We start from the raw sequence: 72,089 nt of genomic DNA, 5'->3' as shown, positions 1-72,089 counted from the left end.
ATATTGTAAGTTGTTCAGTTTGCTTAAAAACAAGATGTCTTGCTCTGAAACAGTGTATAAGCTGATTACAATGCATAGAAGCCCTGTTTCTTTCTGGTTAGAGGTGTAGAAACAGAGTTGCAATTACTTTAAATGGTCAAATTACAAACATGATAAAACACCTTGTTTCTCCCCTGTATAAAATCTTTTCACTTGAAATATGTGTTTTCTTAGGATATTGTAAGTTATTCAGTTTGGTTAAAAACAAGATGTCTTGCTCTGAAACAGTGTATAAGCCGATTACAATGCATAGAAGCCCTGTTTCTTTCTGGTTAGAGGTGTAGAAACAGAGTTGCAATTACTTTAAATGGTCAAATTACAAACATGTTAAAACCCCTTGTTTCTCCCCTGGATAAAATCTGTTTATATGTGTTTTCTTAGGATATTGTAAGTTGTTCAGTTTGCTTAGAAACAAGATGTCTTGCTCTGAAACAGTGTATAAGCCGATTACAATGCATAGAAGCCCTGTTTCTTTCTGGTTAGAGGTGTAGAAACAGAGTTGCAATTACTTTAAATGGTCAAATTACAAACATGTTAAAACACCTTGTTTCTCCTCTGTATAAAATCTTTTCACTTGAAATATGTGTTTTCTTAGGATATTGTAAGTTATTCAGTTTGGTTAAAAACAGTATTTCTTGCTCTGAAACCATGTATAAGCCGATTACAATGCATAGAAACCCTGTTTCTTTCTGGTTAGAGGTGTAGAAACAGAGTTGCAATTACTTTAAATGGTCAAATTACAAACATGTTAAAACCCCTTGTTTCTCCCCTGGATAAAATCTGTTTATATGAAATATGTGTTTTCTTAGGATATTGTAAGTTATTCAGTTTGGTTAAAAACAGTATTTCTTGCTCTGAAACCATGTATAAGCCGATTACAATGCATAGAAACCCTGTTTCTTTCTGGTTAGAGGTGTAGAAACAGAGTTGCAATTACTTTAAATGGTCAAATTACAAACATGTTAAAACCCCTTGTTTCTCCCCTGGATAAAATCTGTTTATATGAAATATGTGTTTTCTTAGGATATTGTAAGTTATTCAGTTTGGTTAAAAACAGTATTTCTTGCTCTGAAACCATGTATAAGCCGATTACAATGCATAGAAACCCTGTTTCTTTCTGGTTAGAGGTGTAGAAACAGAGTTGCAATTACTTTAAATGGTCAAATTACAAACATGTTAAAACCCCTTGTTTCTCCCCTGGATAAAATCTGTTTATATGAAATATGTGTTTTCTTAGGATATTGTAAGTTGTTCAGTTTGCTTAAAAACAAGATGTCTTGCTCTGAAACAGTGTATAAGCTGATTACAATGCATAGAAGCCCTGTTTCTTTCTGGTTAGAGGTGTAGAAACAGAGTTGCAATTAATTTAAATGGTCAAATTACAAACATGTTAAAACACCTTGTTTCTCCCCTGTATAAAATCTTTTCACTTGAAATATGTGTTTTCTTAGGATATTGTAAGTTATTCAGTTTGGTTAAAAACAGTATTTCTTGCTCTGAAACCATGTATAAGCCGATTACAATGCATAGAAACCCTGTTTCTTTCTGGTTAGAGGTGTAGAAACAGAGTTGCAATTACTTTAAATGGTCAAATTACAAACATGTTAAAACCCCTTGTTTCTCCCCTGGATAAAATCTGTTTATATGAAATATGTGTTTTCTTAGGATATTGTAAGTTATTCAGTTTGGTTAAAAACAGTATTTCTTGCTCTGAAACCATGTATAAGCCGATTACAATGCATAGAAACCCTGTTTCTTTCTGGTTAGAGGTGTAGAAACAGAGTTGCAATTACTTTAAATGGTCAAATTACAAACATGTTAAAACACCTTGTTTCTCCCCTGTATAAAATATTTTCACTTGAAATATGTGTTTTCTTAGGATATTGTAAGTTGTTCAGTTTGCTTAAAAACAAGATGTCTTGCTCTGAAACAGTGTATAAGCCGATTACAATGCATAGAAGCCCTGTTTCTTTCTGGTTAGAGGTGTAGAAACAGAGTTGCAATTACTTTAAATGGTCAAATTACAAACATGTTAAAACCCCTTGTTTCTCCCCTGGATAAAATCTGTTTATATGAAATATGTGTTTTCTTAGGATATTGTAAGTTGTTCAGTTTGCTTAAAAACAAGATGTCTTGCTCTGAAACAGTGTATAAGCTGATTACAATGCATAGAAGCCCTGTTTCTTTCTGGTTAGAGGTGTAGAAACAGAGTTGCAATTACTTTAAATGGTCAAATTACAAACATGATAAAACACCTTGTTTCTCCCCTGTATAAAATCTTTTCACTTGAAATATGTGTTTTCTTAGCATATTGTAAGTTATTCAGTTTGGTTAAAAACAGTATTTCTTGCTCTGAAACCATGTATAAGCCGATTACAATGCATAGAAACCCTGTTTCTTTATGGTTAGAGGTGTAGAAACAGAGTTGCAATTACTTTAAATGGTCAAATTACAAACATGTTAAATCCCCTTGTTTCTCCCCTGTATAAAATCTTTTTACTTGAAATATGTGTTTTCTTAGGATATTGTAAGTTATTCAGTTTGCTTAAAAACAAGATGTCTTGCTCTGAAACAGTGTATAAGCCGATTACAATGCATAGAAGCCCTGTTTCTTTCTGGTTAGAGGTGTAGAAACAGAGTTGCAATTACTTTAAATGGTCAAATTACAAACATGTTAAAACCCCTTGTTTCTCCCCTGGATAAAATCTGTTTATATGATATATGTGTTTTCTTAGGATATTGTAAGTTATTCAGTTTGGTTAAAAACAGTATTTCTTGCTCTGAAACCATGTATAAGCCGATTACAATGCATGGAAACGTTGCCTCCTTGTGGTTAGAGGTGTAGAAACAGAGTTGCAATTACTTTAAATGGTCAAATTACAAACATGTTAAAACCCCTTGTTTCTCCCCTGGATAAAATCTGTTTATATGAAATATGTGTTTTCTTAGGATATTGTAAGTTGTTCAGTTTGCTTAAAAACAAGATGTCTTGCTCTGAAACAGTGTATAAGCCGATTACAATGCATAGAAACCCTGTTTCTTTCTGGTTAGAGGTGTAGAAACAGAGTTGCAATTACTTTAAATGGTCAAATTACAAACATGTTAAAACACCTTGTTTCTCCTCTGTATAAAATCTTTTCACTTGAAATATGTGTTTTCTTAGGATATTGTAAGTTATTCAGTTTGGTTAAAAACAGTATTTCTTGCTCTGAAACCATGTATAAGCCGATTACAATGCATAGAAACCCTGTTTCTTTCTGGTTAGAGGTGTAGAAACAGAGTTGCAATTACTTTAAATGGTCAAATTACAAACATGTTAAAACCCCTTGTTTCTCCCCTGGATAAAATCTGTTTATATGAAATATGTGTTTTCTTAGGATATTGTAAGTTATTCAGTTTGGTTAAAAACAGTATTTCTTGCTCTGAAACCATGTATAAGCCGATTACAATGCATAGAAACCCTGTTTCTTTCTGGTTAGAGGTGTAGAAACAGAGTTGCAATTACTTTAAATGGTCAAATTACAAACATGTTAAAACCCCTTGTTTCTCCCCTGGATAAAATCTGTTTATATGAAATATGTGTTTTCTTAGGATATTGTAAGTTATTCAGTTTGGTTAAAAACAGTATTTCTTGCTCTGAAACCATGTATAAGCCGATTACAATGCATAGAAACCCTGTTTCTTTCTGGTTAGAGGTGTAGAAACAGAGTTGCAATTACTTTAAATGGTCAAATTACAAACATGTTAAAACCCCTTGTTTCTCCCCTGGATAAAATCTGTTTATATGAAATATGTGTTTTCTTAGGATATTGTAAGTTGTTCAGTTTGCTTAAAAACAAGATGTCTTGCTCTGAAACAGTGTATAAGCTGATTACAATGCATAGAAGCCCTGTTTCTTTCTGGTTAGAGGTGTAGAAACAGAGTTGCAATTAATTTAAATGGTCAAATTACAAACATGTTAAAACACCTTGTTTCTCCCCTGTATAAAATCTTTTCACTTGAAATATGTGTTTTCTTAGGATATTGTAAGTTATTCAGTTTGGTTAAAAACAGTATTTCTTGCTCTGAAACCATGTATAAGCCGATTACAATGCATAGAAACCCTGTTTCTTTCTGGTTAGAGGTGTAGAAACAGAGTTGCAATTACTTTAAATGGTCAAATTACAAACATGTTAAAACCCCTTGTTTCTCCCCTGGATAAAATCTGTTTATATGAAATATGTGTTTTCTTAGGATATTGTAAGTTATTCAGTTTGGTTAAAAACAGTATTTCTTGCTCTGAAACCATGTATAAGCCGATTACAATGCATAGAAACCCTGTTTCTTTCTGGTTAGAGGTGTAGAAACAGAGTTGCAATTACTTTAAATGGTCAAATTACAAACATGTTAAAACACCTTGTTTCTCCCCTGTATAAAATATTTTCACTTGAAATATGTGTTTTCTTAGGATATTGTAAGTTGTTCAGTTTGCTTAAAAACAAGATGTCTTGCTCTGAAACAGTGTATAAGCCGATTACAATGCATAGAAGCCCTGTTTCTTTCTGGTTAGAGGTGTAGAAACAGAGTTGCAATTACTTTAAATGGTCAAATTACAAACATGTTAAAACCCCTTGTTTCTCCCCTGGATAAAATCTGTTTATATGAAATATGTGTTTTCTTAGGATATTGTAAGTTGTTCAGTTTGCTTAAAAACAAGATGTCTTGCTCTGAAACAGTGTATAAGCTGATTACAATGCATAGAAGCCCTGTTTCTTTCTGGTTAGAGGTGTAGAAACAGAGTTGCAATTACTTTAAATGGTCAAATTACAAACATGATAAAACACCTTGTTTCTCCCCTGTATAAAATCTTTTCACTTGAAATATGTGTTTTCTTAGCATATTTTAAGTTATTCAGTTTGGTTAAAAACAGTATTTCTTGCTCTGAAACCATGTATAAGCCGATTACAATGCATAGAAACCCTGTTTCTTTATGGTTAGAGGTGTAGAAACAGAGTTGCAATTACTTTAAATGGTCAAATTACAAACATGTTAAATCCCCTTGTTTCTCCCCTGTATAAAATCTTTTTACTTGAAATATGTGTTTTCTTAGGATATTGTAAGTTATTCAGTTTGCTTAAAAACAAGATGTCTTGCTCTGAAACAGTGTATAAGCCGATTACAATGCATAGAAGCCCTGTTTCTTTCTGGTTAGAGGTGTAGAAACAGAGTTGCAATTACTTTAAATGGTCAAATTACAAACATGTTAAATCCCCTTGTTTCTCCCCTGTATAAAATCTTTTTACTTGAAATATGTGTTTTCTTAGGATATTGTAAGTTATTCAGTTTGCTTAAAAACAAGATGTCTTGCTCTGAAACAGTGTATAAGCTGATTACAATGCATAGAAGCCCTGTTTCTTTCTGGTTAGAGGTGTAGAAACAGAGTTGCAATTACTTTAAATGGTCAAATTACAAACATGTTAAAACCCCTTGTTTCTCCCCTGGATAAAATCTGTTTATATGAAATATGTGTTTTCTTATGATATTGTAAGTTGTTCAGTTTGCTTAAAAACAAGATGTCTTGCTCTGAAACAGTGTATAAGCTGATTACAATGCATAGAAGCCCTGTTTCTTTATGGTTAGAGGTGTAGAAACAGAGTTGCAATTACTTTAAATGGTCAAATTACAAACATGATAAAACACCTTGTTTCTCCCCTGTATAAAATCTTTTTACTTGAAATATGTGTTTTCTTAGGATATTGTAAGTTATTCAGTTTGCTTAAAAACAAGATGTCTTGCTCTGAAACAGTGTATAAGCCGATTACAATGCATAGAAGCCCTGTTTCTTTCTGGTTAGAGGTGTAGAAACAGAGTTGCAATTACTTTAAATGGTCAAATTACAAACATGTTAAAACCCCTTGTTTCTCCCCTGGATAAAATCTGTTTATATGATATATGTGTTTTCTTAGGATATTGTAAGTTATTCAGTTTGGTTAAAAACAGTATTTCTTGCTCTGAAACCATGTATAAGCCGATTACAATGCATGGAAACGTTGCCTCCTTGTGGTTAGAGGTGTAGAAACAGAGTTGCAATTACTTTAAATGGTCAAATTACAAACATGTTAAAACCCCTTGTTTCTCCCCTGGATAAAATCTGTTTATATGAAATATGTGTTTTCTTAGGATATTGTAAGTTGTTCAGTTTGCTTAAAAACAAGATGTCTTGCTCTGAAACAGTGTATAAGCTGATTACATTGCATAGAAGCCCTGTTTCTTTCTGGTTAGAGGTGTAGAAACAGAGTTGCAATTACTTTAAATGGTCAAATTACAAACATGTTAAAACACCTTGTTTCTCCCCTGTATAAAATCTTTTTACTTGAAATATGTGTTTTCTTAGGATATTGTAAGTTTTTCAGTTTGCTTAAAAACAAGATGTCTTGCTCTGAAACAGTGTATAAGCTGATTACAATGCATAGAAGCCCTGTTTCTTTCTGGTTAGAGGTGTAGAAACAGAGTTGCAATTCCTTTAAATGGTCAAATTACAAACATGATAAAACACCTTGTTTCTCCCCTGGATAAAATCTGTTTATATGAAATATGTGTTTTCTTAGGATATTGTAAGTTATTCAGTTTGGTTAAAAACAGTATTTCTTGCTCTGAAACCATGTATAAGCCGATTACAATGCATAGAAACGCTGTTTCTTTATGGTTAGAGGTGTAGAAACAGAGTTGCAATTACTTTAAATGGTCAAATTACAAACATGTTAAAACACCTTGTTTCTCCCCTGTATAAAATATTTTCACTTGAAATATGTGTTTTCTTAGGATATTGTAAGTTGTTCAGTTTGCTTAAAAACAAGATGTCTTGCTCTGAAACAGTGTATAAGCCGATTACAATGCATAGAAGCCCTGTTTCTTTCTGGTTAGAGGTGTAGAAACAGAGTTGCAATTACTTTAAATGGTCAAATTACAAACATGTTAAAACCCCTTGTTTCTCCCCTGGATAAAATCTGTTTATATGAAATATGTGTTTTCTTAGGATATTGTAAGTTGTTCAGTTTGCTTAAAAACAAGATGTCTTGCTCTGAAACAGTGTATAAGCTGATTACAATGCATAGAAGCCCTGTTTCTTTCTGGTTAGAGGTGTAGAAACAGAGTTGCAATTACTTTAAATGGTCAAATTACAAACATGTTAAAACACCTTGTTTCTCCCCTGTATAAAATATTTTCACTTGAAATATGTGTTTTCTTAGGATATTGTAAGTTGTTCAGTTTGCTTAAAAACAAGATGTCTTGCTCTGAAACAGTGTATAAGCCGATTACAATGCATAGAAGCCCTGTTTCTTTCTGGTTAGAGGTGTAGAAACAGAGTTGCAATTACTTTAAATGGTCAAATTACAAACATGTTAAAACCCCTTGTTTCTCCCCTGGATAAAATCTGTTTATATGAAATATGTGTTTTCTTAGGATATTGTAAGTTGTTCAGTTTGCTTAAAAACAAGATGTCTTGCTCTGAAACAGTGTATAAGCTGATTACAATGCATAGAAGCCCTGTTTCTTTCTGGTTAGAGGTGTAGAAACAGAGTTGCAATTACTTTAAATGGTCAAATTACAAACATGATAAAACACCTTGTTTCTCCCCTGTATAAAATCTTTTCACTTGAAATATGTGTTTTCTTAGCATATTGTAAGTTATTCAGTTTGGTTAAAAACAGTATTTCTTGCTCTGAAACCATGTATAAGCCGATTACAATGCATAGAAACCCTGTTTCTTTATGGTTAGAGGTGTAGAAACAGAGTTGCAATTACTTTAAATGGTCAAATTACAAACATGTTAAATCCCCTTGTTTCTCCCCTGTATAAAATCTTTTTACTTGAAATATGTGTTTTCTTAGGATATTGTAAGTTATTCAGTTTGCTTAAAAACAAGATGTCTTGCTCTGAAACAGTGTATAAGCCGATTACAATGCATAGAAGCCCTGTTTCTTTCTGGTTAGAGGTGTAGAAACAGAGTTGCAATTACTTTAAATGGTCAAATTACAAACATGTTAAAACCCCTTGTTTCTCCCCTGGATAAAATCTGTTTATATGATATATGTGTTTTCTTAGGATATTGTAAGTTATTCAGTTTGGTTAAAAACAGTATTTCTTGCTCTGAAACCATGTATAAGCCGATTACAATGCATGGAAACGTTGCCTCCTTGTGGTTAGAGGTGTAGAAACAGAGTTGCAATTACTTTAAATGGTCAAATTACAAACATGTTAAAACCCCTTGTTTCTCCCCTGGATAAAATCTGTTTATATGAAATATGTGTTTTCTTAGGATATTGTAAGTTATTCAGTTTGGTTAAAAACAGTATTTCTTGCTCTGAAACCATGTATAAGCCGATTACAATGCATAGAAACCCTGTTTCTTTCTGGTTAGAGGTGTAGAAACAGAGTTGCAATTACTTTAAATGGTCAAATTACAAACATGTTAAAACACCTTGTTTCTCCCCTGTATAAAATATTTTCACTTGAAATATGTGTTTTCTTAGGATATTGTAAGTTGTTCAGTTTGCTTAAAAACAAGATGTCTTGCTCTGAAACAGTGTATAAGCCGATTACAATGCATAGAAGCCCTGTTTCTTTCTGGTTAGAGGTGTAGAAACAGAGTTGCAATTACTTTAAATGGTCAAATTACAAACATGTTAAAACCCCTTGTTTCTCCCCTGGATAAAATCTGTTTATATGAAATATGTGTTTTCTTAGGATATTGTAAGTTGTTCAGTTTGCTTAAAAACAAGATGTCTTGCTCTGAAACAGTGTATAAGCTGATTACAATGCATAGAAGCCCTGTTTCTTTCTGGTTAGAGGTGTAGAAACAGAGTTGCAATTACTTTAAATGGTCAAATTACAAACATGATAAAACACCTTGTTTCTCCCCTGTATAAAATCTTTTCACTTGAAATATGTGTTTTCTTAGCATATTTTAAGTTATTCAGTTTGGTTAAAAACAGTATTTCTTGCTCTGAAACCATGTATAAGCCGATTACAATGCATAGAAACCCTGTTTCTTTATGGTTAGAGGTGTAGAAACAGAGTTGCAATTACTTTAAATGGTCAAATTACAAACATGTTAAATCCCCTTGTTTCTCCCCTGTATAAAATCTTTTTACTTGAAATATGTGTTTTCTTAGGATATTGTAAGTTATTCAGTTTGCTTAAAAACAAGATGTCTTGCTCTGAAACAGTGTATAAGCCGATTACAATGCATAGAAGCCCTGTTTCTTTCTGGTTAGAGGTGTAGAAACAGAGTTGCAATTACTTTAAATGGTCAAATTACAAACATGTTAAATCCCCTTGTTTCTCCCCTGTATAAAATCTTTTTACTTGAAATATGTGTTTTCTTAGGATATTGTAAGTTATTCAGTTTGCTTAAAAACAAGATGTCTTGCTCTGAAACAGTGTATAAGCTGATTACAATGCATAGAAGCCCTGTTTCTTTCTGGTTAGAGGTGTAGAAACAGAGTTGCAATTACTTTAAATGGTCAAATTACAAACATGTTAAAACCCCTTGTTTCTCCCCTGGATAAAATCTGTTTATATGAAATATGTGTTTTCTTATGATATTGTAAGTTGTTCAGTTTGCTTAAAAACAAGATGTCTTGCTCTGAAACAGTGTATAAGCTGATTACAATGCATAGAAGCCCTGTTTCTTTCTGGTTAGAGGTGTAGAAACAGAGTTGCAATTACTTTAAATGGTCAAATTACAAACATGATAAAACACCTTGTTTCTCCCCTGTATAAAATCTTTTCACTTGAAATATGTGTTTTCTTAGCATATTGTAAGTTATTCAGTTTGGTTAAAAACAGTATTTCTTGCTCTGAAACCATGTATAAGCCGATTACAATGCATAGAAACCCTGTTTCTTTATGGTTAGAGGTGTAGAAACAGAGTTGCAATTACTTTAAATGGTCAAATTACAAACATGTTAAATCCCCTTGTTTCTCCCCTGTATAAAATCTTTTTACTTGAAATATGTGTTTTCTTAGGATATTGTAAGTTATTCAGTTTGCTTAAAAACAAGATGTCTTGCTCTGAAACAGTGTATAAGCCGATTACAATGCATAGAAGCCCTGTTTCTTTCTGGTTAGAGGTGTAGAAACAGAGTTGCAATTACTTTAAATGGTCAAATTACAAACATGTTAAAACCCCTTGTTTCTCCCCTGGATAAAATCTGTTTATATGATATATGTGTTTTCTTAGGATATTGTAAGTTATTCAGTTTGGTTAAAAACAGTATTTCTTGCTCTGAAACCATGTATAAGCCGATTACAATGCATGGAAACGTTGCCTCCTTGTGGTTAGAGGTGTAGAAACAGAGTTGCAATTACTTTAAATGGTCAAATTACAAACATGTTAAAACCCCTTGTTTCTCCCCTGGATAAAATCTGTTTATATGAAATATGTGTTTTCTTAGGATATTGTAAGTTGTTCAGTTTGCTTAAAAACAAGATGTCTTGCTCTGAAACAGTGTATAAGCTGATTACATTGCATAGAAGCCCTGTTTCTTTCTGGTTAGAGGTGTAGAAACAGAGTTGCAATTACTTTAAATGGTCAAATTACAAACATGTTAAAACACCTTGTTTCTCCCCTGTATAAAATCTTTTTACTTGAAATATGTGTTTTCTTAGGATATTGTAAGTTTTTCAGTTTGCTTAAAAACAAGATGTCTTGCTCTGAAACAGTGTATAAGCTGATTACAATGCATAGAAGCCCTGTTTCTTTCTGGTTAGAGGTGTAGAAACAGAGTTGCAATTCCTTTAAATGGTCAAATTACAAACATGATAAAACACCTTGTTTCTCCCCTGGATAAAATCTGTTTATATGAAATATGTGTTTTCTTAGGATATTGTAAGTTATTCAGTTTGGTTAAAAACAGTATTTCTTGCTCTGAAACCATGTATAAGCCGATTACAATGCATAGAAACGCTGTTTCTTTATGGTTAGAGGTGTAGAAACAGAGTTGCAATTACTTTAAATGGTCAAATTACAAACATGTTAAAACACCTTGTTTCTCCCCTGTATAAAATATTTTCACTTGAAATATGTGTTTTCTTAGGATATTGTAAGTTGTTCAGTTTGCTTAAAAACAAGATGTCTTGCTCTGAAACAGTGTATAAGCCGATTACAATGCATAGAAGCCCTGTTTCTTTCTGGTTAGAGGTGTAGAAACAGAGTTGCAATTACTTTAAATGGTCAAATTACAAACATGTTAAAACCCCTTGTTTCTCCCCTGGATAAAATCTGTTTATATGAAATATGTGTTTTCTTAGGATATTGTAAGTTGTTCAGTTTGCTTAAAAACAAGATGTCTTGCTCTGAAACAGTGTATAAGCTGATTACAATGCATAGAAGCCCTGTTTCTTTCTGGTTAGAGGTGTAGAAACAGAGTTGCAATTACTTTAAATGGTCAAATTACAAACATGTTAAAACACCTTGTTTCTCCCCTGTATAAAATATTTTCACTTGAAATATGTGTTTTCTTAGGATATTGTAAGTTGTTCAGTTTGCTTAAAAACAAGATGTCTTGCTCTGAAACAGTGTATAAGCCGATTACAATGCATAGAAGCCCTGTTTCTTTCTGGTTAGAGGTGTAGAAACAGAGTTGCAATTACTTTAAATGGTCAAATTACAAACATGTTAAAACCCCTTGTTTCTCCCCTGGATAAAATCTGTTTATATGAAATATGTGTTTTCTTAGGATATTGTAAGTTGTTCAGTTTGCTTAAAAACAAGATGTCTTGCTCTGAAACAGTGTATAAGCTGATTACAATGCATAGAAGCCCTGTTTCTTTCTGGTTAGAGGTGTAGAAACAGAGTTGCAATTACTTTAAATGGTCAAATTACAAACATGATAAAACACCTTGTTTCTCCCCTGTATAAAATCTTTTCACTTGAAATATGTGTTTTCTTAGCATATTGTAAGTTATTCAGTTTGGTTAAAAACAGTATTTCTTGCTCTGAAACCATGTATAAGCCGATTACAATGCATAGAAACCCTGTTTCTTTATGGTTAGAGGTGTAGAAACAGAGTTGCAATTACTTTAAATGGTCAAATTACAAACATGTTAAATCCCCTTGTTTCTCCCCTGTATAAAATCTTTTTACTTGAAATATGTGTTTTCTTAGGATATTGTAAGTTATTCAGTTTGCTTAAAAACAAGATGTCTTGCTCTGAAACAGTGTATAAGCCGATTACAATGCATAGAAGCCCTGTTTCTTTCTGGTTAGAGGTGTAGAAACAGAGTTGCAATTACTTTAAATGGTCAAATTACAAACATGTTAAAACCCCTTGTTTCTCCCCTGGATAAAATCTGTTTATATGATATATGTGTTTTCTTAGGATATTGTAAGTTATTCAGTTTGGTTAAAAACAGTATTTCTTGCTCTGAAACCATGTATAAGCCGATTACAATGCATGGAAACGTTGCCTCCTTGTGGTTAGAGGTGTAGAAACAGAGTTGCAATTACTTTAAATGGTCAAATTACAAACATGTTAAAACCCCTTGTTTCTCCCCTGGATAAAATCTGTTTATATGAAATATGTGTTTTCTTAGGATATTGTAAGTTGTTCAGTTTGCTTAAAAACAAGATGTCTTGCTCTGAAACAGTGTATAAGCCGATTACAATGCATAGAAACCCTGTTTCTTTCTGGTTAGAGGTGTAGAAACAGAGTTGCAATTACTTTAAATGGTCAAATTACAAACATGTTAAAACACCTTGTTTCTCCTCTGTATAAAATCTTTTCACTTGAAATATGTGTTTTCTTAGGATATTGTAAGTTATTCAGTTTGGTTAAAAACAGTATTTCTTGCTCTGAAACCATGTATAAGCCGATTACAATGCATAGAAACCCTGTTTCTTTCTGGTTAGAGGTGTAGAAACAGAGTTGCAATTACTTTAAATGGTCAAATTACAAACATGTTAAAACCCCTTGTTTCTCCCCTGGATAAAATCTGTTTATATGAAATATGTGTTTTCTTAGGATATTGTAAGTTATTCAGTTTGGTTAAAAACAGTATTTCTTGCTCTGAAACCATGTATAAGCCGATTACAATGCATAGAAACCCTGTTTCTTTCTGGTTAGAGGTGTAGAAACAGAGTTGCAATTACTTTAAATGGTCAAATTACAAACATGTTAAAACCCCTTGTTTCTCCCCTGGATAAAATCTGTTTATATGAAATATGTGTTTTCTTAGGATATTGTAAGTTATTCAGTTTGGTTAAAAACAGTATTTCTTGCTCTGAAACCATGTATAAGCCGATTACAATGCATAGAAACCCTGTTTCTTTCTGGTTAGAGGTGTAGAAACAGAGTTGCAATTACTTTAAATGGTCAAATTACAAACATGTTAAAACCCCTTGTTTCTCCCCTGGATAAAATCTGTTTATATGAAATATGTGTTTTCTTAGGATATTGTAAGTTGTTCAGTTTGCTTAAAAACAAGATGTCTTGCTCTGAAACAGTGTATAAGCTGATTACAATGCATAGAAGCCCTGTTTCTTTCTGGTTAGAGGTGTAGAAACAGAGTTGCAATTAATTTAAATGGTCAAATTACAAACATGTTAAAACACCTTGTTTCTCCCCTGTATAAAATCTTTTCACTTGAAATATGTGTTTTCTTAGGATATTGTAAGTTATTCAGTTTGGTTAAAAACAGTATTTCTTGCTCTGAAACCATGTATAAGCCGATTACAATGCATAGAAACCCTGTTTCTTTCTGGTTAGAGGTGTAGAAACAGAGTTGCAATTACTTTAAATGGTCAAATTACAAACATGTTAAAACCCCTTGTTTCTCCCCTGGATAAAATCTGTTTATATGAAATATGTGTTTTCTTAGGATATTGTAAGTTATTCAGTTTGGTTAAAAACAGTATTTCTTGCTCTGAAACCATGTATAAGCCGATTACAATGCATAGAAACCCTGTTTCTTTCTGGTTAGAGGTGTAGAAACAGAGTTGCAATTACTTTAAATGGTCAAATTACAAACATGTTAAAACACCTTGTTTCTCCCCTGTATAAAATATTTTCACTTGAAATATGTGTTTTCTTAGGATATTGTAAGTTGTTCAGTTTGCTTAAAAACAAGATGTCTTGCTCTGAAACAGTGTATAAGCCGATTACAATGCATAGAAGCCCTGTTTCTTTCTGGTTAGAGGTGTAGAAACAGAGTTGCAATTACTTTAAATGGTCAAATTACAAACATGTTAAAACCCCTTGTTTCTCCCCTGGATAAAATCTGTTTATATGAAATATGTGTTTTCTTAGGATATTGTAAGTTGTTCAGTTTGCTTAAAAACAAGATGTCTTGCTCTGAAACAGTGTATAAGCTGATTACAATGCATAGAAGCCCTGTTTCTTTCTGGTTAGAGGTGTAGAAACAGAGTTGCAATTACTTTAAATGGTCAAATTACAAACATGATAAAACACCTTGTTTCTCCCCTGTATAAAATCTTTTCACTTGAAATATGTGTTTTCTTAGCATATTTTAAGTTATTCAGTTTGGTTAAAAACAGTATTTCTTGCTCTGAAACCATGTATAAGCCGATTACAATGCATAGAAACCCTGTTTCTTTATGGTTAGAGGTGTAGAAACAGAGTTGCAATTACTTTAAATGGTCAAATTACAAACATGTTAAATCCCCTTGTTTCTCCCCTGTATAAAATCTTTTTACTTGAAATATGTGTTTTCTTAGGATATTGTAAGTTATTCAGTTTGCTTAAAAACAAGATGTCTTGCTCTGAAACAGTGTATAAGCCGATTACAATGCATAGAAGCCCTGTTTCTTTCTGGTTAGAGGTGTAGAAACAGAGTTGCAATTACTTTAAATGGTCAAATTACAAACATGTTAAATCCCCTTGTTTCTCCCCTGTATAAAATCTTTTTACTTGAAATATGTGTTTTCTTAGGATATTGTAAGTTATTCAGTTTGCTTAAAAACAAGATGTCTTGCTCTGAAACAGTGTATAAGCTGATTACAATGCATAGAAGCCCTGTTTCTTTCTGGTTAGAGGTGTAGAAACAGAGTTGCAATTACTTTAAATGGTCAAATTACAAACATGTTAAAACCCCTTGTTTCTCCCCTGGATAAAATCTGTTTATATGAAATATGTGTTTTCTTATGATATTGTAAGTTGTTCAGTTTGCTTAAAAACAAGATGTCTTGCTCTGAAACAGTGTATAAGCTGATTACAATGCATAGAAGCCCTGTTTCTTTCTGGTTAGAGGTGTAGAAACAGAGTTGCAATTACTTTAAATGGTCAAATTACAAACATGATAAAACACCTTGTTTCTCCCCTGTATAAAATCTTTTCACTTGAAATATGTGTTTTCTTAGCATATTGTAAGTTATTCAGTTTGGTTAAAAACAGTATTTCTTGCTCTGAAACCATGTATAAGCCGATTACAATGCATAGAAACCCTGTTTCTTTATGGTTAGAGGTGTAGAAACAGAGTTGCAATTACTTTAAATGGTCAAATTACAAACATGTTAAATCCCCTTGTTTCTCCCCTGTATAAAATCTTTTTACTTGAAATATGTGTTTTCTTAGGATATTGTAAGTTATTCAGTTTGCTTAAAAACAAGATGTCTTGCTCTGAAACAGTGTATAAGCCGATTACAATGCATAGAAGCCCTGTTTCTTTCTGGTTAGAGGTGTAGAAACAGAGTTGCAATTACTTTAAATGGTCAAATTACAAACATGTTAAAACCCCTTGTTTCTCCCCTGGATAAAATCTGTTTATATGATATATGTGTTTTCTTAGGATATTGTAAGTTATTCAGTTTGGTTAAAAACAGTATTTCTTGCTCTGAAACCATGTATAAGCCGATTACAATGCATGGAAACGTTGCCTCCTTGTGGTTAGAGGTGTAGAAACAGAGTTGCAATTACTTTAAATGGTCAAATTACAAACATGTTAAAACCCCTTGTTTCTCCCCTGGATAAAATCTGTTTATATGAAATATGTGTTTTCTTAGGATATTGTAAGTTGTTCAGTTTGCTTAAAAACAAGATGTCTTGCTCTGAAACAGTGTATAAGCTGATTACATTGCATAGAAGCCCTGTTTCTTTCTGGTTAGAGGTGTAGAAACAGAGTTGCAATTACTTTAAATGGTCAAATTACAAACATGTTAAAACACCTTGTTTCTCCCCTGTATAAAATCTTTTTACTTGAAATATGTGTTTTCTTAGGATATTGTAAGTTTTTCAGTTTGCTTAAAAACAAGATGTCTTGCTCTGAAACAGTGTATAAGCTGATTACAATGCATAGAAGCCCTGTTTCTTTCTGGTTAGAGGTGTAGAAACAGAGTTGCAATTCCTTTAAATGGTCAAATTACAAACATGATAAAACACCTTGTTTCTCCCCTGGATAAAATCTGTTTATATGAAATATGTGTTTTCTTAGGATATTGTAAGTTATTCAGTTTGGTTAAAAACAGTATTTCTTGCTCTGAAACCATGTATAAGCCGATTACAATGCATAGAAACGCTGTTTCTTTATGGTTAGAGGTGTAGAAACAGAGTTGCAATTACTTTAAATGGTCAAATTACAAACATGTTAAAACACCTTGTTTCTCCCCTGGATAAAATATTTTCACTTGAAATATGTGTTTTCTTAGGATATTGAAAGTTGTTCAGTTTGCTTAAAAACAAGATGTCTTGCTCTGAAACAGTGTATAAGCTGATTACAATGCATAGAAGCCCTGTTTCTTTCTGGTTAGAGGTGTAGAAACAGAGTTGCAATTACTTTAAATGGTCAAATTACAAACATGTTAAAACACCTTGTTTCTCCCCTGTATAAAATATTTTCACTTGAAATATGTGTTTTCTTAGGATATTGTAAGTTGTTCAGTTTGCTTAAAAACAAGATGTCTTGCTCTGAAACAGTGTATAAGCCGATTACAATGCATAGAAGCCCTGTTTCTTTCTGGTTAGAGGTGTAGAAACAGAGTTGCAATTACTTTAAATGGTCAAATTACAAACATGTTAAAACCCCTTGTTTCTCCCCTGGATAAAATCTGTTTATATGAAATATGTGTTTTCTTAGGATATTGTAAGTTGTTCAGTTTGCTTAAAAACAAGATGTCTTGCTCTGAAACAGTGTATAAGCTGATTACAATGCATAGAAGCCCTGTTTCTTTCTGGTTAGAGGTGTAGAAACAGAGTTGCAATTACTTTAAATGGTCAAATTACAAACATGATAAAACACCTTGTTTCTCCCCTGTATAAAATCTTTTCACTTGAAATATGTGTTTTCTTAGCATATTTTAAGTTATTCAGTTTGGTTAAAAACAGTATTTCTTGCTCTGAAACCATGTATAAGCCGATTACAATGCATAGAAACCCTGTTTCTTTATGGTTAGAGGTGTAGAAACAGAGTTGCAATTACTTTAAATGGTCAAATTACAAACATGTTAAATCCCCTTGTTTCTCCCCTGTATAAAATCTTTTTACTTGAAATATGTGTTTTCTTAGGATATTGTAAGTTATTCAGTTTGCTTAAAAACAAGATGTCTTGCTCTGAAACAGTGTATAAGCCGATTACAATGCATAGAAGCCCTGTTTCTTTCTGGTTAGAGGTGTAGAAACAGAGTTGCAATTACTTTAAATGGTCAAATTACAAACATGTTAAATCCCCTTGTTTCTCCCCTGTATAAAATCTTTTTACTTGAAATATGTGTTTTCTTAGGATATTGTAAGTTATTCAGTTTGCTTAAAAACAAGATGTCTTGCTCTGAAACAGTGTATAAGCTGATTACAATGCATAGAAGCCCTGTTTCTTTCTGGTTAGAGGTGTAGAAACAGAGTTGCAATTACTTTAAATGGTCAAATTACAAACATGTTAAAACCCCTTGTTTCTCCCCTGGATAAAATCTGTTTATATGAAATATGTGTTTTCTTATGATATTGTAAGTTGTTCAGTTTGCTTAAAAACAAGATGTCTTGCTCTGAAACAGTGTATAAGCTGATTACAATGCATAGAAGCCCTGTTTCTTTCTGGTTAGAGGTGTAGAAACAGAGTTGCAATTACTTTAAATGGTCAAATTACAAACATGATAAAACACCTTGTTTCTCCCCTGTATAAAATCTTTTCACTTGAAATATGTGTTTTCTTAGCATATTGTAAGTTATTCAGTTTGGTTAAAAACAGTATTTCTTGCTCTGAAACCATGTATAAGCCGATTACAATGCATAGAAACCCTGTTTCTTTATGGTTAGAGGTGTAGAAACAGAGTTGCAATTACTTTAAATGGTCAAATTACAAACATGTTAAATCCCCTTGTTTCTCCCCTGTATAAAATCTTTTTACTTGAAATATGTGTTTTCTTAGGATATTGTAAGTTATTCAGTTTGCTTAAAAACAAGATGTCTTGCTCTGAAACAGTGTATAAGCCGATTACAATGCATAGAAGCCCTGTTTCTTTCTGGTTAGAGGTGTAGAAACAGAGTTGCAATTACTTTAAATGGTCAAATTACAAACATGTTAAAACCCCTTGTTTCTCCCCTGGATAAAATCTGTTTATATGAAATATGTGTTTTCTTAGGATATTGTAAGTTATTCAGTTTGGTTAAAAACAGTATTTCTTGCTCTGAAACCATGTATAAGCCGATTACAATGCATGGAAACGTTGCCTCCTTGTGGTTAGAGGTGTAGAAACAGAGTTGCAATTACTTTAAATGGTCAAATTACAAACATGTTAAAACCCCTTGTTTCTCCCCTGGATAAAATCTGTTTATATGAAATATGTGTTTTCTTAGGATATTGTAAGTTGTTCAGTTTGCTTAAAAACAAGATGTCTTGCTCTGAAACAGTGTATAAGCTGATTACATTGCATAGAAGCCCTGTTTCTTTCTGGTTAGAGGTGTAGAAACAGAGTTGCAATTACTTTAAATGGTCAAATTACAAACATGTTAAAACACCTTGTTTCTCCCCTGTATAAAATCTTTTTACTTGAAATATGTGTTTTCTTAGGATATTGTAAGTTTTTCAGTTTGCTTAAAAACAAGATGTCTTGCTCTGAAACAGTGTATAAGCTGATTACAATGCATAGAAGCCCTGTTTCTTTCTGGTTAGAGGTGTAGAAACAGAGTTGCAATTCCTTTAAATGGTCAAATTACAAACATGATAAAACACCTTGTTTCTCCCCTGGATAAAATCTGTTTATATGAAATATGTGTTTTCTTAGGATATTGTAAGTTATTCAGTTTGGTTAAAAACAGTATTTCTTGCTCTGAAACCATGTATAAGCCGATTACAATGCATAGAAACCCTGTTTCTTTCTGGTTAGAGGTGTAGAAACAGAGTTGCAATTACTTTAAATGGTCAAATTACAAACATGTTAAAACCCCTTGTTTCTCCCCTGGATAAAATCTTTTCACTTGAAATATGTGTTTTCTTAGGATATTGTAAGTTATTCAGTTTGGTTAAAAACAGCATTTCTTGCTCTGAAACCATGTATAAGCCGATTACAATGCATAGAAACCCTGTTTCTTTCTGGTTAGAGGTGTAGAAACAGAGTTGCAATTACTTTAAATGGTCAAATTACAAACATGTTAAAACCCCTGGTTTCTCCCCTGGATAAAATCTGTTTATATGAAATATGTGTTTTCTTAGGATATTGTAAGTTATTCAGTTTGGTTAAAAACAGTATTTCTTGCTCTGAAACCATGTATAAGCCAATTACAATGCATAGAAACGCTGTTTCTTTATGGTTAGAGGTGTAGAAACAGAGTTGCAATTACTTTAAATGGTCAAATTACAAACATGTTAAAACACCTTGTTTCTCCCCTGGATAAAATATTTTCACTTGAAATATGTGTTTTCTTAGGATATTGTAAGTTGTTCAGTTTGCTTAAAAACAAGATGTCTTGCTCTGAAACAGTGTATAAGCTGATTACAATGCATAGAAGCCCTGTTTCTTTCTGGTTAGAGGTGTAGAAACAGAGTTGCAATTACTTTAAATGGTCAAATTACAAACATGTTAAAACCCCTTGTTTCTCCCCTGGATAAAATCTGTTTATATGAAATATGTGTTTTCTTAGGATATTGTAAGTTGTTCAGTTTGCTTAAAAACAAGATGTCTTGCTCTGAAACAGTGTATAAGCTGATTACAATGCATAGAAGCCCTGTTTCTTTCTGGTTAGAGGTGTAGAAACAGAGTTGCAATTACTTTAAATGGTCAAATTACAAACATGATAAAACACCTTGTTTCTCCCCTGTATAAAATCTTTTCACTTGAAATATGTGTTTTCTTAGCATATTTTAAGTTATTCAGTTTGGTTAAAAACAGTATTTCTTGCTCTGAAACCATGTATAAGCCGATTACAATGCATAGAAACCCTGTTTCTTTATGGTTAGAGGTGTAGAAACAGAGTTGCAATTACTTTAAATGGTCAAATTACAAACATGTTAAATCCCCTTGTTTCTCCCCTGTATAAAATCTTTTTACTTGAAATATGTGTTTTCTTAGGATATTGTAAGTTATTCAGTTTGCTTAAAAACAAGATGTCTTGCTCTGAAACAGTGTATAAGCCGATTAAAATGCATAGAAGCCCTGTTTCTTTCTGGTTAGAGGTGTAGAAACAGAGTTGCAATTACTTTAAATGGTCAAATTACAAACATGTTAAAACACCTTGTTTCTCCCCTGTATAAAATCTTTTCACTTGAAATATGTGTTTTCTTAGGATATTGTAAGTTATTCAGTTTGGTTAAAAACAAGATGTCTTGCTCTGAAACAGTGTATAAGCCGATTACAATGCATAGAAGCCCTGTTTCTTTCTGGTTAGAGGTGTAGAAACAGAGTTGCAATTACTTTAAATGGTCAAATTACAAACATGTTAAAACCCCTTGTTTTTCCCCTGGATAAAATCTGTTTATATGTGTTTTCTTAGGATATTGTAAGTTGTTCAGTTTGCTTAAAAACAAGATGTCTTGCTCTGAAACAGTGTATAAGCCGATTACAATGCATAGAAGCCCTGTTTCTTTCTGGTTAGAGGTGTAGAAACAGAGTTGCAATTACTTTAAATGGTCAAATTACAAACATGTTAAAACACCTTGTTTCTCCCCTGTATAAAATCTTTTCACTTGAAATATGTGTTTTCTTAGGATATTGTAAGTTATTCAGTTTGGTTAAAAACAGTATTTCTTGCTCTGAAACCATGTATAAGCCGATTACAATGCATAGAAACCCTGTTTCTTTCTGGTTAGAGGTGTAGAAACAGAGTTGCAATTACTTTAAATGGTCAAATTACAAACATGTTAAAACCCCTTGTTTCTCCCCTGGATAAAATCTGTTTATATGAAATATGTGTTTTCTTAGGATATTGTAAGTTATTCAGTTTGGTTAAAAATAGTATTTCTTGCTCTGAAACCATGTATAAGCCGATTACAATGCATGGAAACGTTGCCTCCTTGTGGTTAGAGGTGTAGAAACAGAGTTGCAATTACTTTAAATAGTCAAATTACAAACATGTTAAAACCCCTTGTTTCTCCCCTGGATAAAATCTGTTTATATGAAATATGTGTTTTCTTAGGATATTGTAAGTTGTTCAGTTTGCTTAAAAACAAGATGTCTTGCTCTGAAACAGTGTATAAGCTGATTACAATGCATAGAAGCCCTGTTTCTTTCTGGTTAGAGGTGTAGAAACAGAGTTGCAATTAATTTAAATGGTCAAATTACAAACATGTTAAAACACCTTGTTTCTCCCCTGTATAAAATCTTTTCACTTGAAATATGTGTTTTCTTAGGATATTGTAAGTTATTCAGTTTGGTTAAAAACAGTATTTCTTGCTCTGAAACCATGTATAAGCCGATTACAATGCATAGAAACCCTGTTTCTTTCTGGTTAGAGGTGTAGAAACAGAGTTGCAATTACTTTAAATGGTCAAATTACAAACATGTTAAAACCCCTTGTTTCTCCCCTGGATAAAATCTGTTTATATGAAATATGTGTTTTCTTAGGATATTGTAAGTTATTCAGTTTGGTTAAAAACAGTATTTCTTGCTCTGAAACCATGTATAAGCCGATTACAATGAATAGAAACGCTGTTTCTTTATGGTTAGAGGTGTAGAAACAGAGTTGCAATTACTTTAAATGGTCAAATTACAAACATGTTAAAACACCTTGTTTCTCCCCTGTATAAAATATTTTCACTTGAAATATGTGTTTTCTTAGGATATTGTAAGTTGTTCAGTTTGCTTAAAAACAAGATGTCTTGCTCTGAAACAGTGTATAAGCTGATTACAATGCATAGAAGCCCTGTTTCTTTCTGGTTAGAGGTGTAGAAACAGAGTTGCAATTACTTTAAATGGTCAAATTGCAAACATGTTAAAACACCTTGTTTCTCCCCTGTATAAAATATTTTCACTTGAAATATGTGTTTTCTTAGGATATTGTAAGTTGTTCAGTTTGCTTAAAAACAAGATGTCTTGCTCTGAAACAGTGTATAAGCCGATTACAATGCATAGAAGCCCTGTTTCTTTCTGGTTAGAGGTGTAGAAACAGAGTTGCAATTACTTTAAATGGTCAAATTACAAACATGTTAAAACCCCTTGTTTCTCCCCTGGATAAAATCTGTTTATATGAAATATGTGTTTTCTTAGGATATTGTAAGTTGTTCAGTTTGCTTAAAAACAAGATGTCTTGCTCTGAAACAGTGTATAAGCTGATTACAATGCATAGAAGCCCTGTTTCTTTCTGGTTAGAGGTGTAGAAACAGAGTTGCAATTACTTTAAATGGTCAAATTACAAACATGATAAAACACCTTGTTTCTCCCCTGTATAAAATCTTTTCACTTGAAATATGTGTTTTCTTAGCATATTGTAAGTTATTCAGTTTGGTTAAAAACAGTATTTCTTGCTCTGAAACCATGTATAAGCCGATTACAATGCATAGAAACCCTGTTTCTTTATGGTTAGAGGTGTAGAAACAGAGTTGCAATTACTTTAAATGGTCAAATTACAAACATGTTAAATCCCCTTGTTTCTCCCCTGTATAAAATCTTTTTACTTGAAATATGTGTTTTCTTAGGATATTGTAAGTTATTCAGTTTGCTTAAAAACAAGATGTCTTGCTCTGAAAAAGTGTATAAGCCGATTACAATGCATAGAAGCCCTGTTTCTTTCTGGTTAGAGGTGTAGAAACAGAGTTGCAATTACTTTAAATGGTCAAATTACAAACATGTTAAATCCCCTTGTTTCTCCCCTGTATAAAATCTTTTTACTTGAAATATGTGTTTTCTTAGGATATTGTAAGTTATTCAGTTTGCTTAAAAACAAGATGTCTTGCTCTGAAACAGTGTATAAGCCGATTACAATGCATAGAAGCCCTGTTTCTTTCTGGTTAGAGGTGTAGAAACAGAGTTGCAATTACTTTAAATGGTCAAATTACAAACATGTTAAATCCCCTTGTTTCTCCCCTGTATAAAATCTTTTTACTTGAAATATGTGTTTTCTTAGGATATTGTAAGTTATTCAGTTTGCCTAAAAACAAGATGTCTTGCTCTGAAACAGTGTATAAGCTGATTACAATGCATAGAAGCCCTGTTTCTTTCTGGTTAGAGGTGTAGAAACAGAGTTGCAATTACTTTAAATGGTCAAATTACAAACATGTTAAAACCCCTTGTTTCTCCCCTGGATAAAATCTGTTTATATGAAATATGTGTTTTCTTAGGATATTGTAAGTTGTTCAGTTTGGTTAAAAACAGTATTTCTTGCTCTGAAACCATGTATAAGCCGATTACAATGCATGGAAACGTTGCCTCCTTGTGGTTAGAGGTGTAGAAACAGAGTTGCAATTACTTTAAATAGTCAAATTACAAACATGTTAAAACCCCTTGTTTCTCCCCTGGATAAAATCTGTTTATATGAAATATGTGTTTTCTTAGGATATTGTAAGTTGTTCAGTTTGCTTAAAAACAAGATGTCTTGCTCTGAAACAGTGTATAAGCTGATTACAATGCATAGAAGCCCTGTTTCTTTCTGGTTAGAGGTGTAGAAACAGAGTTGCAATTACTTTAAATGGTCAAATTACAAACATGACAAAACACCTTGTTTCTCCCCTGTATAAAATCTTTTTACTTGAAATATGTGTTTTCTTAGGATATTGTAAGTTATTCAGTTTGCTTAAAAACAAGATGTCTTGCTCTGAAACAGTGTATAAGCTGATTACAATGCATAGAAGCCCAGTTTCTTTGTGGTTAGAGGTGTAGAAACAGAGTTGCAATTACTTTAAATGGTCAAATTACAAACAAGATAAAACACCTTGTTTCTCCCCTGTATAAAATCTTTTCACTTGAAATATGTGTTTTCTTAGCATATTGTAAGTTATTCAGTTTGGTTAAAAACAGTATTTCTTGCTCTGAAACCATGTATAAGCCGATTACAATGCATAGAAACCCTGTTTCTTTATGGTTAGAGGTGTAGTAACAGAGTTGCAATTACTTTAAATGGTCAAATTACAAAAATGTTAAAACACCTTGTTTCTCCCCTGTATAAAATATTTTCACTTGAAATATGTGTTTTCCTTAGGATATTGTAAGTTGTTCAGTTTGCTTAAAAACAAGATGTCTTGCTCTGAAACAGTGTATAAGCTGATTACAATGCATAGAAGCCCTGTTTCTTTCTGGTTAGAGGTGTAGAAACAGAGTTGCAATTACTTTAAATGGTCAAATTACAAACATGATAAAACACCTTGTTTCTCTCCTGTATAAAATCTTTTCACTTGAAATATGTGTTTTCTTAGCATATTGTAAGTTATTCAGTTTGGGTAAAAACAGTATTTCTTGGTCTGAAACCATGTATAAGCCGATTACAATGCATAGAAACCCTGTTTCTTTCTGGTTAGAGGTGTAGAAACAGAGTTGCAATTACTTTAAATGGTCAAATTACAAACATTTTAAAACACCTTGTTTCTCCCCTGTATAAAATATTTTCACTTGATATATGTGTTTTCTTAGCATATTGTAAGTTATTCAGTTTGCTTAAAAACAAGATGTCTTGCTCTGAAACAGTGTATAAGCCGATTACAATGCATAGAAGCCCTGTTTCTTTCTGGTTAGAGGTGTAGAAACAGAGTTGCAATTACTTTAAATGGTCAAATTACAAACATGTTAAAACACCTTGTTTCTCCCCTGTATAAAATCTTTTCACTTGAAATATGTGTTTTCTTAGGATATTGTAAGTTATTCAGTTTGGTTAAAAACAGTATTTCTTGCTCTGAAACCATGTATAAGCCGATTACAATGCATAGAAACCCTGTTTCTTTCTGGTTAGAGGTGTAGAAACAGAGTTGCAATTACTTTAAATGGTCAAATTACAAACATGTTAAAACCCCTTGTTTCTCCCCTGGATAAAATCTGTTTATATGAAATATGTGTTTTCTTAGGATATTGTAAGTTATTCAGTTTGGTTAAAAACAGTATTTCTTGCTCTGAAACCATGTATAAGCCGATTACAATGCATGGAAACGTTGCCTCCTTGTGGTTAGAGGTGTAGAAACAGAGTTGCAATTACTTTAAATGGTCAAATTACAAACATGTTAAAACCCCTTGTTTCTCCCCTGGATAAAATCTGTTTATATGAAATATGTGTTTTCTTAGGATATTGTAAGTTGTTCAGTTTGCTTAAAAACAATATGTCTTGCTCTGAAACCATGTATAAGCCGATTCCAATGCATAGAAACCCTGTTTCTTTATAGTTAGAGGTGTAGAAACAGAGTTGCAATTACTTTAAATTGTCAAATTACAAAACCTTGTTTCTCGCCTGTATAAAATCTTTTCACTTGAAATATGTGTTTTCTTAGGATTTTGTAAGTTATTCAGTTTGGTTAAAAACAAGATGTCTTGCTCTGAAACAGTGTATAAGCTGAATACAATGCATAGAAGCCCTGTTTCTTTCTGGTTAGAGGTGTAGAAACAGAGTTGCAATTACTTTAAATGGTCAAATTACAAACATGATAAAACACCTTCTTTCTCCCCTGTATAAAATCTTTTCACTTGAAATATGTGTTTTCTTAGCATATTGTAAGTTATTCAGTTTGGTTAAAAACAGTATTTCTTGCTCTGAAACCATGTATAAGCCGATTACAATGCATAGAAACCCTGTTTCTTTATGGTTAGAGGTGTAGAAACAGAGTTGCAATTACTTTAAATGGTCAAATTACAAACATGTTAAAACAACTTGTTTCTCCCCTGTATAAAATATTTTCACTTGAAATATGTGTTTTCTTAGGATATTGTAAGTTATTCAGTTTGCTTAAAAACAAGATGTCTTGCTCTGAAACAGTGTATAAGCCGATTACAATGCATAGAAGCCCTGTTTGTTTCTGGTTAGAGGTGCAGAAACAGAGTTGCAATTACTTTAAATGGTCAAATTACAAACATGTTAAATCCCCTTGTTTCTCCCCTGTATAAAATCTTTTTACTTGAAATATGTGTTTTCTTAGGATATTGTAAGTTATTCAGTTTGCTTAAAAACAAGATGTCTTGCTCTGAAACAGTGTATAAGCCGATTAAAATGCATAGAAGCCCTGTTTCTTTCTGGTTAGAGGTGTAGAAACAGAGTTGCAATTAATTTAAATGGTCAAATTACAAACATGTTAAAACACCTTGTTTCTCCCCTGTATAAAATCTTTTCACTTGAAATATGTGTTTTCTAAGGATATTGTAAGTTATTCAGTTTGGTTAAAAACACTATTTCTTGCTCTGAAACCATGTATAAGCCGATTACAAAGCATAGAAACCCTGTTTCTTTCTGGTTAGAGGTGTAGAAACAGAGTTGCAATTACTTTAAATGGTCAAATTACAAACATGTTAAAACCCCTTGTTTCTCCCCTGGATAAAATCTGTTTATATGAAATATGTGTTTTCTTAGGATATTGTAAGTTATTCAGTTTGGTTAAAAACAGTATTTCTTGCTCTGAAACCATGTATAAGCCGATTACAATGCATGGAAACGTTGCCTCCTTGTGGTTAGAGGTGTAGAAACAGAGTTGCAATTACTTTAAATGGTCAAATTACAAACATGTTAAAACCCCTTGTTTCTCCCCTGGATAAAATCTGTTTATATGAAATATGTGTTTTCTTAGGATATTGTAAGTTGTTCAGTTTGCTTAAAAACAAGATGTCTTGCTCTGAAACAGTGTATAAGCTGATTACAATGCATAGAAGCCCTGTTTCTTTGTGGTTAGAGGTGTAGAAACAGAGTTGCAATTACTTTAAATGGTCAAATTACAAACATGATAAAACACCTTGTTTCTCCCCTGTATAAAATCTTTTCACTTGAAATATGTGTTTTCTTAGCATATTGTAAGTTATTCAGTTTGGTTAAAAACAGTATTTCTTGCTCTGAAACCATGTATAAGCCGATTACAATGCATAGAAACCCTGTTTCTTTCTGGTTAGAGGTGTAGAAACAGAGTTGCAATTACTTTAAATGGTCAAATTACAAACATGTTAAATCCCCTTGTTTCTCCCCTGTATAAAATCTTTTTACTTGAAATATGTGTTTTCTTAGGATATTGTAAGTTATTCAGTTTGGTTAAAAACAGTATTTCTTGCTCTGAAACCATGTATAAGCCGATTACAATGCATAGAAACGTTGCCTCCTTGTGGTTAGAGGTGTAGAAACAGAGTTGCAATTACTTTAAATGGTCAAATTACAAACATGTTAAAACACCTTGTTTCTCCCCTGTATAAAATCTTTTCACTTGAAATATGTGTTTTCTTAGGATATTGTAAGTTGTTCAGTTTGCTTAAAAACAAGATGTCTTGCTCTGAAACAGTATATAAGCTGATTACAATGCATAGAAGCCCTGTTTCTTTCTGGTTAGAGGTGTAGAAACAGAGTTGCAATTACTTTAAATGGTCAAATTACAAACATGTTAAAACACCTTGTTTCTCCCCTGTATAAAATATTTTCAATTGAAATATGTGTTTTCTTAGGATATTGTAAGTTGTTCAGTTTGCTTAAAAACAAGATGTCTTGCTCTGAAACAGTGTATAAGCTGATTACAATGCATAGAAGCCCTGTTTCTTTCTGGTTAGAGGTGTAGAAACAGAGTTGCAATTACTTTAAATGGTCAAATTACAAACATGTTAAATCCCCTTGTTTCTCCCCTGTATAAAATCTTTTTACTTGAAATATGTGTTTTCTTAGGATATTGTAAGTTATTCAGTTTGCTTAAAAACAAGATGTCTTGCTCTGAAACAGTGTATAAGCCGATTAAAATGCATAGAAGCCCTGTTTCTTTCTGGTTAGAGGTGTAGAAACAGAGTTGCAATTAATTTAAATGGTCAAATTACAAACATGTTAAAACACCTTGTTTCTCCCCTGTATAAAATCTTTTCACTTGAAATATGTGTTTTCTTAGGATATTGTAAGTTATTCAGTTTGGTTAAAAACAGTATTTCTTGCTCTGAAACCATGTATAAGCCGATTACAATGCATAGAAACCCTGTTTCTTTCTGGTTAGAGGTGTAGAAACAGAGTTGCAATTAATTTAAATGGTCAAATTACAAACATGTTAAAACACCTTGTTTCTCCCCTGTATAAAATCTTTTTACTTGAAATATGTGTTTTCTTAGGATATTGTAAGTTATTCAGTTTGCTTAAAAACAGTATTTCTTGCTCTGAAACCATGTATAAGCCGATTACAATGCATGGAAACGTTGCCTCCTTGTGGTTAGAGGTGTAGAAACAGAGTTGCAATTACTTTAAATGGTCAAATTACAAACATGTTAAAACACCTTGTTTCTCCCCTGTATAAAATCTTTTCACTTGAAATATGTGTTTTCTTAGGATATTGTAAGTTGTTCAGTTTGCTTAAAAACAAGATGTCTTGCTCTGAAACAGTGTATAAGCTGATTACAATGCATAGAAGCCCTGTTTCTTTCTGGTTAGAGGTGTAGAAACAGAGTTGCAATTACTTTAAATGGTCAAATTACAAACATGTTAAAACACCTTGTTTCTCCCCTGTATAAAATATTTTCAATTGAAATATGTGTTTTCTTAGGATATTGTAAGTTGTTCAGTTTGCTTAAAAACAAGATGTCTTGCTCTGAAACAGTGTATAAGCTGATTACAATGCATAGAAGCCCTGTTTCTTTCTGGTTAGAGGTGTAGAAACAGAGTTGCAATTACTTTAAATGGTCAAATTACAAACATGTTAAATCCCCTTGTTTCTCCCCTGTATAAAATCTTTTTACTTGAAATATGTGTTTTCTTAGGATATTGTAAGTTATTCAGTTTGCTTAAAAACAAGATGTCTTGCTCTGAAACAGTGTATAAGCCGATTAAAATGCATAGAAGCCCTGTTTCTTTCTGGTTAGAGGTGTAGAAACAGAGTTGCAATTAATTTAAATGGTCAAATTACAAACATGTTAAAACACCTTGTTTCTCCCCTGTATAAAATCTTTTCACTTGAAATATGTGTTTTCTTAGGATATTGTAAGTTATTCAGTTTGGTTAAAAACAGTATTTCTTGCTCTGAAACCATGTATAAGCCGATTACAATGCATAGAAGCCCTGTTTCTTTCTGGTTAGAGGTGTAGAAACAGAGTTGCAATTAATTTAAATGGTCAAATTACAAACATGTTAAAACACCTTGTTTCTCCCCTGTATAAAATCTTTTTACTTGAAATATGTGTTTTCTTAGGATATTGTAAGTTATTCAGTTTGCTTAAAAACAGTATTTCTTGCTCTGAAACCATGTATAAGCCGATTACAATGCATGGAAACGTTGCCTCCTTGTGGTTAGAGGTGTAGAAACAGAGTTGCAATTACTTTAAATGGTCAAATTACAAACATGTTAAAACACCTTGTTTCTCCCCTGTATAAAATCTTTTCACTTGAAATATGTGTTTTCTTAGGATATTGTAAGTTGTTCAGTTTGCTTAAAAACAAGATGTCTTGCTCTGAAACAGTGTATAAGCTGATTACAATGCATAGAAGCCCTGTTTCTTTCTGGTTAGAGGTGTAGAAACAGAGTTGCAATTACTTTAAATGGTCAAATTACAAACATGTTAAAACACCTTGTTTCTCCCCTGTATAAAATATTTTCACTTGAAATATGTGTTTTCTTAGGATATTGTAAGTTGTTCAGTTTGCTTAAAAACAAGATGTCTTGCTCTGAAACAGTGTATAAGCTGATTACAATGCATAGAAGCCCTGTTTCTTTCTGGTTAGAGGTGTAGAAACAGAGTTGCAATTACTTTAAATGGTCAAATTACAAACATGTTAAAACGCCTTGTTTCTCCCCTGTATAAAATCTTTTTACTTGAAATATGTGTTTTCTTAGGATATTGTAAGTTTTTCAGTTTGCTTAAAAACAAGATGTCTTGCTCTGAAACAGTGTATAAGCCGATTACAATGCATAGAAGCCCTGTTTCTTTCTGGTTAGAGGTGTAGAAACAGAGTTGCAATTACTTTAAATGGTCAAATTACAAACATGTTAAAACACCTTGTTTCTCCCCTGTATAAAATCTTTTCACTTGAAATATGTGTTTTCTTAGGATATTGTAAGTTATTCAGTTTGGTTAAAAACAGTATTTCTTGCTCTGAAACCATGTATAAGCCGATTACAATGCATAGAAACCCTGTTTCTTTCTGGTTAGAGGTGTAGAAACAGAGTTGCAATTACTTTAAATGGTCAAATTACAAACATGTTAAAACCCCTTGTTTCTCCCCTGGATAAAATCTGTTTATATGAAATATGTGTTTTCTTAGGATATTGTAAGTTATTCAGTTTGGTTAAAAACAGTATTTCTTGCTCTGAAACCATGTATAAGCCGATTACAATGCATGGAAACGTTGCCTCCTTGTGGTTAGAGGTGTAGAAACAGAGTTGCAATTACTTTAAATGGTCAAATTACAAACATGTTAAAACCCCTTGTTTCTCCCCTGGATAAAATCTGTTTATATGAAATATGTGTTTTCTTAGGATATTGTAAGTTGTTCAGTTTGCTTAAAAACAAGATGTCTTGCTCTGAAACAGTGTATAAGCTGATTACAATGCATAGAAGCCCTGTTTCTTTCTGGTTAGAGGTATAGAAACAGAGTTGCAATTACTTTAAATGGTCAAATTACAAACATGTTAAAACACCTTGTTTCTCCCCTGTATAAAATCTTTTTACTTGAAATATGTGTTTTCTTAGGATATTGTAAGTTTTTCAGTTTGCTTAAAAACAAGATGTCTTGCTCTGAAACAGTGTATAAGCTGATTACAATGCATAGAAGCCCTGTTTCTTTATGGTTAGAGGTGTAGAAACAGAGTTGCAATTACTTTAAATGGTCAAATTACAAACATGTTAAATCCCCTTGTTTCTCCCCTGTATAAAATCTTTTTACTTGAAATATGTGTTTTCTTAGGATATTGTAAGTTATTCAGTTTGCTTAAAAACAAGATGTCTTGCTCTGAAACAGTGTATAAGCCGATTACAATGCATAGAAGCCCTGTTTCTTTCTGGTTAGAGGTGTAGAAACAGAGTTGCAATTACTTTAAATGGTCAAATTACAAACATGTTAAAACCCCTTGTTTCTCCCCTGGATAAAATCTGTTTATATGAAATATGTGTTTTCTTAGGATATTGTAAGTTGTTCAGTTTGCTTAAAAACAAGATGTCTTGCTCTGAAACAGTGTATAAGCTGATTACAATGCATAGAAGCCCTGTTTCTTTCTGGTTAGAGGTGTAGAAACAGAGTTGCAATTACTTTAAATGGTCAAATTACAAACATGATAAAACACCTTGTTTCTCCCCTGTATAAAATCTTTTCACTTGAAATATGTGTTTTCTTAGCATATTGTAAGTTATTCAGTTTGGTTAAAAACAGTATTTCTTGCTCTGAAACCATGTATAAGCCGATTACAATGCATAGAAACCCTGTTTCTTTATGGTTAGAGGTGTAGAAACAGAGTTGCAATTACTTTAAATGGTCAAATTACAAACATGTTAAAACACCTTGTTTCTCCCCTGTATAAAATCTTTTCACTTGAAATATGTGTTTTCTTAGGATATTGTAAGTTATTCAGTTTGCTTAAAAACAAGATGTCTTGCTCTGAAACAGTGTATAAGCCGATTACAATGCATAGAAGCCCTGTTTCTTTCTGGTTAGAGGTGTAGAAACAGAGTTGCAATTACTTTAAATGGTCAAATTACAAACATGATAAAACACCTTGTTTCTCCCCTGTATAAAATCTTTTCACTTGAAATATGTGTTTTCTTAGCATATTGTAAGTTATTCAGTTTGGTTAAAAACAGTATTTCTTGCTCTGAAACCATGTATAAGCCGATTACAATGCATAGAAACCCTGTTTCTTTCTGGTTAGAGGTGTAGAAACAGAGTTGCAATTACTTTAAATGGTCAAATTACAAACATGTTAAATCCCCTTGTTTCTCCCCTGTATAAAATCTTTTTACTTGAAATATGTGTTTTCTTAGGATATTGTAAGTTATTCAGTTTGGTTAAAAACAGTATTTCTTGCTCTGAAACCATGTATAAGCCGATTACAATGCATAGAAACGTTGCCTCCTTGTGGTTAGAGGTGTAGAAACAGAGTTGCAATTACTTTAAATGGTCAAATTACAAACATGTTAAAACACCTTGTTTCTCCCCTGTATAAAATCTTTTCACTTGAAATATGTGTTTTCTTAGGATATTGTAAGTTGTTCAGTTTGCTTAAAAACAAGATGTCTTGCTCTGAAACAGTATATAAGCTGATTACAATGCATAGAAGCCCTGTTTCTTTCTGGTTAGAGGTGTAGAAACAGAGTTGCAATTACTTTAAATGGTCAAATTACAAACATGTTAAAACACCTTGTTTCTCCCCTGTATAAAATATTTTCAATTGAAATATGTGTTTTCTTAGGATATTGTAAGTTGTTCAGTTTGCTTAAAAACAAGATGTCTTGCTCTGAAACAGTGTATAAGCTGATTACAATGCATAGAAGCCCTGTTTCTTTCTGGTTAGAGGTGTAGAAACAGAGTTGCAATTACTTTAAATGGTCAAATTACAAACATGTTAAATCCCCTTGTTTCTCCCCTGTATAAAATCTTTTTACTTGAAATATGTGTTTTCTTAGGATATTGTAAGTTATTCAGTTTGCTTAAAAACAAGATGTCTTGCTCTGAAACAGTGTATAAGCCGATTAAAATGCATAGAAGCCCTGTTTCTTTCTGGTTAGAGGTGTAGAAACAGAGTTGCAATTAATTTAAATGGTCAAATTACAAACATGTTAAAACACCTTGTTTCTCCCCTGTATAAAATCTTTTCACTTGAAATATGTGTTTTCTTAGGATATTGTAAGTTATTCAGTTTGGTTAAAAACAGTATTTCTTGCTCTGAAACCATGTATAAGCCGATTACAATGCATAGAAACCCTGTTTCTTTCTGGTTAGAGGTGTAGAAACAGAGTTGCAATTAATTTAAATGGTCAAATTACAAACATGTTAAAACACCTTGTTTCTCCCCTGTATAAAATCTTTTTACTTGAAATATGTGTTTTCTTAGGATATTGTAAGTTATTCAGTTTGCTTAAAAACAGTATTTCTTGCTCTGAAACCATGTATAAGCCGATTACAATGCATGGAAACGTTGCCTCCTTGTGGTTAGAGGTGTAGAAACAGAGTTGCAATTACTTTAAATGGTCAAATTACAAACATGTTAAAACACCTTGTTTCTCCCCTGTATAAAATCTTTTCACTTGAAATATGTGTTTTCTTAGGATATTGTAAGTTGTTCAGTTTGCTTAAAAACAAGATGTCTTGCTCTGAAACAGTGTATAAGCTGATTACAATGCATAGAAGCCCTGTTTCTTTCTGGTTAGAGGTGTAGAAACAGAGTTGCAATTACTTTAAATGGTCAAATTACAAACATGTTAAAACACCTTGTTTCTCCCCTGTATAAAATATTTTCAATTGAAATATGTGTTTTCTTAGGATATTGTAAGTTGTTCAGTTTGCTTAAAAACAAGATGTCTTGCTCTGAAACAGTGTATAAGCTGATTACAATGCATAGAAGCCCTGTTTCTTTCTGGTTAGAGGTGTAGAAACAGAGTTGCAATTACTTTAAATGGTCAAATTACAAACATGTTAAATCCCCTTGTTTCTCCCCTGTATAAAATCTTTTTACTTGAAATATGTGTTTTCTTAGGATATTGTAAGTTATTCAGTTTGCTTAAAAACAAGATGTCTTGCTCTGAAACAGTGTATAAGCCGATTAAAATGCATAGAAGCCCTGTTTCTTTCTGGTTAGAGGTGTAGAAACAGAGTTGCAATTAATTTAAATGGTCAAATTACAAACATGTTAAAACACCTTGTTTCTCCCCTGTATAAAATCTTTTCACTTGAAATATGTGTTTTCTTAGGATATTGTAAGTTATTCAGTTTGGTTAAAAACAGTATTTCTTGCTCTGAAACCATGTATAAGCCGATTACAATGCATAGAAGCCCTGTTTCTTTCTGGTTAGAGGTGTAGAAACAGAGTTGCAATTAATTTAAATGGTCAAATTACAAACATGTTAAAACACCTTGTTTCTCCCCTGTATAAAATCTTTTTACTTGAAATATGTGTTTTCTTAGGATATTGTAAGTTATTCAGTTTGCTTAAAAACAGTATTTCTTGCTCTGAAACCATGTATAAGCCGATTACAATGCATGGAAACGTTGCCTCCTTGTGGTTAGAGGTGTAGAAACAGAGTTGCAATTACTTTAAATGGTCAAATTACAAACATGTTAAAACACCTTGTTTCTCCCCTGTATAAAATCTTTTCACTTGAAATATGTGTTTTCTTAGGATATTATAAGTTGTTCAGTTTGCTTAAAAACAAGATGTCTTGCTCTGAAACAGTGTATAAGCTGATTACAATGCATAGAAGCCCTGTTTCTTTCTGGTTAGAGGTGTAGAAACAGAGTTGCAATTACTTTAAATGGTCAAATTACAAACATGTTAAAACACCTTGTTTCTCCCCTGTATAAAATATTTTCACTTGAAATATGTGTTTTCTTAGGATATTGTAAGTTGTTCAGTTTGCTTAAAAACAAGATGTCTTGCTCTGAAACAGTGTATAAGCTGATTACAATGCATAGAAGCCCTGTTTCTTTCTGGTTAGAGGTGTAGAAACAGAGTTGCAATTACTTTAAATGGTCAAATTACAAACATGTTAAAACGCCTTGTTTCTCCCCTGTATAAAATCTTTTTACTTGAAATATGTGTTTTCTTAGGATATTGTAAGTTTTTCAGTTTGCTTAAAAACAAGATGTCTTGCTCTGAAACAGTGTATAAGCCGATTACAATGCATAGAAGCCCTGTTTCTTTCTGGTTAGAGGTGTAGAAACAGAGTTGCAATTACTTTAAATGGTCAAATTACAAACATGTTAAAACACCTTGTTTCTCCCCTGTATAAAATCTTTTCACTTGAAATATGTGTTTTCTTAGGATATTGTAAGTTATTCAGTTTGGTTAAAAACAGTATTTCTTGCTCTGAAACCATGTATAAGCCGATTACAATGCATAGAAACCCTGTTTCTTTCTGGTTAGAGGTGTAGAAACAGAGTTGCAATTACTTTAAATGGTCAAATTACAAACATGTTAAAACCCCTTGTTTCTCCCCTGGATAAAATCTGTTTATATGAAATATGTGTTTTCTTAGGATATTGTAAGTTATTCAGTTTGGTTAAAAACAGTATTTCTTGCTCTGAAACCATGTATAAGCCGATTACAATGCATGGAAACGTTGCCTCCTTGTGGTTAGAGGTGTAGAAACAGAGTTGCAATTACTTTAAATGGTCAAATTACAAACATGTTAAAACCCCTTGTTTCTCCCCTGGATAAAATCTGTTTATATGAAATATGTGTTTTCTTAGGATATTGTAAGTTGTTCAGTTTGCTTAAAAACAAGATGTCTTGCTCTGAAACAGTGTATAAGCTGATTACAATGCATAGAAGCCCTGTTTCTTTCTGGTTAGAGGTATAGAAATAGAGTTGCAATTACTTTAAATGGTCAAATTACAAACATGTTAAAACACCTTGTTTCTCCCCTGTATAAAATCTTTTTACTTGAAATATGTGTTTTCTTAGGATATTGTAAGTTTTTCAGTTTGCTTAAAAACAAGATGTCTTGCTCTGAAACAGTGTATAAGCTGATTACAATGCATAGAAGCCCTGTTTCTTTATGGTTAGAGGTGTAGAAACAGAGTTGCAATTACTTTAAATGGTCAAATTACAAACATGTTAAATCCCCTTGTTTCTCCCCTGTATAAAATCTTTTTACTTGAAATATGTGTTTTCTTAGGATATTGTAAGTTATTCAGTTTGCTTAAAAACAAGATGTCTTGCTCTGAAACAGTGTATAAGCCGATTACAATGCATAGAAGCCCTGTTTCTTTCTGGTTAGAGGTGTAGAAACAGAGTTGCAATTACTTTAAATGGTCAAATTACAAACATGTTAAAACCCCTTGTTTCTCCCCTGGATAAAATCTGTTTATATGAAATATGTGTTTTCTTAGGATATTGTAAGTTGTTCAGTTTGCTTAAAAACAAGATGTCTTGCTCTGAAACAGTGTATAAGCTGATTACAATGCATAGAAGCCCTGTTTCTTTCTGGTTAGAGGTGTAGAAACAGAGTTGCAATTACTTTAAATGGTCAAATTACAAACATGATAAAACACCTTGTTTCTCCCCTGTATAAAATCTTTTCACTTGAAATATGTGTTTTCTTAGCATATTGTAAGTTATTCAGTTTGGTTAAAAACAGTATTTCTTGCTCTGAAACCATGTATAAGCCGATTACAATGCATAGAAACCCTGTTTCTTTATGGTTAGAGGTGTAGAAACAGAGTTGCAATTACTTTAAATGGTCAAATTACAAACATGTTAAAACACCTTGTTTCTCCCCTGTATAAAATCTTTTCACTTGAAATATGTGTTTTCTTAGGATATTGTAAGTTATTCAGTTTGCTTAAAAACAAGATGTCTTGCTCTGAAACAGTGTATAAGCCGATTACAATGCATAGAAGCCCTGTTTCTTTCTGGTTAGAGGTGTAGAAACAGAGTTGCAATTACTTTAAATGGTCAAATTACAAACATGTTAAAACACCTTGTTTCTCCCCTGTATAAAATCTTTTTACTTGAAATATGTGTTTTCTTAGGATATTGTAAGTTTTTCAGTTTGCTTAAAAACAAGATGTCTTGCTCTGAAACAGTGTATAAGCCGATTACAATGCATAGAAGCCCTGTTTCTTTCTGGTTAGAGGTGTAGAAACAGAGTTGCAATTACTTTAAATGGTCAAATTACAAACATGTTAAAACACCTTGTTTCTCCCCTGTATAAAATATTTTCACTTGAAATATGTGTTTTCTTAGGATATTGTAAGTTGTTCAGTTTGCTTAAAAACAAGATGTCTTGCTCTGAAACAGTGTATAAGCTGATTACAATGCATAGAAGCCCTGTTTCTTTCTGGTTAGAGGTGTAGAAACAGAGTTGCAATTACTTTAAATGGTCAAATTACAAACATGATAAAACACCTTGTTTCTCCCCTGTATAAAATCTTTTCACTTGAAGTATGTGTTTTCTTAGCATATTGTAAGTTATTCAGTTTGGTTAAAAACAGTATTTCTTGCTCTGAAACCATGTATAAGCCGATTACAATGCATAGAAACCCTGTTTCTTTATGGTTAGAGGTGTAGAAACAGAGTTGCAATTACTTTAAATGGTCAAATTACAAACATGTTAAATCCCCTTGTTTCTCCCCTGTATAAAATCTTTTTACTTGAAATATGTGTTTTCTTAGGATATTGTAAGTTATTCAGTTTGCTTAAAAACAAGATGTCTTGCTCTGAAACAGTGTATAAGCCGATTACAATGCATAGAAGCCCTGTTTCTTTCTGGTTAGAGGTGTAGAAACAGAGTTGCAATTACTTTAAATGGTCAAATTACAAACATGTTAAATCCCCTTGTTTCTCCCCTGTATAAAATCTTTTTACTTGAAATATGTGTTTTCTTAGGATATTGTAAGTTATTCAGTTTGCTTAAAAACAAGATGTCTTGCTCTGAAACAGTGTATAAGCCGATTAAAATGCATAGAAGCCCTGTTTCTTTCTGGTTAGAGGTGTAGAAACAGAGTTGCAATTAATTTAAATGGTCAAATTACAAACATGTTAAAACACCTTGTTTCTCCCCTGTATAAAATCTTTTCACTTGAAATATGTGTTTTCTTAGGATATTGTAAGTTATTCAGTTTGGTTAAAAACAGTATTTCTTGCTCTGAAACCATGTATAAGCCGATTACAATGCATAGAAACCCTGTTTCTTTCTGGTTAGAGGTGTAGAAACAGAGTTGCAATTACTTTAAATGGTCAAATTACAAACATGTTAAAACCCCTTGTTTCTCCCCTGGATAAAATCTGTTTATATGAAATATGTGTTTTCTTAGGATATTGTAAGTTATTCAGTTTGGTTAAAAACAGTATTTCTTGCTCTGAAACCATGTATAAGCCGATTACAATGCATGGAAACGTTGCCTCCTTGTGGTTAGAGGTGTAGAAACAGAGTTGCAATTACTTTAAATGGTCAAATTACAAACATGTTAAAACCCCTTGTTTCTCCCCTGGATAAAATCTGTTTATATGAAATATGTGTTTTCTTAGGATATTGTAAGTTGTTCAGTTTGCTTAAAAACAAGATGTCTTGCTCTGAAACAGTGTATAAGCTGATTACAATGCATAGAAGCCCTGTTTCTTTCTGGTTAGAGGTATAGAAACAGAGTTGCAATTACTTTAAATGGTCAAATTACAAACATGTTAAAACACCTTGTTTCTCCCCTGTATAAAATCTTTTTACTTGAAATATGTGTTTTCTTAGGATATTGTAAGTTTTTCAGTTTGCTTAAAAACAAGATGTCTTGCTCTGAAACAGTGTATAAGCTGATTACAATGCATAGAAGCCCTGTTTCTTTATGGTTAGAGGTGTAGAAACAGAGTTGCAATTACTTTAAATGGTCAAATTACAAACATGTTAAAACACCTTGTTTCTCCCCTGTATAAAATCTTTTTACTTGAAATATGTGTTTTCTTAGGATATTGTAAGTTATTCAGTTTGCTTAAAAACAGTATTTCTTGCTCTGAAACCATGTATAAGCCGATTACAATGCATGGAAACGTTGCCTCCTTGTGGTTAGAGGTGTAGAAACAGAGTTGCAATTACTTTAAATGGTCAAATTACAAACATGTTAAAACACCTTGTTTCTCCCCTGTATAAAATCTTTTCACTTGAAATATGTGTTTTCTTAGGATATTGTAAGTTGTTCAGTTTGCTTAAAAACAAGATGTCTTGCTCTGAAACAGTGTATAAGCTGATTACAATGCATAGAAGCCCTGTTTCTTTCTGGTTAGAGGTGTAGAAACAGAGTTGCAATTACTTTAAATGGTCAAATTACAAACATGTTAAAACACCTTGTTTCTCCCCTGTATAAAATATTTTCAATTGAAATATGTGTTTTCTTAGGATATTGTAAGTTGTTCAGTTTGCTTAAAAACAAGATGTCTTGCTCTGAAACAGTGTATAAGCTGATTACAATGCATAGAAGCCCTGTTTCTTTCTGGTTAGAGGTGTAGAAACAGAGTTGCAATTACTTTAAATGGTCAAATTACAAACATGTTAAATCCCCTTGTTTCTCCCCTGTATAAAATCTTTTTACTTGAAATATGTGTTTTCTTAGGATATTGTAAGTTATTCAGTTTGCTTAAAAACAAGATGTCTTGCTCTGAAACAGTGTATAAGCCGATTAAAATGCATAGAAGCCCTGTTTCTTTCTGGTTAGAGGTGTAGAAACAGAGTTGCAATTAATTTAAATGGTCAAATTACAAACATGTTAAAACACCTTGTTTCTCCCCTGTATAAAATCTTTTCACTTGAAATATGTGTTTTCTTAGGATATTGTAAGTTATTCAGTTTGGTTAAAAACAGTATTTCTTGCTCTGAAACCATGTATAAGCCGATTACAATGCATAGAAGCCCTGTTTCTTTCTGGTTAGAGGTGTAGAAACAGAGTTGCAATTAATTTAAATGGTCAAATTACAAACATGTTAAAACACCTTGTTTCTCCCCTGTATAAAATCTTTTTACTTGAAATATGTGTTTTCTTAGGATATTGTAAGTTATTCAGTTTGCTTAAAAACAGTATTTCTTGCTCTGAAACCATGTATAAGCCGATTACAATGCATGGAAACGTTGCCTCCTTGTGGTTAGAGGTGTAGAAACAGAGTTGCAATTACTTTAAATGGTCAAATTACAAACATGTTAAAACACCTTGTTTCTCCCCTGTATAAAATATTTTCACTTGAAATATGTGTTTTCTTAGGATATTGTAAGTTGTTCAGTTTGCTTAAAAACAAGATGTCTTGCTCTGAAACAGTGTATAAGCTGATTACAATGCATAGAAGCCCTGTTTCTTTCTGGTTAGAGGTGTAGAAACAGAGTTGCAATTACTTTAAATGGTCAAATTACAAACATGTTAAAACGCCTTGTTTCTCCCCTGTATAAAATCTTTTTACTTGAAATATGTGTTTTCTTAGGATATTGTAAGTTTTTCAGTTTGCTTAAAAACAAGATGTCTTGCTCTGAAACAGTGTATAAGCCGATTACAATGCATAGAAGCCCTGTTTCTTTCTGGTTAGAGGTGTAGAAACAGAGTTGCAATTACTTTAAATGGTCAAATTACAAACATGTTAAAACACCTTGTTTCTCCCCTGTATAAAATCTTTTCACTTGAAATATGTGTTTTCTTAGGATATTGTAAGTTATTCAGTTTGGTTAAAAACAGTATTTCTTGCTCTGAAACCATGTATAAGCCGATTACAATGCATAGAAACCCTGTTTCTTTCTGGTTAGAGGTGTAGAAACAGAGTTGCAATTACTTTAAATGGTCAAATTACAAACATGTTAAAACCCCTTGTTTCTCCCCTGGATAAAATCTGTTTATATGAAATATGTGTTTTCTTAGGATATTGTAAGTTATTCAGTTTGGTTAAAAACAGTATTTCTTGCTCTGAAACCATGTATAAGCCGATTACAATGCATGGAAACGTTGCCTCCTTGTGGTTAGAGGTGTAGAAACAGAGTTGCAATTACTTTAAATGGTCAAATTACAAACATGTTAAAACCCCTTGTTTCTCCCCTGGATAAAATCTGTTTATATGAAATATGTGTTTTCTTAGGATATTGTAAGTTGTTCAGTTTGCTTAAAAACAAGATGTCTTGCTCTGAAACAGTGTATAAGCTGATTACAATGCATAGAAGCCCTGTTTCTTTCTGGTTAGAGGTATAGAAACAGAGTTGCAATTACTTTAAATGGTCAAATTACAAACATGTTAAAACACCTTGTTTCTCCCCTGTATAAAATCTTTTTACTTGAAATATGTGTTTTCTTAGGATATTGTAAGTTTTTCAGTTTGCTTAAAAACAAGATGTCTTGCTCTGAAACAGTGTATAAGCTGATTACAATGCATAGAAGCCCTGTTTCTTTATGGTTAGAGGTGTAGAAACAGAGTTGCAATTACTTTAAATGGTCAAATTACAAACATGTTAAATCCCCTTGTTTCTCCCCTGTATAAAATCTTTTTACTTGAAATATGTGTTTTCTTAGGATATTGTAAGTTATTCAGTTTGCTTAAAAACAAGATGTCTTGCTCTGAAACAGTGTATAAGCCGATTACAATGCATAGAAGCCCTGTTTCTTTCTGGTTAGAGGTGTAGAAACAGAGTTGCAATTACTTTAAATGGTCAAATTACAAACATGTTAAAACCCCTTGTTTCTCCCCTGGATAAAATCTGTTTATATGAAATATGTGTTTTCTTAGGATATTGTAAGTTGTTCAGTTTGCTTAAAAACAAGATGTCTTGCTCTGAAACAGTGTATAAGCTGATTACAATGCATAGAAGCCCTGTTTCTTTCTGGTTAGAGGTGTAGAAACAGAGTTGCAATTACTTTAAATGGTCAAATTACAAACATGATAAAACACCTTGTTTCTCCCCTGTATAAAATCTTTTCACTTGAAATATGTGTTTTCTTAGCATATTGTAAGTTATTCAGTTTGGTTAAAAACAGTATTTCTTGCTCTGAAACCATGTATAAGCCGATTACAATGCATAGAAACCCTGTTTCTTTATGGTTAGAGGTGTAGAAACAGAGTTGCAATTACTTTAAATGGTCAAATTACAAACATGTTAAAACACCTTGTTTCTCCCCTGTATAAAATCTTTTCACTTGAAATATGTGTTTTCTTAGGATATTGTAAGTTATTCAGTTTGCTTAAAAACAAGATGTCTTGCTCTGAAACAGTGTATAAGCCGATTACAATGCATAGAAGCCCTGTTTCTTTCTGGTTAGAGGTGTAGAAACAGAGTTGCAATTACTTTAAATGGTCAAATTACAAACATGTTAAAACACCTTGTTTCTCCCCTGTATAAAATCTTTTTACTTGAAATATGTGTTTTCTTAGGATATTGTAAGTTTTTCAGTTTGCTTAAAAACAAGATGTCTTGCTCTGAAACAGTGTATAAGCCGATTACAATGCATAGAAGCCCTGTTTCTTTCTGGTTAGAGGTGTAGAAACAGAGTTGCAATTACTTTAAATGGTCAAATTACAAACATGTTAAAACACCTTGTTTCTCCCCTGTATAAAATATTTTCACTTGAAATATGTGTTTTCTTAGGATATTGTAAGTTGTTCAGTTTGCTTAAAAACAAGATGTCTTGCTCTGAAACAGTGTATAAGCTGATTACAATGCATAGAAGCCCTGTTTCTTTCTGGTTAGAGGTGTAGAAACAGAGTTGCAATTACTTTAAATGGTCAAATTACAAACATGATAAAACACCTTGTTTCTCCCCTGTATAAAATCTTTTCACTTGAAGTATGTGTTTTCTTAGCATATTGTAAGTTATTCAGTTTGGTTAAAAACAGTATTTCTTGCTCTGAAACCATGTATAAGCCGATTACAATGCATAGAAACCCTGTTTCTTTATGGTTAGAGGTGTAGAAACAGAGTTGCAATTACTTTAAATGGTCAAATTACAAACATGTTAAATCCCCTTGTTTCTCCCCTGTATAAAATCTTTTTACTTGAAATATGTGTTTTCTTAGGATATTGTAAGTTATTCAGTTTGCTTAAAAACAAGATGTCTTGCTCTGAAACAGTGTATAAGCCGATTACAATGCATAGAAGCCCTGTTTCTTTCTGGTTAGAGGTGTAGAAACAGAGTTGCAATTACTTTAAATGGTCAAATTACAAACATGTTAAATCCCCTTGTTTCTCCCCTGTATAAAATCTTTTTACTTGAAATATGTGTTTTCTTAGGATATTGTAAGTTATTCAGTTTGCTTAAAAACAAGATGTCTTGCTCTGAAACAGTGTATAAGCCGATTAAAATGCATAGAAGCCCTGTTTCTTTCTGGTTAGAGGTGTAGAAACAGAGTTGCAATTAATTTAAATGGTCAAATTACAAACATGTTAAAACACCTTGTTTCTCCCCTGTATAAAATCTTTTCACTTGAAATATGTGTTTTCTTAGGATATTGTAAGTTATTCAGTTTGGTTAAAAACAGTATTTCTTGCTCTGAAACCATGTATAAGCCGATTACAATGCATAGAAACCCTGTTTCTTTCTGGTTAGAGGTGTAGAAACAGAGTTGCAATTACTTTAAATGGTCAAATTACAAACATGTTAAAACCCCTTGTTTCTCCCCTGGATAAAATCTGTTTATATGAAATATGTGTTTTCTTAGGATATTGTAAGTTATTCAGTTTGGTTAAAAACAGTATTTCTTGCTCTGAAACCATGTATAAGCCGATTACAATGCATGGAAACGTTGCCTCCTTGTGGTTAGAGGTGTAGAAACAGAGTTGCAATTACTTTAAATGGTCAAATTACAAACATGTTAAAACCCCTTGTTTCTCCCCTGGATAAAATCTGTTTATATGAAATATGTGTTTTCTTAGGATATTGTAAGTTGTTCAGTTTGCTTAAAAACAAGATGTCTTGCTCTGAAACAGTGTATAAGCTGATTACAATGCATAGAAGCCCTGTTTCTTTCTGGTTAGAGGTATAGAAACAGAGTTGCAATTACTTTAAATGGTCAAATTACAAACATGTTAAAACACCTTGTTTCTCCCCTGTATAAAATCTTTTTACTTGAAATATGTGTTTTCTTAGGATATTGTAAGTTTTTCAGTTTGCTTAAAAACAAGATGTCTTGCTCTGAAACAGTGTATAAGCTGATTACAATGCATAGAAGCCCTGTTTCTTTATGGTTAGAGGTGTAGAAACAGAGTTGCAATTACTTTAAATGGTCAAATTACAAACATGTTAAATCCCCTTGTTTCTCCCCTGTATAAAATCTTTTTACTTGAAATATGTGTTTTCTTAGGATATTGTAAGTTATTCAGTTTGCTTAAAAACAAGATGTCTTGCTCTGAAACAGTGTATAAGCCGATTACAATGCATAGAAGCCCTGTTTCTTTCTGGTTAGAGGTGTAGAAACAGAGTTGCAATTACTTTAAATGGTCAAATTACAAACATGTTAAAACCCCTTGTTTCTCCCCTGGATAAAATCTGTTTATATGAAATATGTGTTTTCTTAGGATATTGTAAGTTGTTCAGTTTGCTTAAAAACAAGATGTCTTGCTCTGAAACAGTGTATAAGCTGATTACAATGCATAGAAGCCCTGTTTCTTTCTGGTTAGAGGTGTAGAAACAGAGTTGCAATTACTTTAAATGGTCAAATTACAAACATGATAAAACACCTTGTTTCTCCCCTGTATAAAATCTTTTCACTTGAAATATGTGTTTTCTTAGCATATTGTAAGTTATTCAGTTTGGTTAAAAACAGTATTTCTTGCTCTGAAACCATGTATAAGCCGATTACAATGCATAGAAACCCTGTTTCTTTATGGTTAGAGGTGTAGAAACAGAGTTGCAATTACTTTAAATGGTCAAATTACAAACATGTTAAAACACCTTGTTTCTCCCCTGTATAAAATCTTTTCACTTGAAATATGTGTTTTCTTAGGATATTGTAAGTTATTCAGTTTGCTTAAAAACAAGATGTCTTGCTCTGAAACAGTGTATAAGCCGATTACAATGCATAGAAGCCCTGTTTCTTTCTGGTTAGAGGTGTAGAAACAGAGTTGCAATTACTTTAAATGGTCAAATTACAAACATGTTAAAACACCTTGTTTCTCCCCTGTATAAAATCTTTTTACTTGAAATATGTGTTTTCTTAGGATATTGTAAGTTTTTCAGTTTGCTTAAAAACAAGATGTCTTGCTCTGAAACAGTGTATAAGCCGATTACAATGCATAGAAGCCCTGTTTCTTTCTGGTTAGAGGTGTAGAAACAGAGTTGCAATTACTTTAAATGGTCAAATTACAAACATGTTAAAACACCTTGTTTCTCCCCTGTATAAAATATTTTCACTTGAAATATGTGTTTTCTTAGGATATTGTAAGTTGTTCAGTTTGCTTAAAAACAAGATGTCTTGCTCTGAAACAGTGTATAAGCTGATTACAATGCATAGAAGCCCTGTTTCTTTCTGGTTAGAGGTGTAGAAACAGAGTTGCAATTACTTTAAATGGTCAAATTACAAACATGATAAAACACCTTGTTTCTCCCCTGTATAAAGTCTTTTCACTTGAAGTATGTGTTTTCTTAGCATATTGTAAGTTATTCAGTTTGGTTAAAAACAGTATTTCTTGCTCTGAAACCATGTATAAGCCGATTACAATGCATAGAAACCCTGTTTCTTTATGGTTAGAGGTGTAGAAACAGAGTTGCAATTACTTTAAATGGTCAAATTACAAACATGTTAAATCCCCTTGTTTCTCCCCTGTATAAAATCTTTTTACTTGAAATATGTGTTTTCTTAGGATATTGTAAGTTATTCAGTTTGCTTAAAAACAAGATGTCTTGCTCTGAAACAGTGTATAAGCCGATTACAATGCATAGAAGCCCTGTTTCTTTCTGGTTAGAGGTGTAGAAACAGAGTTGCAATTACTTTAAATGGTCAAATTACAAACATGTTAAATCCCCTTGTTTCTCCCCTGTATAAAATCTTTTTACTTGAAATATGTGTTTTCTTAGGATATTGTAAGTTATTCAGTTTGCTTAAAAACAAGATGTCTTGCTCTGAAACAGTGTATAAGCCGATTAAAATGCATAGAAGCCCTGTTTCTTTCTGGTTAGAGGTGTAGAAACAGAGTTGCAATTAATTTAAATGGTCAAATTACAAACATGTTAAAACACCTTGTTTCTCCCCTGTATAAAATCTTTTCACTTGAAATATGTGTTTTCTTAGGATATTGTAAGTTATTCAGTTTGGTTAAAAACAGTATTTCTTGCTCTGAAACCATGTATAAGCCGATTACAATGCATAGAAACCCTGTTTCTTTCTGGTTAGAGGTGTAGAAACAGAGTTGCAATTACTTTAAATGGTCAAATTACAAACATGTTAAAACCCCTTGTTTCTCCCCTGGATAAAATCTGTTTATATGAAATATGTGTTTTCTTAGGATATTGTAAGTTGTTCAGTTTGCTTAAAAACAAGATGTCTTGCTCTGAAACAGTGTATAAGCTGATTACAATGCATAGAAGCCCTGTTTCTTTCTGGTTAGAGGTATAGAAACAGAGTTGCAATTACTTTAAATGGTCAAATTACAAACATGTTAAAACACCTTGTTTCTCCCCTGTATAAAATCTTTTTACTTGAAATATGTGTTTTCTTAGGATATTGTAAGTTTTTCAGTTTGCTTAAAAACAAGATGTCTTGCTCTGAAACAGTGTATAAGCTGATTACAATGCATAGAAGCCCTGTTTCTTTATGGTTAGAGGTGTAGAAACAGAGTTGCAATTACTTTAAATGGTCAAATTACAAACATGTTAAATCCCCTTGTTTCTCCCCTGTATAAAATCTTTTTACTTGAAATATGTGTTTTCTTAGGATATTGTAAGTTATTCAGTTTGCTTAAAAACAAGATGTCTTGCTCTGAAACAGTGTATAAGCCGATTACAATGCATAGAAGCCCTGTTTCTTTCTGGTTAGAGGTGTAGAAACAGAGTTGCAATTACTTTAAATGGTCAAATTACAAACATGTTAAAACCCCTTGTTTCTCCCCTGGATAAAATCTGTTTATATGAAATATGTGTTTTCTTAGGATATTGTAAGTTGTTCAGTGTGCTTAAAAACAAGATGTCTTGCTCTGAAACAGTGTATAAGCTGATTACAATGCATAGAAGCCCTGTTTCTTTCTGGTTAGAGGTGTAGAAACAGAGTTGCAATTACTTTAAATGGTCAAATTACAAACATGATAAAACACCTTGTTTCTCCCCTGTATAAAATCTTTTCACTTGAAATATGTGTTTTCTTAGCATATTGTAAGTTATTCAGTTTGGTTAAAAACAGTATTTCTTGCTCTGAAACCATGTATAAGCCGATTACAATGCATAGAAACCCTGTTTCTTTATGGTTAGAGGTGTAGAAACAGAGTTGCAATTACTTTAAATGGTCAAATTACAAACATGTTAAAACACCTTGTTTCTCCCCTGTATAAAATCTTTTCACTTGAAATATGTGTTTTCTTAGGATATTGTAAGTTATTCAGTTTGCTTAAAAACAAGATGTCTTGCTCTGAAACAGTGTATAAGCCGATTACAATGCATAGAAGCCCTGTTTCTTTCTGGTTAGAGGTGTAGAAACAGAGTTGCAATTACTTTAAATGGTCAAATTACAAACATGTTAAAACACCTTGTTTCTCCCCTGTATAAAATCTTTTTACTTGAAATATGTGTTTTCTTAGGATATTGTAAGTTTTTCAGTTTGCTTAAAAACAAGATGTCTTGCTCTGAAACAGTGTATAAGCCGATTACAATGCATAGAAGCCCTGTTTCTTTCTGGTTAGAGGTGTAGAAACAGAGTTGCAATTACTTTAAATGGTCAAATTACAAACATGTTAAAACACCTTGTTTCTCCCCTGTATAAAATATTTTCACTTGAAATATGTGTTTTCTTAGGATATTGTAAGTTGTTCAGTTTGCTTAAAAACAAGATGTCTTGCTCTGAAACAGTGTATAAGCTGATTACAATGCATAGAAGCCCTGTTTCTTTCTGGTTAGAGGTGTAGAAACAGAGTTGCAATTACTTTAAATGGTCAAATTACAAACATGATAAAACACCTTGTTTCTCCCCTGTATAAAATCTTTTCACTTGAAGTATGTGTTTTCTTAGCATATTGTAAGTTATTCAGTTTGGTTAAAAACAGTATTTCTTGCTCTGAAACCATGTATAAGCCGATTACAATGCATAGAAACCCTGTTTCTTTATGGTTAGAGGTGTAGAAACAGAGTTGCAATTACTTTAAATGGTCAAATTACAAACATGTTAAATCCCCTTGTTTCTCCCCTGTATAAAATCTTTTTACTTGAAATATGTGTTTTCTTAGGATATTGTAAGTTATTCAGTTTGCTTAAAAACAAGATGTCTTGCTCTGAAACAGTGTATAAGCCGATTACAATGCATAGAAGCCCTGTTTCTTTCTGGTTAGAGGTGTAGAAACAGAGTTGCAATTACTTTAAATGGTCAAATTACAAACATGTTAAATCCCCTTGTTTCTCCCCTGTATAAAATCTTTTTACTTGAAATATGTGTTTTCTTAGGATATTGTAAGTTATTCAGTTTGCTTAAAAACAAGATGTCTTGCTCTGAAACAGTGTATAAGCCGATTAAAATGCATAGAAGCCCTGTTTCTTTCTGGTTAGAGGTGTAGAAACAGAGTTGCAATTAATTTAAATGGTCAAATTACAAACATGTTAAAACACCTTGTTTCTCCCCTGTATAAAATCTTTTCACTTGAAATATGTGTTTTCTTAGGATATTGTAAGTTATTCAGTTTGGTTAAAAACAGTATTTCTTGCTCTGAAACCATGTATAAGCCGATTACAATGCATAGAAACCCTGTTTCTTTCTGGTTAGAGGTGTAGAAACAGAGTTGCAATTACTTTAAATGGTCAAATTACAAACATGTTAAAACCCCTTGTTTCTCCCCTGGATAAAATCTGTTTATATGAAATATGTGTTTTCTTAGGATATTGTAAGTTATTCAGTTTGGTTAAAAACAGTATTTCTTGCTCTGAAACCATGTATAAGCCGATTACAATGCATGGAAACGTTGCCTCCTTGTGGTTAGAGGTGTAGAAACAGAGTTGCAATTACTTTAAATGGTCAAATTACAAACATGTTAAAACCCCTTGTTTCTCCCCTGGATAAAATCTGTTTATATGAAATATGTGTTTTCTTAGGATATTGTAAGTTGTTCAGTTTGCTTAAAAACAAGATGTCTTGCTCTGAAACAGTGTATAAGCTGATTACAATGCATAGAAGCCCTGTTTCTTTCTGGTTAGAGGTATAGAAACAGAGTTGCAATTACTTTAAATGGTCAAATTACAAACATGTTAAAACACCTTGTTTCTCCCCTGTATAAAATCTTTTTACTTGAAATATGTGTTTTCTTAGGATATTGTAAGTTTTTCAGTTTGCTTAAAAACAAGATGTCTTGCTCTGAAATAGTGTATAAGCTGATTACAATGCATAGAAACCCTGTTTCTTTATGGTTAGAGGTGTAGAAACAGAGTTGCAATTACTTTAAATGGTCAAATTACAAACATGTTAAATCCCCTTGTTTCTCCCCTGTATAAAATCTTTTTACTTGAAATATGTGTTTTCTTAGGATATTGTAAGTTATTCAGTTTGCTTAAAAACAAGATGTCTTGCTCTGAAACAGTGTATAAGCCGATTAAAATGCATAGAAGCCCTGTTTCTTTCTGGTTAGAGGTGTAGAAACAGAGTTGCAATTAATTTAAATGGTCAAATTACAAACATGTTAAAACACCTTGTTTCTCCCCTGTATAAAATCTTTTCACTTGAAATATGTGTTTTCTTAGGATATTGTAAGTTATTCAGTTTGGTTAAAAACAGTATTTCTTGCTCTGAAACCATGTATAAGCCGATTACAATGCATAGAAACCCTGTTTCTTTCTGGTTAGAGTTGTAGAAACAGAGTTGCAATTACTTTAAATGGTCAAATTACAAACATGTTAAAACCCCTTGTTTCTCCCCTGGATAAAATCTGTTTATATGAAATATGTGTTTTCTTAGGATATTGTAAGTTATTCAGTTTGGTTAAAAACAGTATTTCTTGCTCTGAAACCATGTATAAGCCGATTACAATGCATGGAAACGTTGCCTCCTTGTGGTTAGAGGTGTAGAAACAGAGTTGCAATTACTTTAAATGGTCAAATTACAAACATGTTAAAACACCTTGTTTCTCCCCTGTATAAAATATTTTCACTTGAAATATGTGTTTTCTTAGGATATTGTAAGTTGTTCAGTTTGCTTAAAAACAAGATGTCTTGCTCTGAAACAGTGTATAAGCTGATTACAATGCATAGAAGCCCTGTTTCTTTCTGGTTAGAGGTGTAGAAACAGAGTTGCAATTACTTTAAATGGTCAAATTACAAACATGATAAAACACCTTGTTTCTCCCCTGTATAAAATCTTTTCACTTGAAATATGTGTTTTCTTAGCATATTGTAAGTTATTCAGTTTGGTTAAAAACAGTATTTCTTGCTCTGAAACCATGTATAAGCCGATTACAATGCATAGAAACCCTGTTTCTTTATGGTTAGAGGTGTAGAAACAGAGTTGCAATTACTTTAAATGGTCAAATTACAAACATGTTAAATCCCCTTGTTTCTCCCCTGTATAAAATCTTTTTACTTGAAATATGTGTTTTCTTAGGATATTGTAAGTTATTCAGTTTGCTTAAAAACAAGATGTCTTGCTCTGAAACAGTGTATAAGCCGATTACAATGCATAGAAGCCCTGTTTCTTTCTGGTTAGAGGTGTAGAAACAGAGTTGCAATTACTTTAAATGGTCAAATTACAAACATGTTAAATCCCCTTGTTTCTCCCCTGTATAAAATCTTTTTACTTGAAATATGTGTTTTCTTAGGATATTGTAAGTTATTCAGTTTGCTTAAAAACAAGATGTCTTGCTCTGAAACAGTGTATAAGCCGATTAAAATGCATAGAAGCCCTGTTTCTTTCTGGTTAGAGGTGTAGAAACAGAGTTGCAATTAATTTAAATGGTCAAATTACAAACATGTTAAAACACCTTGTTTCTCCCCTGTATAAAATCTTTTCACTTGAAATATGTGTTTTCTAAGGATATTGTAAGTTATTCAGTTTGGTTAAAAACAGTATTTCTTGCTCTGAAACCATGTATAAGCCGATTACAAAGCATAGAAACCCTGTTTCTTTCTGGTTAGAGGTGTAGAAACAGAGTTGCAATTACTTTAAATGGTCAAATTACAAACATGTTAAAACCCCTTGTTTCTCCCCTGGATAAAATCTGTTTATATGAAATATGTGTTTTCTTAGGATATTGTAAGTTATTCAGTTTGGTTAAAAACAGTATTTCTTGCTCTGAAACCATGTATAAGCCGATTACAATGCATGGAAACGTTGCCTCCTTGTGGTTAGAGGTGTAGAAACAGAGTTGCAATTACTTTAAATGGTCAAATTACAAACATGTTAAAACCCCTTGTTTCTCCCCTGGATAAAATCTGTTTATATGAAATATGTGTTTTCTTAGGATATTGTAAGTTGTTCAGTTTGCTTAAAAACAAGATGTCTTGCTCTGAAACAGTGTATAAGCTGATTACAATGCATAGAAGCCCTGTTTCTTTGTGGTTAGAGGTGTAGAAACAGAGTTGCAATTACTTTAAATGGTCAAATTACAAACATGATAAAACACCTTGTTTCTCCCCTGTATAAAATCTTTTCACTTGAAATATGTGTTTTCTTAGCATATTGTAAGTTATTCAGTTTGGTTAAAAACAGTATTTCTTGCTCTGAAACCATGTATAAGCCGATTACAATGCATAGAAACCCTGTTTCTTTCTGGTTAGAGGTGTAGAAACAGAGTTGCAATTACTTTAAATGGTCAAATTACAAACATGTTAAAACCCCTTGTTTCTCCCCTGGATAAAATCTGTTTATATGAAATATGTGTTTTCTTAGGATATTGTAAGTTATTCAGTTTGGTTAAAAACAGTATTTCTTGCTCTGAAACCATGTATAAGCCGATTACAATGCATGGAAACGTTGCCTCCTTGTGGTTAGAGGTGTAGAAACAGAGTTGCAATTACTTTAAATGGTCAAATTACAAACATGTTAAAACCCCTTGTTTCTCCCCTGGATAAAATCTGTTTATATGAAATATGTGTTTTCTTAGGATATTGTAAGTTATTCAGTTTGCTTAAAAACAAGATGTCTTGCTCTGAAACAGTGTATAAGCCGATTACAATGCATAGAAGCCCTGTTTCTTTCTGGTTAGAGGTGTAGAAACAGAGTTGCAATTACTTTAAATGGTCAAATTACAAACATGTAAAACACCTTGTTTCTCCCCTGTATAAAATCTTTTTACTTGAAATATGTGTTTTCTTAGGATATTGTAAGTTATTCAGTTTGCTTAAAAACAAGATGTCTTGCTCTGAAACAGTGTATAAGCCGATTACAATGCATAGAAGCCCTGTTTCTTTCTGGTTAGAGGTGTAGAAACAGAGTTGCAATTACTTTAAATGGTCAAATTACAAACATGATAAAACACCTTGTTTCTCCCCTGTATAAAATCTTTTCACTTGAAATATGTGTTTTTTTAGCATATTGTAAGTTATTCAGTTTGGGTAAAAACAGTATTTCTTGCTCTGAAACCATGTATAAGCCGATTACAATGCATAGAAACCCTGTTTCTTTATGGTTAGAGGTGTAGAAACAGAGTTGCAATTACTTTAAATGGTCAAATGACAAACATTTTAAAACACCTTGTTTCTCCCCTGTATAAAATCTTTTTACTTGAAATATGTGTTTTCTTAGGATATTGTAAGTTATTCAGTTTGCTTAAAAACAGTATTTCTTGCTCTGAAACCATGTATAAGCCGATTACAATGCATGGAAACGTTGCCTCCTTGTGGTTAGAGGTGTAGAAACAGAGTTGCAATTACTTTAAATGGTCAAATTACAAACATGTTAAAACACCTTGTTTCTCCCCTGTATAAAATATTTTCACTTGAAATATGTGTTTTCTTAGGATATTGTAAGTTGTTCAGTTTGCTTAAAAACAAGATGTCTTGCTCTGAAACAGTGTATAAGCTGATTACAATGCATAGAAGCCCTGTTTCTTTCTGGTTAGAGGTGTAGAAACAGAGTTGCAATTACTTTAAATGGTCAAATTACAAACACCTTGTTTCTCCCCTGTATAAAATCTTTTCACTTAAAATATGTGTTTTCTTAGGATATTGTAAGTTGTTCAGTTTGCTTAAAAACAAGATGTCTTGCTCTGAAACAGTGTATAAGCCGATTACAATGCATAGAAGCCCTGTTTCTTTCTGGTTAGAGGTGTAGAAACAGAGTTGCAATTACTTTAAATGGTCAAATTACAAACATGTTAAATCCCCTTGTTTCTCCCCTGTATAAAATCTTTTTACTTGAAATATGTGTTTTCTTAGGATATTGTAAGTTATTCAGTTTGCTTAAAAACAAGATGTCTTGCTCTGAAACAGTGTATAAGCCGATTAAAATGCATAGAAGCCCTGTTTCTTTCTGGTTAGAGGTGTAGAAACAGAGTTGCAATTAATTTAAATGGTCAAATTACAAACATGTTAAAACACCTTGTTTCTCCCCTGTATAAAATCTTTTCACTTGAAATATGTGTTTTCTTAGGATATTGTAAGTTATTCAGTTTGGTTAAAAACAGTATTTCTTGCTCTGAAACCATGTATAAGCCGATTACAATGCATAGAAACCCTGTTTCTTTCTGGTTAGAGGTGTAGAAACAGAGTTGCAATTACTTTAAATGGTCAAATTACAAACATGTTAAATCCCCTTGTTTCTCCCCTGTATAAAATCTTTTTACTTGAAATATGTGTTTTCTTAGGATATTGTAAGTTATTCAGTTTGCTTAAAAACAAGATGTCTTGCTCTGAAACAGTGTATAAGCCGATTACAATGCATAGAAGCCCTGTTTCTTTCTGGTTAGAGGTGTAGAAACAGAGTTGCAATTACTTTAAATGGTCAAATTACAAACATGTAAAACACCTTGTTTCTCCCCTGGATAAAATCTGTTTATATGAAATATGTGTTTTCTTAGGATATTGTAAGTTGTTCAGTTTGCTTAAAAACAAGATGTCTTGCTCTGAAACAGTGTATAAGCTGATTACAATGCATAGAAGCCCTGTTTCTTTGTGGTTAGAGGTGTAGAAACAGAGTTGCAATTACTTTAAATGGTCAAATTACAAACATGATAAAACCTTGTTTCTCCCCTGTATAAAATCTTTTCACTTGAAATATGTGTTTTCTTAGCATATTGTAAGTTATTCAGTTTGGTTAAAAACAGTATTTCTTGCTCTGAAACCATGTATAAGCCGATTACAATGCATAGAAACCCTGTTTCTTTCTGGTTAGAGGTGTAGAAACAGAGTTGCAATTACTTTAAATGGTCAAATTACAAACATGTTAAAACCCCTTGTTTCTCCCCTGGATAAAATCTGTTTATATGAAATATGTGTTTTCTTAGGATATTGTAAGTTATTCAGTTTGGTTAAAAACAGTATTTCTTGCTCTGAAACCATGTATAAGCCGATTACAATGCATGGAAACGTTGCCTCCTTGTGGTTAGAGGTGTAGAAACAGAGTTGCAATTACTTTAAATGGTCAAATTACAAACATGTTAAAACCCCTTGTTTCTCCCCTGTATAAAATCTTTTTACTTGAAATATGTGTTTTCTTAGGATATTGTAAGTTATTCAGTTTGCTTAAAAACAAGATGTCTTGCTCTGAAACAGTGTATAAGCCGATTACAATGCATAGAAGCCCTGTTTCTTTCTGGTTAGAGGTGTAGAAACAGAGTTGCAATTACTTTAAATGGTCAAATTACAAACATGATAAAACACCTTGTTTCTCCCCTGTATAAAATCTTTTCACTTGAAATATGTGTTTTTTTAGCATATTGTAAGTTATTCAGTTTGGGTAAAAACAGTATTTCTTGCTCTGAAACCATGTATAAGCCGATTACAATGCATAGAAACCCTGTTTCTTTATGGTTAGAGGTGTAGAAACAGAGTTGCAATTACTTTAAATGGTCAAATGACAAACATTTTAAAACACCTTGTTTCTCCCCTGTATAAAATCTTTTTACTTGAAATATGTGTTTTCTTAGGATATTGTAAGTTATTCAGTTTGCTTAAAAACAGTATTTCTTGCTCTGAAACCATGTATAAGCCGATTACAATGCATGGAAACGTTGCCTCCTTGTGGTTAGAGGTGTAGAAACAGAGTTGCAATTACTTTAAATGGTCAAATTACAAACATGTTAAAACACCTTGTTTCTCCCCTGTATAAAATATTTTCACTTGAAATATGTGTTTTCTTAGGATATTGTAAGTTGTTCAGTTTGCTTAAAAACAAGATGTCTTGCTCTGAAACAGTGTATAAGCTGATTACAATGCATAGAAGCCCTGTTTCTTTCTGGTTAGAGGTGTAGAAACAGAGTTGCAATTACTTTAAATGGTCAAATTACAAACACCTTGTTTCTCCCCTGTATAAAATCTTTTCACTTAAAATATGTGTTTTCTTAGGATATTGTAAGTTGTTCAGTTTGCTTAAAAACAAGATGTCTTGCTCTGAAACAGTGTATAAGCCGATTACAATGCATAGAAGCCCTGTTTCTTTCTGGTTAGAGGTGTAGAAACAGAGTTGCAATTACTTTAAATGGTCAAATTACAAACATGTTAAATCCCCTTGTTTCTCCCCTGTATAAAATCTTTTTACTTGAAATATGTGTTTTCTTAGGATATTGTAAGTTATTCAGTTTGCTTAAAAACAAGATGTCTTGCTCTGAAACAGTGTATAAGCCGATTAAAATGCATAGAAGCCCTGTTTCTTTCTGGTTAGAGGTGTAGAAACAGAGTTGCAATTAATTTAAATGGTCAAATTACAAACATGTTAAAACACCTTGTTTCTCCCCTGTATAAAATCTTTTCACTTGAAATATGTGTTTTCTTAGGATATTGTAAGTTATTCAGTTTGGTTAAAAACAGTATTTCTTGCTCTGAAACCATGTATAAGCCGATTACAATGCATAGAAACCCTGTTTCTTTCTGGTTAGAGGTGTAGAAACAGAGTTGCAATTACTTTAAATGGTCAAATTACAAACATGTTAAATCCCCTTGTTTCTCCCCTGTATAAAATCTTTTTACTTGAAATATGTGTTTTCTTAGGATATTGTAAGTTATTCAGTTTGCTTAAAAACAAGATGTCTTGCTCTGAAACAGTGTATAAGCCGATTACAATGCATAGAAGCCCTGTTTCTTTCTGGTTAGAGGTGTAGAAACAGAGTTGCAATTACTTTAAATGGTCAAATTACAAACATGTAAAACACCTTGTTTCTCCCCTGGATAAAATCTGTTTATATGAAATATGTGTTTTCTTAGGATATTGTAAGTTGTTCAGTTTGCTTAAAAACAAGATGTCTTGCTCTGAAACAGTGTATAAGCTGATTACAATGCATAGAAGCCCTGTTTCTTTGTGGTTAGAGGTGTAGAAACAGAGTTGCAATTACTTTAAATGGTCAAATTACAAACATGATAAAACACCTTGTTTCTCCCCTGTATAAAATCTTTTCACTTGAAATATGTGTTTTCTTAGCATATTGTAAGTTATTCAGTTTGGTTAAAAACAGTATTTCTTGCTCTGAAACCATGTATAAGCCGATTACAATGCATAGAAACCCTGTTTCTTTCTGGTTAGAGGTGTAGAAACAGAGTTGCAATTACTTTAAATGGTCAAATTACAAACATGTTAAAACCCCTTGTTTCTCCCCTGGATAAAATCTGTTTATATGAAATATGTGTTTTCTTAGGATATTGTAAGTTATTCAGTTTGGTTAAAAACAGTATTTCTTGCTCTGAAACCATGTATAAGCCGATTACAATGCATGGAAACGTTGCCTCCTTGTGGTTAGAGGTGTAGAAACAGAGTTGCAATTACTTTAAATGGTCAAATTACAAACATGTTAAAACCCCTTGTTTCTCCCCTGGATAAAATCTGTTTATATGAAATATGTGTTTTCTTAGGATATTGTAAGTTATTCAGTTTGCTTAAAAACAAGATGTCTTGCTCTGAAACAGTGTATAAGCCGATTACAATGCATAGAAGCCCTGTTTCTTTCTGGTTAGAGGTGTAGAAACAGAGTTGCAATTACTTTAAATGGTCAAATTACAAACATGTAAAACACCTTGTTTCTCCCCTGTATAAAATCTTTTTACTTGAAATATGTGTTTTCTTAGGATATTGTAAGTTATTCAGTTTGCTTAAAAACAAGATGTCTTGCTCTGAAACAGTGTATAAGCCGATTACAATGCATAGAAGCCCTGTTTCTTTCTGGTTAGAGGTGTAGAAACAGAGTTGCAATTACTTTAAATGGTCAAATTACAAACATGATAAAACACCTTGTTTCTCCCCTGTATAAAATCTTTTCACTTGAAATATGTATTTTTTTAGCATATTGTAAGTTATTCAGTTTGGGTAAAAACAGTATTTCTTGCTCTGAAACCATGTATAAGCCGATTACAATGCATAGAAACCCTGTTTCTTTATGGTTAGAGGTGTAGAAACAGAGTTGCAATTACTTTAAATGGTCAAATGACAAACATTTTAAAACACCTTGTTTCTCCCCTGTATAAAATCTTTTTACTTGAAATATGTGTTTTCTTAGGATATTGTAAGTTATTCAGTTTGCTTAAAAACAGTATTTCTTGCTCTGAAACCATGTATAAGCCGATTACAATGCATGGAAACGTTGCCTCCTTGTGGTTAGAGGTGTAGAAACAGAGTTGCAATTACTTTAAATGGTCAAATTACAAACATGTTAAAACACCTTGTTTCTCCCCTGTATAAAATATTTTCACTTGAAATATGTGTTTTCTTAGGATATTGTAAGTTGTTCAGTTTGCTTAAAAACAAGATGTCTTGCTCTGAAACAGTGTATAAGCTGATTACAATGCATAGAAGCCCTGTTTCTTTCTGGTTAGAGGTGTAGAAACAGAGTTGCAATTACTTTAAATGGTCAAATTACAAACACCTTGTTTCTCCCCTGTATAAAATCTTTTCACTTAAAATATGTGTTTTCTTAGGATATTGTAAGTTGTTCAGTTTGCTTAAAAACAAGATGTCTTGCTCTGAAACAGTGTATAAGCCGATTACAATGCATAGAAGCCCTGTTTCTTTCTGGTTAGAGGTGTAGAAACAGAGTTGCAATTACTTTAAATGGTCAAATTACAAACATGTTAAATCCCCTTGTTTCTCCCCTGTATAAAATCTTTTTACTTGAAATATGTGTTTTCTTAGGATATTGTAAGTTATTCAGTTTGCTTAAAAACAAGATGTCTTGCTCTGAAACAGTGTATAAGCCGATTAAAATGCATAGAAGCCCTGTTTCTTTCTGGTTAGAGGTGTAGAAACAGAGTTGCAATTAATTTAAATGGTCAAATTACAAACATGTTAAAACACCTTGTTTCTCCCCTGTATAAAATCTTTTCACTTGAAATATGTGTTTTCTTAGGATATTGTAAGTTATTCAGTTTGGTTAAAAACAGTATTTCTTGCTCTGAAACCATGTATAAGCCGATTACAATGCATAGAAACCCTGTTTCTTTCTGGTTAGAGGTGTAGAAACAGAGTTGCAATTACTTTAAATGGTCAAATTACAAACATGTTAAATCCCCTTGTTTCTCCCCTGTATAAAATCTTTTTACTTGAAATATGTGTTTTCTTAGGATATTGTAAGTTATTCAGTTTGCTTAAAAACAAGATGTCTTGCTCTGAAACAGTGTATAAGCCGATTACAATGCATAGAAGCCCTGTTTCTTTCTGGTTAGAGGTGTAGAAACAGAGTTGCAATTACTTTAAATGGTCAAATTACAAACATGTTAAATCCCCTTGTTTCTCCCCTGTATAAAATCTTTTTACTTGAAATATGTGTTTTCTTAGGATATTGTAAGTTATTCAGTTTGCTTAAAAACAAGATGTCTTGCTCTGAAACAGTGTATAAGCCGATTAAAATGCATAGAAGCCCTGTTTCTTTCTGGTTAGAGGTGTAGAAACAGAGTTGCAATTAATTTAAATGGTCAAATTACAAACATGTTAAAACACCTTGTTTCTCCCCTGTATAAAATCTTTTCACTTGAAATATGTTTTTTCTTAGGATATTGTAAGTTATTCAGTTTGGTTAAAAACAGTATTTCTTGCTCTGAAACCATGTATAAGCCGATTACAATGCATAGAAACCCTGTTTCTTTCTGGTTAGAGGTGTAGAAACAGAGTTGCAATTACTTTAAATGGTCAAATTACAAACATGTTAAAACCCCTTGTTTCTCCCCTGGATAAAATCTGTTTATATGAAATATGTGTTTTCTTAGGATATTGTAAGTTATTCAGTTTGGTTAAAAACAGTATTTCTTGCTCTGAAACCATGTATAAGCCGATTACAATGCATGGAAACGTTGCCTCCTTGTGGTTAGAGGTGTAGAAACAGAGTTGCAATTACTTTAAATGGTCAAATTACAAACATGTTAAAACCCCTTGTTTCTCCCCTGGATAAAATCTGTTTATATGAAATATGTGTTTTCTTAGGATATTGTAAGTTGTTCAGTTTGCTTAAAAACAAGATGTCTTGCTCTGAAACAGTGTATAAGCTGATTACAATGCATAGAAGCCCTGTTTCTTTCTGGTTAGAGGTATAGAAACAGAGTTGCAATTACTTTAAATGGTCAAATTACAAACATGTTAAAACACCTTGTTTCTCCCCTGTATAAAATCTTTTTACTTGAAATATGTGTTTTCTTAGGATATTGTAAGTTTTTCAGTTTGCTTAAAAACAAGATGTCTTGCTCTGAAACAGTGTATAAGCTGATTACAATGCATAGAAACCCTGTTTCTTTATGGTTAGAGGTGTAGAAACAGAGTTGCAATTACTTTAAATGGTCAAATTACAAACATGTTAAATCCCCTTGTTTCTCCCCTGTATAAAATCTTTTTACTTGAAATATGTGTTTTCTTAGGATATTGTAAGTTATTCAGTTTGCTTAAAAACAAGATGTCTTGCTCTGAAACAGTGTATAAGCCGATTAAAATGCATAGAAGCCCTGTTTCTTTCTGGTTAGAGGTGTAGAAACAGAGTTGCAATTAATTTAAATGGTCAAATTACAAACATGTTAAAACACCTTGTTTCTCCCCTGTATAAAATCTTTTCACTTGAAATATGTGTTTTCTTAGGATATTGTAAGTTATTCAGTTTGGTTAAAAACAGTATTTCTTGCTCTGAAACCATGTATAAGCCGATTACAATGCATAGAAACCCTGTTTCTTTCTGGTTAGAGTTGTAGAAACAGAGTTGCAATTACTTTAAATGGTCAAATTACAAACATGTTAAAACCCCTTGTTTCTCCCCTGGATAAAATCTGTTTATATGAAATATGTGTTTTCTTAGGATATTGTAAGTTATTCAGTTTGGTTAAAAACAGTATTTCTTGCTCTGAAACCATGTATAAGCCGATTACAATGCATGGAAACGTTGCCTCCTTGTGGTTAGAGGTGTAGAAACAGAGTTGCAATTACTTTAAATGGTCAAATTACAAACATGTTAAAACCCCTTGTTTCTCCCCTGGATAAAATCTGTTTATATGAAATATGTGTTTTCTTAGGATATTGTAAGTTGTTCAGTTTGCTTAAAAACAAGATGTCTTGCTCTGAAACAGTGTATAAGCTGATTACAATGCATAGAAGCCCTGTTTCTTTGTGGTTAGAGGTGTAGAAACAGAGTTGCAATTACTTTAAATGGTCAAATTACAAACATGATAAAACACCTTGTTTCTCCCCTGTATAAAATCTTTTCACTTGAAATATGTGTTTTCTTAGCATATTGTAAGTTATTCAGTTTGGTTAAAAACAGTATTTCTTGCTCTGAAACCATGTATAAGCCGATTACAATGCATAGAAACCCTGTTTCTTTCTGGTTAGAGGTGTAGAAACAGAGTTGCAATTACTTTAAATGGTCAAATTACAAACATGTTAAAACCCCTTGTTTCTCCCCTGGATAAAATCTGTTTATATGAAATATGTGTTTTCTTAGGATATTGTAAGTTATTCAGTTTGGTTAAAAACAGTATTTCTTGCTCTGAAACCATGTATAAGCCGATTACAATGCATGGAAACGTTGCCTCCTTGTGGTTAGAGGTGTAGAAACAGAGTTGCAATTACTTTAAATGGTCAAATTACAAACATGTTAAAACCCCTTGTTTCTCCCCTGGATAAAATCTGTTTATATGAAATATGTGTTTTCTTAGGATATTGTAAGTTATTCAGTTTGCTTAAAAACAAGATGTCTTGCTCTGAAACAGTGTATAAGCCGATTACAATGCATAGAAGCCCTGTTTCTTTCTGGTTAGAGGTGTAGAAACAGAGTTGCAATTACTTTAAATAGTCAAATTACAAACATGTAAAACACCTTGTTTCTCCCCTGTATAAAATCTTTTTACTTGAAATATGTGTTTTCTTAGGATATTGTAAGTTATTCAGTTTGCTTAAAAACAAGATGTCTTGCTCTGAAACAGTGTATAAGCCGATTACAATGCATAGAAGCCCTGTTTCTTTCTGGTTAGAGGTGTAGAAACAGAGTTGCAATTACTTTAAATGGTCAAATTACAAACATGATAAAACACCTTGTTTCTCCCCTGTATAAAATCTTTTCACTTGAAATATGTGTTTTTTTAGCATATTGTAAGTTATTCAGTTTGGGTAAAAACAGTATTTCTTGCTCTGAAACCATGTATAAGCCGATTACAATGCATAGAAACCCTGTTTCTTTATGGTTAGAGGTGTAGAAACAGAGTTGCAATTACTTTAAATGGTCAAATGACAAACATTTTAAAACACCTTGTTTCTCCCCTGTATAAAATCTTTTTACTTGAAATATGTGTTTTCTTAGGATATTGTAAGTTATTCAGTTTGCTTAAAAACAGTATTTCTTGCTCTGAAACCATGTATAAGCCGATTACAATGCATGGAAACGTTGCCTCCTTGTGGTTAGAGGTGTAGAAACAGAGTTGCAATTACTTTAAATGGTCAAATTACAAACATGTTAAAACACCTTGTTTCTCCCCTGTATAAAATATTTTCACTTGAAATATGTGTTTTCTTAGGATATTGTAAGTTGTTCAGTTTGCTTAAAAACAAGATGTCTTGCTCTGAAACAGTGTATAAGCTGATTACAATGCATAGAAGCCCTGTTTCTTTCTGGTTAGAGGTGTAGAAACAGAGTTGCAATTACTTTAAATGGTCAAATTACAAACACCTTGTTTCTCCCCTGTATAAAATCTTTTCACTTGAAATATGTGTTTTCTTAGGATATTGTAAGTTGTTCAGTTTGCTTAAAAACAAGATGTCTTGCTCTGAAACAGTGTATAAGCCGATTACAATGCATAGAAGCCCTGTTTCTTTCTGGTTAGAGGTGTAGAAACAGAGTTGCAATTACTTTAAATGGTCAAATTACAAACATGTTAAAACCCCTTGTTTCTCCCCTGGATAAAATCTGTTTATATGAAATATGTGTTTTCTTAGGATATTGTAAGTTGTTCAGTTTGCTTAAAAACAAGATGTCTTGCTCTGAAACAGTGTATAAGCTGATTACAATGCATAGAAGCCCTGTTTCTTTCTGGTTAGAGGTGTAGAAACAGAGTTGCAATTACTTTAAATGGTCAAATTACAAACATGATAAAACACCTTGTTTCTCCCCTGTATAAAATCTTTTCACTTGAAGTATGTGTTTTCTTAGCATATTGTAAGTTATTCAGTTTGGTTAAAAACAGTATTTCTTGCTCTGAAACCATGTATAAGCCGATTACAATGCATAGAAACCCTGTTTCTTTATGGTTAGAGGTGTAGAAACAGAGTTGCAATTACTTTAAATGGTCAAATGACAAACATTTTAAAACACCTTGTTTCTCCCCTGTATAAAATCTTTTTACTTGAAATATGTGTTTTCTTAGGATATTGTAAGTTATTCAGTTTGCTTAAAAACAGTATTTCTTGCTCTGAAACCATGTATAAGCCGATTACAATGCATGGAAACGTTGCCTCCTTGTGGTTAGAGGTGTAGAAACAGAGTTGCAATTACTTTAAATGGTCAAATTACAAACATGTTAAAACACCTTGTTTCTCCCCTGTATAAAATCTTTTCACTTGAAATATGTGTTTTCTTAGGATATTGTAAGTTGTTCAGTTTGCTTAAAAAGAAGATGTCTTGCTCTGAAACAGTGTATAAGCTGATTACAATGCATAGAAGCCCTGTTTCTTTCTGGTTAGAGGTGTAGAAACAGAGTTGCAATTACTTTAAATGGTCAAATTACAAACATGATAAAACACCTTGTTTCTCCCCTGTATAAAATCTTTTCACTTGAAATATGTGTTTTCTTAGGATATTGTAAGTTGTTCAGTTTGCTTAAAAACAATATGTCTTGCTCTGAAACCATGTATAAGCCGATTCCAATGCATAGAAACCCTGTTTCTTTATAGTTAGAGGTGTAGAAACAGAGTTGCAATTACTTTAAATTGTCAAATTACAAACATGTTAAAACAACTTGTTTCTCGCCTGTATAAAATCTTTTCACTTGAAATATGTGTTTTCTTAGCATATTGTAAGTTATTCAGTTTGCTTAAAAACAAGATGTCTTGCTCTGAAACAGTGTATAAGCCGATTACAATGCATAGAAGCCCTGTTTCTTTCTGGTTAGAGGTGTAGAAACAGAGTTGCAATTACTTTAAATGGTCAAATTACAAACATGTTAAAACACCTTGTTTCTCCCCTGTATAAAATCTTTTCACTTGAAATATGTGTTTTCTTAGGATATTGTAAGTTGTTCAGTTTGCTTAAAAACAAGATGTCTTGCTCTGAAACAGTGTATAAGCTGATTACAATGCATAGAAGCCCTGTTTCTTTCTGGTTAGAGGTGTAGAAACAGAGTTGCAATTACTTTAAATGGTCAAATTACAAACATGATAAAACACCTTGTTTCTCCCCTGTATAAAATCTTTTCACTTGAAGTATGTGTTTTCTTAGCATATTGTAAGTTATTCAGTTTGGTTAAAAACAGTATTTCTTGCTCTGAAACCATGTATAAGCCGATTACAATGCATAGAAACCCTGTTTCTTTATGGTTAGAGGTGTAGAAACAGAGTTGCAATTACTTTAAATGGTCAAATTACAAACATGTTAAATCCCCTTGTTTCTCCCCTGTATAAAATCTTTTTACTTGAAATATGTGTTTTCTTAGGATATTGTAAGTTATTCAGTTTGCTTAAAAACAAGATGTCTTGCTCTGAAACAGTGTATAAGCCGATTACAATGCATAGAAGCCCTGTTTCTTTCTGGTTAGAGGTGTAGAAACAGAGTTGCAATTACTTTAAATGGTCAAATTACAAACATGTTAAATCCCCTTGTTTCTCCCCTGTATAAAATCTTTTTACTTGAAATATGTGTTTTCTTAGGATATTGTAAGTTATTCAGTTTGCTTAAAAACAAGATGTCTTGCTCTGAAACAGTGTATAAGCCGATTAAAATGCATAGAAGCCCTGTTTCTTTCTGGTTAGAGGTGTAGAAACAGAGTTGCAATTAATTTAAATGGTCAAATTACAAACATGTTAAAACACCTTGTTTCTCCCCTGTATAAAATCTTTTCACTTGAAATATGTGTTTTCTTAGGATATTGTAAGTTATTCAGTTTGGTTAAAAACAGTATTTCTTGCTCTGAAACCATGTATAAGCCGATTACAATGCATAGAAACCCTGTTTCTTTCTGGTTAGAGGTGTAGAAACAGAGTTGCAATTACTTTAAATGGTCAAATTACAAACATGTTAAAACCCCTTGTTTCTCCCCTGGATAAAATCTGTTTATATGAAATATGTGTTTTCTTAGGATATTGTAAGTTATTCAGTTTGGTTAAAAACAGTATTTCTTGCTCTGAAACCATGTATAAGCCGATTACAATGCATGGAAACGTTGCCTCCTTGTGGTTAGAGGTGTAGAAACAGAGTTGCAATTACTTTAAATGGTCAAATTACAAACATGTTAAAACCCCTTGTTTCTCCCCTGGATAAAATCTGTTTATATGAAATATGTGTTTTCTTAGGATATTGTAAGTTGTTCAGTTTGCTTAAAAACAAGATGTCTTGCTCTGAAACAGTGTATAAGCTGATTACAATGCATAGAAGCCCTGTTTCTTTCTGGTTAGAGGTATAGAAACAGAGTTGCAATTACTTTAAATGGTCAAATTACAAACATGTTAAAACACCTTGTTTCTCCCCTGTATAAAATCTTTTTACTTGAAATATGTGTTTTCTTAGGATATTGTAAGTTTTTCAGTTTGCTTAAAAACAAGATGTCTTGCTCTGAAACAGTGTATAAGCTGATTACAATGCATAGAAGCCCTGTTTCTTTATGGTTAGAGGTGTAGAAACAGAGTTGCAATTACTTTAAATGGTCAAATTACAAACATGTTAAATCCCCTTGTTTCTCCCCTGTATAAAATCTTTTTACTTGAAATATGTGTTTTCTTAGGATATTGTAAGTTATTCAGTTTGCTTAAAAACAAGATGTCTTGCTCTGAAACAGTGTATAAGCCGATTACAATGCATAGAAGCCCTGTTTCTTTCTGGTTAGAGGTGTAGAAACAGAGTTGCAATTACTTTAAATGGTCAAATTACAAACATGTTAAAACCCCTTGTTTCTCCCCTGGATAAAATCTGTTTATATGAAATATGTGTTTTCTTAGGATATTGTAAGTTGTTCAGTTTGCTTAAAAACAAGATGTCTTGCTCTGAAACAGTGTATAAGCTGATTACAATGCATAGAAGCCCTGTTTCTTTCTGGTTAGAGGTGTAGAAACAGAGTTGCAATTACTTTAAATGGTCAAATTACAAACATGATAAAACACCTTGTTTCTCCCCTGTATAAAATCTTTTCACTTGAAATATGTGTTTTCTTAGCATATTGTAAGTTATTCAGTTTGGTTAAAAACAGTATTTCTTGCTCTGAAACCATGTATAAGCCGATTACAATGCATAGAAACCCTGTTTCTTTATGGTTAGAGGTGTAGAAACAGAGTTGCAATTACTTTAAATGGTCAAATTACAAACATGTTAAAACACCTTGTTTCTCCCCTGTATAAAATCTTTTCACTTGAAATATGTGTTTTCTTAGGATATTGTAAGTTATTCAGTTTGCTTAAAAACAAGATGTCTTGCTCTGAAACAGTGTATAAGCCGATTACAATGCATAGAAGCCCTGTTTCTTTCTGGTTAGAGGTGTAGAAACAGAGTTGCAATTACTTTAAATGGTCAAATTACAAACATGTTAAAACACCTTGTTTCTCCCCTGTATAAAATCTTTTTACTTGAAATATGTGTTTTCTTAGGATATTGTAAGTTTTTCAGTTTGCTTAAAAACAAGATGTCTTGCTCTGAAACAGTGTATAAGCCGATTACAATGCATAGAAGCCCTGTTTCTTTCTGGTTAGAGGTGTAGAAACAGAGTTGCAATTACTTTAAATGGTCAAATTACAAACATGTTAAAACACCTTGTTTCTCCCCTGTATAAAATATTTTCACTTGAAATATGTGTTTTCTTAGGATATTGTAAGTTGTTCAGTTTGCTTAAAAACAAGATGTCTTGCTCTGAAACAGTGTATAAGCTGATTACAATGCATAGAAGCCCTGTTTCTTTCTGGTTAGAGGTGTAGAAACAGAGTTGCAATTACTTTAAATGGTCAAATTACAAACATGATAAAACACCTTGTTTCTCCCCTGTATAAAATCTTTTCACTTGAAGTATGTGTTTTCTTAGCATATTGTAAGTTATTCAGTTTGGTTAAAAACAGTATTTCTTGCTCTGAAACCATGTATAAGCCGATTACAATGCATAGAAACCCTGTTTCTTTATGGTTAGAGGTGTAGAAACAGAGTTGCAATTACTTTAAATGGTCAAATTACAAACATGTTAAATCCCCTTGTTTCTCCCCTGTATAAAATCTTTTTACTTGAAATATGTGTTTTCTTAGGATATTGTAAGTTATTCAGTTTGCTTAAAAACAAGATGTCTTGCTCTGAAACAGTGTATAAGCCGATTACAATGCATAGAAGCCCTGTTTCTTTCTGGTTAGAGGTGTAGAAACAGAGTTGCCATTACTTTAAATGGTCAAATTACAAACATGTTAAATCCCCTTGTTTCTCCCCTGTATAAAATCTTTTTACTTGAAATATGTGTTTTCTTAGGATATTGTAAGTTATTCAGTTTGCTTAAAAACAAGATGTCTTGCTCTGAAACAGTGTATAAACCGATTAAAATGCATAGAAGCCCTGTTTCTTTCTGGTTAGAGGTGTAGAAACAGAGTTGCAATTAATTTAAATGGTCAAATTACAAACATGTTAAAACACCTTGTTTCTCCCCTGTATAAAATCTTTTCACTTGAAATATGTGTTTTCTTAGGATATTGTAAGTTATTCAGTTTGGTTAAAAACAGTATTTCTTGCTCTGAAACCATGTATAAGCCGATTACAATGCATAGAAACCCTGTTTCTTTCTGGTTAGAGGTGTAGAAACAGAGTTGCAATTACTTTAAATGGTCAAATTACAAACATGTTAAAACCCCTTGTTTCTCCCCTGGATAAAATCTGTTTATATGAAATATGTGTTTTCTTAGGATATTGTAAGTTATTCAGTTTGGTTAAAAACAGTATTTCTTGCTCTGAAACCATGTATAAGCCGATTACAATGCATGGAAACGTTGCCTCCTTGTGGTTAGAGGTGTAGAAACAGAGTTGCAATTACTTTAAATGGTCAAATTACAAACATGTTAAAACCCCTTGTTTCTCCCCTGGATAAAATCTGTTTATATGAAATATGTGTTTTCTTAGGATATTGTAAGTTGTTCAGTTTGCTTAAAAACAAGATGTCTTGCTCTGAAACAGTGTATAAGCTGATTACAATGCATAGAAGCCCTGTTTCTTTCTGGTTAGAGGTATAGAAACAGAGTTGCAATTACTTTAAATGGTCAAATTACAAACATGTTAAAACACCTTGTTTCTCCCCTGTATAAAATCTTTTTACTTGAAATATGTGTTTTCTTAGGATATTGTAAGTTTTTCAGTTTGCTTAAAAACAAGATGTCTTGCTCTGAAACAGTGTATAAGCTGATTACAATGCATAGAAACCCTGTTTCTTTATGGTTAGAGGTGTAGAAACAGAGTTGCAATTACTTTAAATGGTCAAATTACAAACATGTTAAATCCCCTTGTTTCTCCCCTGTATAAAATCTTTTTACTTGAAATATGTGTTTTCTTAGGATATTGTAAGTTATTCAGTTTGCTTAAAAACAAGATGTCTTGCTCTGAAACAGTGTATAAGCCGATTAAAATGCATAGAAGCCCTGTTTCTTTCTGGTTAGAGGTGTAGAAACAGAGTTGCAATTAATTTAAATGGTCAAATTACAAACATGTTAAAACACCTTGTTTCTCCCCTGTATAAAATCTTTTCACTTGAAATATGTGTTTTCTTAGGATATTGTAAGTTATTCAGTTTGGTTAAAAACAGTATTTCTTGCTCTGAAACCATGTATAAGCCGATTACAATGCATAGAAACCCTGTTTCTTTCTGGTTAGAGTTGTAGAAACAGAGTTGCAATTACTTTAAATGGTCAAATTACAAACATGTTAAAACCCCTTGTTTCTCCCCTGGATAAAATCTGTTTATATGAAATATGTGTTTTCTTGGGATATTGTAAGTTATTCAGTTTGGTTAAAAACAGTATTTCTTGCTCTGAAACCATGTATAAGCCGATTACAATGCATGGAAACGTTGCCTCCTTGTGGTTAGAGGTGTAGAAACAGAGTTGCAATTACTTTAAATGGTCAAATTACAAACATGTTAAAACCCCTTGTTTCTCCCCTGGATAAAATCTGTTTATATGAAATATGTGTTTTCTTAGGATATTGTAAGTTGTTCAGTTTGCTTAAAAACAAGATGTCTTGCTCTGAAACAGTGTATAAGCTGATTACAATGCATAGAAGCCCTGTTTCTTTCTGGTTAGAGGTGTAGAAACAGAGTTGCAATTACTTTAAATGGTCAAATTACAAACATGATAAAACACCTTGTTTCTCCCCTGTATAAAATCTTTTCACTTGAAATATGTGTTTTCTTAGCATATTGTAAGTTATTCAGTTTGGTTAAAAACAGTATTTCTTGCTCTGAAACCATGTATAAGCCGATTACAATGCATAGAAACCCTGTTTCTTTATGGTTAGAGGTGTAGAAACAGAGTTGCAATTACTTTAAATGGTCAAATTACAAACATGTTAAATCCCCTTGTTTCTCCCCTGTATAAAATCTTTTTACTTGAAATATGTGTTTTCTTAGGATATTGTAAGTTATTCAGTTTGCTTAAAAACAAGATGTCTTGCTCTGAAACAGTGTATAAGCCGATTACAATGCATAGAAGCCCTGTTTCTTTCTGGTTAGAGGTGTAGAAACAGAGTTGCAATTACTTTAAATGGTCAAATTACAAACATGTTAAATCCCCTTGTTTCTCCCCTGTATAAAATCTTTTTACTTGAAATATGTGTTTTCTTAGGATATTGTAAGTTATTCAGTTTGCTTAAAAACAAGATGTCTTGCTCTGAAACAGTGTATAAGCCGATTAAAATGCATAGAAGCCCTGTTTCTTTCTGGTTAGAGGTGTAGAAACAGAGTTGCAATTAATTTAAATGGTCAAATTACAAACATGTTAAAACACCTTGTTTCTCCCCTGTATAAAATCTTTTCACTTGAAATATGTGTTTTCTAAGGATATTGTAAGTTATTCAGTTTGGTTAAAAACAGTATTTCTTGCTCTGAAACCATGTATAAGCCGATTACAAAGCATAGAAACCCTGTTTCTTTCTGGTTAGAGGTGTAGAAACAGAGTTGCAATTACTTTAAATGGTCAAATTACAAACATGTTAAAACCCCTTGTTTCTCCCCTGGATAAAATCTGTTTATATGAAATATGTGTTTTCTTAGGATATTGTAAGTTATTCAGTTTGGTTAAAAACAGTATTTCTTGCTCTGAAACCATGTATAAGCCGATTACAATGCATGGAAACGTTGCCTCCTTGTGGTTAGAGGTGTAGAAACAGAGTTGCAATTACTTTAAATGGTCAAATTACAAACATGTTAAAACCCCTTGTTTCTCCCCTGGATAAAATCTGTTTATATGAAATATGTGTTTTCTTAGGATATTGTAAGTTGTTCAGTTTGCTTAAAAACAAGGTCTTGCTCTGAAACAGTGTATAAGCTGATTACAATGCATAGAAGCCCTGTTTCTTTGTGGTTAGAGGTGTAGAAACAGAGTTGCAATTACTTTAAATGGTCAAATTACAAACATGATAAAACACCTTGTTTCTCCCCTGTATAAAATCTTTTCACTTGAAATATGTGTTTTCTTAGCATATTGTAAGTTATTCAGTTTGGTTAAAAACAGTATTTCTTGCTCTGAAACCATGTATAAGCCGATTACAATGCATAGAAACCCTGTTTCTTTCTGGTTAGAGGTGTAGAAACAGAGTTGCAATTACTTTAAATGGTCAAATTACAAACATGTTAAAACCCCTTGTTTCTCCCCTGGATAAAATCTGTTTATATGAAATATGTGTTTTCTTAGGATATTGTAAGTTATTCAGTTTGGTTAAAAACAGTATTTCTTGCTCTGAAACCATGTATAAGCCGATTACAATGCATGGAAACGTTGCCTCCTTGTGGTTAGAGGTGTAGAAACAGAGTTGCAATTACTTTAAATGGTCAAATTACAAACATGTTAAAACCCCTTGTTTCTCCCCTGGATAAAATCTGTTTATATGAAATATGTGTTTTCTTAGGATATTGTAAGTTATTCAGTTTGCTTAAAAACAAGATGTCTTGCTCTGAAACAGTGTATAAGCCGATTACAATGCATAGAAGCCCTGTTTCTTTCTGGTTAGAGGTGTAGAAACAGAGTTGCAATTACTTTAAATAGTCAAATTACAAACATGTAAAACACCTTGTTTCTCCCCTGTATAAAATCTTTTTACTTGAAATATGTGTTTTCTTAGGATATTGTAAGTTATTCAGTTTGCTTAAAAACAAGATGTCTTGCTCTGAAACAGTGTATAAGCCGATTACAATGCATAGAAGCCCTGTTTCTTTCTGGTTAGAGGTGTAGAAACAGAGTTGCAATTACTTTAAATGGTCAAATTACAAACATGATAAAACACCTTGTTTCTCCCCTGTATAAAATCTTTTCACTTGAAATATGTGTTTTTTTAGCATATTGTAAGTTATTCAGTTTGGGTAAAAACAGTATTTCTTGCTCTGAAACCATGTATAAGCCGATTACAATGCATAGAAACCCTGTTTCTTTATGGTTAGAGGTGTAGAAACAGAGTTGCAATTACTTTAAATGGTCAAATGACAAACATTTTAAAACACCTTGTTTCTCCCCTGTATAAAATCTTTTTACTTGAAATATGTGTTTTCTTAGGATATTGTAAGTTATTCAGTTTGCTTAAAAACAGTATTTCTTGCTCTGAAACCATGTATAAGCCGATTACAATGCATGGAAACGTTGCCTCCTTGTGGTTAGAGGTGTAGAAACAGAGTTGCAATTACTTTAAATGGTCAAATTACAAACATGTTAAAACACCTTGTTTCTCCCCTGTATAAAATATTTTCACTTGAAATATGTGTTTTCTTAGGATATTGTAAGTTGTTCAGTTTGCTTAAAAACAAGATGTCTTGCTC

The sequence above is a fragment of the Electrophorus electricus genome, chromosome 1 (genome assembly GCF_041902795.1).
Source record: "Electrophorus electricus isolate QZ-2024a chromosome 1, ASM4190279v1, whole genome shotgun sequence".
In the NCBI taxonomy this organism is placed as follows: domain Eukaryota; kingdom Metazoa; phylum Chordata; class Actinopteri; order Gymnotiformes; family Gymnotidae; genus Electrophorus; species Electrophorus electricus.
This window is presented reverse-complemented; position numbering follows the sequence as displayed.